Source organism: Zymoseptoria tritici, chromosome 2 (assembly GCF_000219625.1).
Source record: "Zymoseptoria tritici IPO323 chromosome 2, whole genome shotgun sequence".
NCBI classification, from domain to species: Eukaryota; Fungi; Ascomycota; class Dothideomycetes; order Mycosphaerellales; family Mycosphaerellaceae; genus Zymoseptoria; species Zymoseptoria tritici.
In genome coordinates this window covers 3,584,048-3,644,924 of record NC_018217.1, presented here as the reverse complement: position 1 = coordinate 3,644,924, position 60,877 = coordinate 3,584,048, and the positions used below count along the sequence as shown (strand labels likewise).

The 60,877-nt window shown below is 48.0% G+C and overlaps 8 protein-coding genes across 8 annotated transcripts; 5 read left to right on the top strand and 3 right to left on the bottom strand.

Annotated features, from left to right (window-relative positions):
• Nucleotides 1-1,674: 1,674 nt before the first annotated feature.
• MYCGRDRAFT_37542 (uncharacterized protein) lies at nt 1,675-2,721 on the bottom strand (the record flags this gene model as incomplete). The annotated part of the gene is made up of 1 exon (XM_003855158.1): nt 1,675-2,721. A coding segment is annotated over one exon (1,047 nt), but the record flags the coding sequence as incomplete, so codon positions are not given.
• A 1,089-nt stretch (nt 2,722-3,810) lies between these two features.
• MYCGRDRAFT_91254 (uncharacterized protein) lies at nt 3,811-4,326 on the top strand (the record flags this gene model as incomplete). The annotated part of the gene is made up of 2 exons (XM_003855202.1): nt 3,811-3,854; nt 3,969-4,326. 2 exons carry the CDS (start codon nt 3,811-3,813, stop codon nt 4,324-4,326), a joined length of 402 nt encoding a protein of 133 aa, XP_003855250.1.
• A 280-nt stretch (nt 4,327-4,606) lies between these two features.
• MYCGRDRAFT_35881 (uncharacterized protein) lies at nt 4,607-5,827 on the top strand (the record flags this gene model as incomplete). Its single annotated transcript, XM_003855203.1, has 1 exon — nt 4,607-5,827. One exon carries the CDS (start codon nt 4,607-4,609, stop codon nt 5,825-5,827), a length of 1,221 nt encoding a protein of 406 aa, XP_003855251.1.
• Nucleotides 5,828-5,967: 140 nt separating this feature from the next.
• MYCGRDRAFT_35656 (uncharacterized protein) lies at nt 5,968-7,629 on the bottom strand (the record flags this gene model as incomplete). Its single annotated transcript, XM_003855157.1, has 2 exons — nt 5,968-7,074; nt 7,138-7,629. Coding segments are annotated over 2 exons (1,599 nt in total), but the record flags the coding sequence as incomplete, so codon positions are not given.
• A 4,819-nt stretch (nt 7,630-12,448) lies between these two features.
• Nucleotides 12,449-12,982, top strand: MYCGRDRAFT_91252 (uncharacterized protein; the record flags this gene model as incomplete). The annotated part of the gene is made up of 1 exon (XM_003855204.1): nt 12,449-12,982. One exon carries the CDS (start codon nt 12,449-12,451, stop codon nt 12,980-12,982), a length of 534 nt encoding a protein of 177 aa, XP_003855252.1.
• Nucleotides 12,983-22,698: 9,716 nt separating this feature from the next.
• Nucleotides 22,699-40,007, top strand: MYCGRDRAFT_69129 (uncharacterized protein; the record flags this gene model as incomplete). The annotated part of the gene is made up of 8 exons (XM_003855205.1): nt 22,699-22,766; nt 22,820-22,996; nt 23,051-23,389; nt 23,620-23,774; nt 23,892-23,981; nt 39,288-39,492; nt 39,561-39,618; nt 39,720-40,007. The coding sequence occupies 7 exons, from the start codon at nt 22,833-22,835 to the stop codon at nt 40,005-40,007; spliced, it is 1,299 nt and encodes a 432-aa protein (XP_003855253.1).
• Nucleotides 40,008-53,909: 13,902 nt separating this feature from the next.
• MYCGRDRAFT_103500 (uncharacterized protein) lies at nt 53,910-54,374 on the bottom strand (the record flags this gene model as incomplete). Its single annotated transcript, XM_003855156.1, has 1 exon — nt 53,910-54,374. One exon carries the CDS (start codon nt 54,368-54,370, stop codon nt 53,999-54,001), a length of 372 nt encoding a protein of 123 aa, XP_003855204.1.
• Nucleotides 54,375-55,052: 678 nt separating this feature from the next.
• On the top strand, nt 55,053-56,747 carry MYCGRDRAFT_12167 (uncharacterized protein; the record flags this gene model as incomplete). The annotated part of the gene is made up of 1 exon (XM_003855206.1): nt 55,053-56,747. A coding segment is annotated over one exon (1,695 nt), but the record flags the coding sequence as incomplete, so codon positions are not given.
• Between the last annotated feature and the right edge of the window lie 4,130 nt (nt 56,748-60,877).

Below are 60,877 nucleotides of genomic sequence, written 5' to 3'. Positions count from 1 at the left end.
TCAGGAGGATGGAGAGGGGTACATCGGCGGGTTTGTAGACTAGTGGAAGCGGGTCCGGAATCATCGTCAAAGGCAGGCTGCGTCGACTGAACTGTTGGAGGGCTTGCTCCTCAAACGTCGCTGGTCGTTCTTGTGGCTGAGATGGTCGCGGTCTGTTTTGCTCCTCTGCTCGCTTTCCGAGCTCTCTCTCGTGCGCAAGTCGGACTTGCTCTTCGACTAGTGTCCTCATCCTTTCCTCTTCATCTTCTTCCGCCTCTTTCTCCGCAGCCGCATCCAACGCTTTGCGAACTTCCTCGCTTATCCACGGGAGGATCTCGACGTCCACACGCTCCATCTCCTCCCAAGCCGCCGCCCACGCGGATGAGCGCATGAGGCCGTTGGCGGCGTAGATTTTGATGGACCATTTGCTGTCGTTGAACGAGGTTGCCAGACCGGTAGTCTTCACTTGACGCTGGCAAGTGCTGCATGCTTCTGCTTCCAAGCCCGGAGGACTGATGTCAACACCTGAGTCTGCCGTGCTGTGGATACTGCCTTCCCCATCGCCCTCCTCTTCTGACGAAGAGCCGACCGATGACCGTCCAACTCCTACATAATGTCCGCATTTTGTAATCCTCTCTTGTTGCAATTCCAACGCTTCCAATAGTCTCTCTTCCAGTAGTTCATACTCCCCTCTCGGGTGCGGAACCAGAATCCCACGTTGGAGAATCGTGTCCGAGACTTTTGAGCGGAGGAGGTGCAGGTCCCGCAATGTCGTCGGAGGGAGGAGACGTTGCAGACTCGCCTCACTCCAGCGGAGGGAGATGGGCAGGAGCGTGAGATGTAAAAGCACAAGTGGAAACTCGTGCTTCTTTTCTTCCAACTCTTGCTGCCGTGTTTTCCGGGCGGAGCGCGGGGTCCCTGTTCTTGACGAGCGGAGATGAAGGACGGATTGCCGCTTTCCTGGAACGCGGGAGGAGGATGTCGGGGTTTGTATTCGTCGTAGAGAGTCGTGTCGAAATGTCGGTCGCACAGACTGAGGAGTGTACGGGAACTTCTGTGTGGCGCCGTTGTCGGTGTCGAAGACTGTAGAGTCGGGCATGGAGGAGATCGAAGCTGTAGTCATGGCTGATTCTCGTCGGTATTCATCGTCTGCATCGGCGGAAGTATCGGTTTGCTCGCCTAGTGTGTTCGCGGACAACTCCAGCAGCGAGGCTTCGATGTCATCCAGGATGCTGCCATCTTCGTCGTCATATTCCACATCTGGCTCCATTATATCATCAATACCGTCGTACAGCAACATCTTGTCAACTGCAGCTCCATTCTCTTCGCCCACGTCGTCTTCAATATCGCCATGATTAGAAACGTTTCGGTCGTGCAGGGAGGACGTGGTCGCGTCGTTTTCATCGGTGTAGACCTCGAATTGGGCGTGTTTCGGCGATTTGACCCTGCTTGGTCGCGCCATTGGCGCTCCGGCAGCGATAGAGGGTATATCGGAGACGTTTGACAGACGTTGAAGACGTTCGTCGGCATGAGTCCCGAAACGGTGATCGTGTTCGGTCAACGTTTCGCGGTGAAGCGCGTGTCAATAGAGGGTTACTATAGCAACGTAATTTCGACCGAGGCTTGCTGCAAGACGGATAGACCACGCATGCTGTCGTCTTGTCCGAAGAAAGTGTCGCGTTCGGTGCCGTAGTATCAAATGAGTGATTTGCGCCTTCGCATGAACCAGAGTGAAGCCACCGAAGCAATAGCAGCACCCAGCAGTATGCCCATGCCGACCTGTACATACTGCGACTTGCCAGTGCTGTGAGAGGCATTCCGCGAAGCATCATTTGGATAGCCAGCCTTCCTGCCATATACAACGTGCAGATCCATGACCTTTCTCAGACTGTCGTCCCTCATATCCCGCTTAACCTTCAGAATGAAAGCCTGCGTATCCTCCAACGACCAACCAAGAACCTTGGTGAACAGGATCGTGGTGAATCCTTCCATACCAGACATAGCCGACAGCATTGTCCTCGCACCGAGCGCTCGCTCCGTCGGATCATTCGGCCATGTACCCCATTTGTGAGGGAAGACGATTTCGTGGACATCGAGTAGACCGGCGTGTTCTTGAAAGGTGTGTAGGTGTGGACCGAGCTGGAGCGGTCGACCACGTTTCTGAGCCGCTTGGTCCATGTATCGGTTCCATTGGAAGAAAGGTGGAAGCTCACTGATGTCGTCAGACATCGGGAGCGGCTTGTCGTCTTCGTCCATGAGGTACTGGCGGCAGAGAGAGAACTCTTGGTGTTCGAGAAATCCTCCCGGTGCAAGATGCCGCACCATCTTCGCCAGCATCTCGTCCCAGTCTCCCACGCATCCATGGACTAGACTGAGATGTATGAAATCAAAGTACTCATCCGGAAAAGGCCACTCCTTCTCCATATCATTTGTGAACCACTCCACATTCGCCGGCTTCTTCTGAGGCTGGACTGGGCTGACATCCATCCCGAATACCATCGCTTTGGGGTAGTCTTCGGCGATCTGAAGACACCATATCCCACTCCCACAGCCCACGTCGAGTATCTTTAGGCCATCTCTCTTTGGTAGAGGAGCGTGATGCAGCTTTCCCCCCTTGACCTGCGTCAAGATCCAATGCTGCTCGTTGAGTCGTTGGATTTCTGGTTCGTCATTGGGCATGTAGTAGTGGCCCAGTTCAGTCGAAGCATACCGGCGGCCATTTTCGTAAGTCCAATCGTATGCATTGTCGTTCTGAGAATCAAGGTCTCGTCGCCTGCTCAATGGTCAGTCACTGCATGAGGTCGTGCATATGATAGGTCGCACAGCTTCTCAATGTCAATCAGGTTGCTGCCGGTGTGAAGATGTTCTGCGTCACACGGCATGTTGTGCATGTACCGCCCTGCGGGTGCTTGTCTCGGGTCTCCGTCTGCTCTGTTCAGTGGCTCAATGGCTCAAGCAATGCTGTGGGATGAATGAAAGTCGTCCTTCTGACCTACTGTTCAACTGACCTCAAGAGTCGTTCATGCTTCCTACTCTACCGATAAAGTGGCTTCTGCCGGCACCCGTCGGCTCAAGCATTCTGCAGTAGCTCATGTCTGCGTCTGATGATGACCGGCAGAGAGCCTTTGCCTCTGCAGAAGCTTGCAGTGGTGTTGGTTCTAAAGATGCAGGTTGACGACGACAGCGGAAGAAAGATTGGCCGACAGAACGATGACTAAGCCCAAACTATATCGTCGGCTTCTATTGCTCTCTTCTCCGATTTCTTGCAACACGCCCACGTTTCATCCCGTGCGCCATTCGCCCCGACTGTGCGATGTCTCAGCGACCTTTCGCCTTGACTCGACGTCGGAACTCCGGCCCGATTCGCGGACACTGCGACAACATGGTACCACGTCTGTTATTGACACCGGGAGCCACCCCCAAATCAACCACAACCTCTCGACCTAGTATTCCAGACTTCTGCTAATATGCCGATCGATCGCTGCTCTCCTCTCACGAAGCTCTCGCCCGAGATCATTGAAATGAGGCCGCCGGCATGTCTGAAACCTACTCGCCGATTGCCAGTCACAGTGCTAGGCCTCGTACGCGGGACACCATATGTCTGCAGACGGCAGAGACGTGCGAGTCACCTGCAATATCGTCGATATAGAGGCCGGCGGCGCCGCGATCTCGTCGATAGGAGAGTGTGTGGTTGAGAGTGATATACACCTAAGTAGGTAAGTTCTTACTTTCGCTTTGCATCCCCATGTTCCCAATCTCAATCTCTGCATTGTTCCTGTTCCTTCCACGCTTCTTCAGGCGATTCTCCGAAGGGACAACAACAAGAACGCCATGAACGCAGTCGAAATGTCTGCTCGCTTGTCGCGGCCAGACTGGTATGTCGAGCAGACAATATCACCATGCCCACAACCAAGACCTCCAAGACCAGTCCTGAGCCTGATCACCACGCCTCCATCTCCGCTTCCTACCAAATATACAACCACGATCAGTCCCTCAGCACCTCAATGGCGTCCAACAAGAACTCCAAGCCCAAGCGACCTCGAGGGCATCCAGCTCTTCGACTTTGTTCGGAGACACTTTTGTGCCGGCCTGTCAACACTCGATAACCTGCTTCGATATCTGGAACTTTGTGGTGCATCCGATTGCCAACGACGAAAGAGTGGGATTGACAGCCTGCTAGGCAATCTCCGGACGCTTGAAGAATGGCTTGTTAAATTCCTCGCGAGTGAGCTATCGTGGCAAAGCGAAAGCGTCAGGGTCAAGGCTGCTCTCATGAGCACGCGAAATGAGTTACGGCAGTATTCGTGGAAGGTTGCGAGGGTTCTGCATCTCCTCGCGGGTGCTTGAGGATGGGCTCCAGATGCATGATGATGTTACGATGGACGACGGATGAGGGCAAATTGTGGGCGGGTCTGGCATTGATCGAAGGATCTTGTTCATCTCTTACTTTCGTATGTACAAATTAGAGAGTTGCGTCGATGTACTTGCGATCATAGACGGCTGCCTCAAAAGCATGGAGCTTGCTCGAGCTTCTACTGATCGACACCTCAGTGACCTCACCTCATCTTTGACTTCACCGGTTGACCTCGTGATCCCTCATACCACGACTTCGTTACACAACTTCGCAATGTCAACATCTCAACAATACAAGAATGTCATCATCGTCGGCGGCTCACTCGCCGGACTGATGCATGCTCTGACCTTGCTTTCCCTCCCCTCGCCACCCAAAGTCCTCATCCTCGAACGTTCTCCCACAGCCCTTCTCCACAATCAAGGGGCGGGAGTCGTAGCCGGGAATGAAACCCAAGCCTTCTTCAATGAATATGTACGACCGGGCAGAGAAATCGCGATCACCAGCACGCAGCGACAGTATTTGAAACATACCGGCGACGTCATTGCCGAAAGTGTCGACAAGCGGCAGCAGCGGATGACCTCCTGGGATCTACTGTATCATCTCCTACGATGGCGAGTGGAAGGACTGGAAAGTCCGTATGTCAAAGGTCTGGAGTCAGACGATCGACCGCAAGCGACCTACGAGAATGGCTGCACCGTAACAGACATCCAAGACGTCCCGGACGGCGTCAAAGTGACCTGGACTCACAAAGACAAAGGCGAGCAGACCGCCACTGCAAACCTCCTCATCGGAGCGGACGGTGGATCCTCAACTGTCCGTCGACTTCTCAAACCAGATGTACAGAGAAAGTACGTCGGCTACGTCGGCTGGAGAGGAACCGTACCAGAGACAGAACTGTCCCCTTCCGCTCGCGAGACCTTCACCGAGAAGTTCACCTTCTATCACACTCAAGGCATTCAAGTCCTTGGCTATCTCATCCCACATGAAGGCACGACCGAGCCTGGAAGTAGACTGTTCAACTGGGTTTGGTACAACAACTACAAAGAAGGCAGCCCCGAACTTGAAGAACTGATGACGGACATCCACGGCAAACGCCACGCCATCACTCTTCCCGTCGACACGATCAAGCCGGCTGTATGGGAGAAGCAGAAGATCTATGCTGCGAAGATCCTGCCGCCGCAATTTGCTGAAGCGGTGAGCAAGACGGCGCATCCGTTTGTGCAGGCTATTACGGATAATGTTAGCGATCAGAATAAGTTCTTGGGCGGGAAGGTGTTGTTGGTGGGTGATGCTCTGGCTGGCTTCAGACCTCATACGGCGGCTTCGACGAGTCAGGCGGCGCATGATGCTTTGGAGATGGGAAGGTGGTTGAAGGGCGAGACTGGGAGGGAAGAGTACGATGCGTCGGTTCTGGAATTCGCGAAGAGGGTGCAGAGAAGTGGCATGGAGATGGGCGAGAGGAGCCAATATGGGAAGCATCCTTTTGCAGGCTGAATAGGAGATTATAGCTGGATGGAAGGAAACGCTCGCTTTGCTCTCCGGTCTGTTGTCCAAAATGCCCGATATCTCTCGAAAATGACTGGTATCTCTTGCTCAAATGCAGTACCGCAAATCCGCCAATGCAACATCGCTTCTCAAAATGTCTTCGCATTACCACTGCTTCCTGAAATCCTCTTTCCCGCCGACGATGGGCTCTCGAGAAATGTGATCTTCCCCTCTCCCTCGGATTTCCCACCGTGCCTCAAGTACATCTCCTCGAAGCCCTTCTCCGCAAAGACGTCCTCCCTCAAAAGCCTTCCAGGGGGCTGCAATTTTCCCTCGTACTTCCAACACGCACGTCTACTCTCATCAGTCCCTGCACCCTGGTCATGCTGCGTCTTATCTCCCGCTTCAAGACGCCAGCCATGCAACGGTCCAGCACCATGGAATACACCACCCTTCCGCTGCGGTCGATACGCATTGAGCTGCTTCTGGAACGCAATCGTTCTCCAAATCTTGCGAAAGAACACTCCGATCTTCGACTTCGGCTCCACTTCCCTGCCACCTTGCTCCATCCTCATCCGCACAGAAGCATGGATATACTCATTCGTCTTCCGCAAATACTCCTCCGTGTACTTTCCAGTCGCATAGTCCGTTTCTCGATACAGTCCCGGTGTCCGCGTCGCAGCACCGGCGAGCGACTTTGGAAACGTGTTGCTATTGTAGACTTTGCCCATCGCCCAGCCTTTGTAGACTTTCCTCTCCGGCTGCTCGTCGTACCACCGTGCCGTCCAATCAAGACACCGCTGCACATACTCCTTGTCAAACATGATCCAGTCCAACGACTCGAAAGGTTTCGTTGCATCTCGTGTGGCGCCGCTCATTTGGTCCATCATCCAGCTCAAAGTCAGATTCGCTACGCCGTAGTCTTCAAAGCTTCCGCCCACATTGCTATGCGCGCCGGGAAACCAGACTTGTTTCAAATTCGTCGTGCTTCCTTCGTCCAACTCCCACACAGCAGGTGAGTACGGCGCACGATGTTCGTCCAGCGCGAGAGCCTGGAACGCATTCTCTACCACGTCAGACAGCCGCGTGTCGTACCATGCGTACTCTCTGATAAACGACGGGAGACCCAAACGTTGCAGAAACGGATTCACAGGTACACCAAGCGCACCGACAGTATCCCAGACGCCGATGCATTTGATCTGGACTTCTTGCGTGAGACCGAGGGAGAGGAGGTGTTTGCGGTAAGCGAACATGTACTTGTCAATCCCACGTTCCGCTCGAATATGGGAGAGGCGGTCGGCGGGTTGATTGGCTTTGACAGTCTCTGCTTCGGCGGGAAACGCAGCGCAGTAGGCGTCGATGAAGCGAGGGGCATAGTCGTCGTCCCCGGCATGTTCCCAATCCGCAAAGCACTCGTAGAAGAAAGGCATGGCTTTCTTGGTGAGGATCCCAACCGCAGCGATGAAGCCGCCTAGGCTGCGAGCTGTGAAGGCGCCGCGGGAGAAGCCGAGTAGGAAGATCGAGTCGGGCTTGCTGAGACCGTCTTCGGTGGAGTAGTTGGTTCCTAGGAACGCGTAGGCTTCACGGATGTTCTCGGACAAGCCCATGCCAGTTCCTCCTCCGAGGAGTTGATCGTATAGGCCGAGTCCAGTGCCGATTCCGGCTTGATAGAAGACGATCTGAGGATGTTTGGCCGAGTCTTCGGCAGTCATGGCGCGGGCGATGCGGGTTACGTTGGAGGGGTTTTGGAGTTTACCGGGCGAACCCCAACTCCCTGCTTGCCAACCATTGTCGCGATTAAGCCATGTTCCTTGCTATTGTCAGCGCGAATATGAGAGTGTTGATGATAGTTCAGCGATACCATCACAGCAGACTATCAGCTTCTTGGGCAGGCGAGGTTGGTGCCTTGCATATTGCTCAGCCGTGGACGTCCGCCTGTCGTCCATTGCGGTCAAGATGGTCCAGCAGTCTCAAGCGTTCCGAGTATTCTTGTAAGTTTCGATGGCTTTGATCAGGAGGCAGGAGGTCGCTGCAGCCGATAGTCGAGAACATCGAGAACAAAGGAACAAATGTCTGAAGACCTACTCAGTAAGAATGCGGCCTCACCGAGGCCTGCTCCCCTCCAGAGACAGAACGGCCGCAGCAATTCTCCAGGAAAAGCAGCTGAGGTCTATCCCAGGCGGCTGAGGCCATGGTGGCTTGATGCAGCGCCTGGAGGATCACCGTTCTTACATTGCGGATTGCGATTGGCTGTCGATGCAGAGAAGAGGAGTAAAGGAGCAGGATCGTCGAATGATCATGTGGAGGCTGCAGGTCGTTTGGAGGACCAATCAATTTGATGGGCTTGATGACCACATTGATGAGCCTTCTTGAAAGCCGTCCGGACGACACCTCTTCTCTGCGTGTTTGGCCTCAAGGCGACTTGACGAGCTATTGTTGATTCCACTCGAGACCAGGCTGACATGACCTTGCGCGGGTCGGCCTCATTGATGCCACAACTGGGTTGCTTCCAACACTGGTTCTGCCATCAGGACCACACGAGCTCCAGCGACACCGCGACGTCGAAGACCGGCTCCAAGCAGCAGCAGCGGCAAACACCTCGCGAGCCCGCTGATCGTATCGCCGATGCACCTATGCCTCTTCCCCTAGCAAGACGAGAGCCGCCGCGTGCTATGATACCTCCTTTTAGAGATGCTGGAGCTGATCTTCGCGGCCGGGACGATGGATTGCTCGGTGAAGAGCTTGAGTACCATGAGTGAGTTGCAAGGAGAAAGCCATACTTCACCCACAGTCCTGGCAGCGAAGCAAGAGACAGATTTCACACCCACGCCTCCAAACCTTTGCAGGATCGAGGTAACTGTGATATGCAGGGTTCCAGGTCTGAACTGTAGTGCACGCTCCACGCGAAGTGGCTGTGCCAGGAAATCGTCGCACACCCCGCTTGATGAGCAAGGTAGAACACTCACACACCCAGGTCACCAGCAGTCGGCAGATGTGAATGCCGACACCCAACTTCGATCGATGTACGGCATCGTGAGGAGCAATGCCGTTTGGTTTGACTTTATCGAACCGGGCCGGAGCTGCAGGGAAGGTCTCGTATAATTTCCTGGAGTAAGCGTTAGACTACAGGCCCAAGCTATGCACGGGCCACGCTGTGCACGCTCGAATTTCGAGAACGTTAAAAACGATAATTTTAACCAAACTTCTACGAATTAATGCACTACAACTATAGCACCGATAGACGATGTATTAAAGGAGCTAATAGACGCGAAGGTAAAGAATATTTAGAAAATTGCGACGAAGCATAAGGTGCACCGTAGCACTTTATCGAGACGATAGCGTAAGCTAACTAATTTACGCGCCCGACGCGATAAGAATAACTTAATATTATTATACTAGCAAGAGCGCACTCTTATAGCCTATATCGATACCCTTACCCGCAGAGGCATTCTACCGACACCGGCAATAGTTCTTACCTTCGTTTACGACATTATAAAGGTCTTTCTAGATCGTAAATAGGTACTACGGTTCGTTAAAAGGTATAGGAAGGATATTAATTCGAGGTACCTTAAACTACTAGATAAATATAGGAAGAAGGTAGACTTTATAAGGCAATTTAAGGCGTATTACGACCTACTTACGAGGAAGATAGAGTAGTATAATATTAAGCCTTATAACACCTATAACATAGACGAGAAGGGCTTCCTTATTAGTATACTTTAAAAGACACGCCGGATCTTTACGAAGAAGTACTACCTCTTAGAGCGGCTTATTAGTAATATATAAGACGGCAGTCGTAAATAGATTACTTTTATAGCTATAATCTGCGCTAATAGCACCTATCTACCTCCGGCATTAATTTATAAGGCCGTAACTAGTAACATTTAGTCTTTATAGCTACAGGACTTCGAGCTAGATAACTATTATGCGTTCTTTGCTTCCTTACCGAATAGCTAGACTAACTATAACCTTAGACTTTACTAGCTATAAAAGGTATTCGAGCCGTTTATAAGAGACAAGGCTAGCAAGAGAGGCTATAGATTATTAATTATTAACAGCTATAGCTTACACGTAAACATAGTATTCTTATAGTACTATATAGACTATCGCATCTTCGTAGCGGTCTATCTACCTTATTTAACATACCGCTTATAACCTCTCGATATTAGTCTCTTTAGCCTATTAGCTAACCTCTATAGCTCTAAGTTATTACGCTTTATTTAATAGACTAAAGGGCTGTTAGTAGTAACTAAGCGTAACTTCTTCCGGCTCTTTTAGCTAGCCTATAAGAAGGCGTTTATACTAGCTAACATCGCTTCTAGCTTCCGTAAGACTAGACTATATCTACTCGATCTAGCGGTCGTTCTAAAGAAGCTTAAGGAGCCGGCAATTAAGAAGACTAAACACGTTTACTTTAGCGATAGCTCTCGGCTAGGCACCGCGAACAACTTCGACTTACGGCTAAGTACTAGTAGACCGACTATAGCCGGCACAGACACCTCTATTATCTCTAATAACTAGCATAAGACTCGTGCCCTTATAAGGAGCGTATTAAAGAAGCCTAAGAATAAGAAAGAACGTAGGGCGATTTAGAAGCTTATTAACACCTTTATCTATACGTAGACGTAGAATTAGCTACTTAAGAGCGAGTGCACTAGCTTACGAGACTCCTTTAAGAATAAGTAGAAGAAACGATAACGTAGCAAGCTATTACTCTTAATCCCTTAGGATTAAGCTATATAGTTCTATTTACCGGCTAAACTATAAGCTAGCAAGGAGCTAATAGCTACTAAGGAGGCTAAGAAGGTTACTAAGAAGTAGCAGAAGGAGGCTAATACAATTAAGAAGAAGGTAGATAAGCAACTAAGAGCTAAATAGCGGATACAAGCTAAGGTAGACAGGTAGGCTAAAGCGCTACAGAAGAAGGCTAAGAAGGCTTTATTACTAGAGACGAAGAAAGCTAATTTATAGCTAAATACCGACCTTAGAGCCTCTGCTCGTATAGCCTCGCTAGCTAAGCGCTGCAGAAGGAAGGTAGTAGTAGATAAACCGGTATTAATTATAGTGTTAAAGGTACCCTTACTATAGAGGAGGGGTGCATAAGTAGCTAAATCCTCTTAGCTACTAACACGCATAATATTAAGACAGAAGTTACAAGCTGCTTAGAGCTAATAGAATAATTAATGCGATAAATTTAAGCTATTAAACACCTTATTATAACTACTAGTTATAAGGTTATTAGCTATAGAAGTAGTGTAAGAAATAAAGCCAAACTCTCGGTAGAGCGTGCACAGCGTAGACCGTGCACAGCTTGGGCCTGTATTCTATTGCTGTGTGCAGGCCGGCGACGAGGAACACCTGTACGTGGTGCCGGCTACGAACCTACGACGACGATGTCGTCGTAGAGCTAAGTTTCCTCCGGAGGATTAGAGAGGCCGTCGATCCCTCTTCCCTTAAAAAAACAATACGACCTAGAGGTACACCTCCCCTCGAAACACAAGCTACAACAGAACAACAGCACGATTCGAACGAATAGCCCTCTACGTTACGAACGAGAAGAAGTAGTCCACTCTGCCCTATACGCGCACCTCCTCAAAATCCGAATCGAAATCGCATGTCCCTTCTCTAGAGACTTCGTCGCCCTCGAAGGAAGCATACATGCACTTCAAAGAGCTGGAACTCGGTGGAATCCACAACTCTGCGATTAACCTGCGTTGTCGTAGATAGAACTGCTACTACGATACTACAAAGGTATATTAAGGACAAGAGAAGGCAGCGAGTTAGACAGCTGCTTTTGCAGTGCTTTTGCACGGCATTTTGCACTGCTTTTGCACTGCATTTCGAATTCGCAGCGTGCGAGGTGCGAAGCGGAAGGATCCGCTGAAAATTCTGCAAAAAGCTTGGCGCGAAAATTCTGCAGCCTTGGGCCGTAGCAACACTCGTTTGATTTCCTTTGTCTCGCATTTGTTTAAAGTCCTTTAGCATTGCCTTAGGCACGGGGTTTCCCCTAAGGTTAAAGAATACCGAAGAATTTAATTGTAAATAGATCTACTGCCTTGCCCTTAGGGCAAGGCCGTCCTACATAGTCTTGGACTCCGAAAGGACGTAAATGGAACAAACAAACAAACAAACAAACAATATTGCTGTGTGCATCTCACAAGTTCACAATTCTCCTCATGCGATATCGAACTATGCGAATTAACGACAGATGGCTGATCAAGACTTTTGACGATTCGAAAGCAACTTCCCGGCGATCTCCGACCATGCGCTTGCTGTGATGACCACTCCGCTTCGATGCTTCGAGGAAGATATGGGCGGCCGTCAGCTCCGACAAAGCTCGCGCTTGCACGATGGAAACCAAAGCTACCTTGCGCACATACCTTGCACGTAAGCTGGACAATGCCACATTGAGAGTGATGCTCTGGCTAGGATCTAAGGCGGACTAGGAAAGCACAGGATGGTCGAAACTCAGAACACCTCCAGTCTTGCCACTTATAAGTGGTCTGTCGTCCTCTTGCGCATGAGCTCTGTGTTACCCCACGATTGACCTTGTTCAGAAAGACTTTGCTTTCCTCTGCCACGACCATGGCCGAATATCATGCTGGGCCACGAATTCGATGGTCATCACCCATGGCCATGATGTTCTTCCTCATCTCTGCGATGTTGCACCTTGGACACGCTTCCGCCCTGCCCCATCTTCACAGCCGACAGGCTACCTTTGAGAGACCTGCACAAGCTCCTTACGCCTTCAACGATACGGTCGAATATGTCAAGCAGGTGGTGGCTGCAACTGTCGCAGCTGAACAGGACCTCATCCAGGACATTTTGAAGTGTGTGGATATCACCAATGCCACCTTTGAGAACACGATTCTGCCATATCTTCAGTTTGACAGCGTCCGAAATGCACAATTGCAACCTTTCTACGTCTATGATGATGCCTCGGACATCGGGGGTATCGCGAGCGACATCGACGCCAACGCCACGAGTGAGACGACGAAGACATTTACGAACGCCGATTATTTCCTTTTAGTCGACCATATCTACCAGGCCAACTTGGACGACAAATCAGCCCTGAGCGAAGAGAACCAACTCATGCTGGTTTCATTCTGGAATGCATTCGCCAGCAGTGGATTAAACATTCCTGCCGGCACCCAGCGCGATTAGTTCCAAACCAAACAGTTGCGACTCGATGCTATCGACTCCGAATTCAATAGGAATCTGAACAGTTCGCTCTACGTGTACTTTACGGCCGAAGAAATCGAGGGCGTCGATCCCGACGTTATTCAGAGTTTCCCCAATGCTACAGGCGAGAACGCCGGAAAGCTCAAAATCGACATGTTCTCAACTGCAGGGATATGATCAAAAAGCGGAAAAAGAATGATACTTATTTATGAGGGCGGAGGCCCTTAAGCTATATAGACTAACTGAAACGAGCGAGTTATATAATAATAACGAGCCTTCAAGTAAAACGGTGCCTGAGGCTTTAAGGGTTCAAGTAAACCTGAGCGAGGTGTTTAGTGTTTTTGAACATCCTCCCCTTTAGTAAATGCGTAACCTTAAGCGTTCGTAACAACCTTAATTAAAGGCTTAGGTTATATACTAATGCTCTTAAGTGGGTATACGTGATCTCGATCTAGGAGGTCCGTAATTGCTCGGAAGGTAAGGGCTTAAGTGCAATCGTCTAGCTAATTCTAGTAGGTGAATAATCTAATTCTCGTACTATTACAAGCCTTAAGCTGGTAACTGCTAGTATGTAGTCGAATTCACTAGCAGGTCGCCCTTCTAAGGGTACAAAAGCGACTGCGTTCTTCTTTTTAAACCCTCTCTCTTTTATTAACTTCCGCAACCCTTTCCTTCCCTTTTCCTTAGACCTTTATATAGTCTACGATTACTATACCTTACAACATTATAACACACCTTAAGCAACAGTCGCTATAGCGAAGGGTAACGAAGACAAGCGTAAGAAAGACGACAAGAGCAAGGACGACAAGGTCGACAAGTAGCTCCGCCGATCTCCTCGCAAACTACCCCCTAAGTTCCCTCCTACGAAGGCTGTTTAAAGTGCTATTAAGACAGTTAAGCGCGGATACTTAGATATAAGGATGTTAACTTAAGCATTCGGCTCGGTATTAAGCAGCAAGAAGCAGCCGTTACGAGCTGCTGCTACCTAAGAATTAATAGACAAGTTTGCTTTAAGGAAACTCTACGTCTAGCCTAATATTATGTCTCGGCGTAACCGCATAGAGTACACCAAATTCGGGTATAAGCAAGCTACCGGTTACAAGTCGGCATACGATGCTTATCGCGATAGGCTTAACATATCTGCCTTAAGCCTTAGGTCTAAGCTACTAGGCACACGCGCTCCTACAAGCAACAATTACGAAATCCCTTAGCGCAACCCTTAACTAGCGAACTAGGGCTGTAGCTTAAGGAGTCGCACTACTGCATAAGGTTAGGACCCTACGATGCCTCATAACGTCCTTAACCGCTCTCCGGATCTTCGTAGCTTGTACCCTAAGCTAGATCGCTTCGACCCTTAAGGAAACATTAATAGCACTGCTATGTACACCTCTGTCGGCGCTTAACTTAAAGCTCTCCTTACTCCTAGCCTAGCCTCTAATCGCATCGCGGTTACGGACGCATAGATAAGGGAAGTGATGTATTGTCTAATTATAGTGTCGAATACGCCTATTAAGTACCTCCGGCAATTTCTAGCTGCCTTTACGATTTCCTAACTTAATACCTTAATCGATAGACTTTAAGCGTTCAAGCTAGGCAATCTGCGCAGCTTAGACTAGCGTAAATCGGACGGTCATCTTATTAGGGCCTATAAGCAATAGCGTCTGGTCTCTCTTTTTACTTAAGCTCTCGGTAGCAGCCCTTAAGAAGGCAACTATAGCTACGAGTCCGGTAAGCGCAAGGCCGGTCCCTTTAAGTTATGCCGCAGTAGTGGAGGCTGCTTTGGCTGCTGTGCTAACTATAGCTACACTAACTACTACGATCGCTGTTCGGCTAGGGATTCTAAACTCTAGGGAAAGACTAGGACTAAGAAGAGGAACCCGAAGGCTAAGGAAGGTAATAACGATGCGGAGGACAAGTAGGTAGACTTTAAGGAGGAAGTCTTAATTCCGCTCCTAGAAGAGCCTATCTAAGTGCCCTTAAGCCCGCCGCCTTCTAGCCCTAGACCTTTCGATTCTGGATCCGGTAGAGTTACGTAGCTGCTTAACCTATTCCTTACTAGTTAGACGAATATCGCCGACATAGAGGACATTAACTTAATAGCTGTAGCAGCTCGTTCCCCTGACTTAAGGGGTCTTTTGTCTGCTCGTGAGGAGATAGACACTACTCCTTCGCGGCTAGAGCGTCCTTACTTAGATCCTTTAAGGGGGTTCGGTAGATCTCCGGGTGCTAGGCCTTTGTCCTTCTAGCTTCCTAAGAACTACGCACAAGGAATGCCTATAACCATAGATAACATATATCGCCGCGACAACCCTTAAGCTGGGCGTACGACCCGTCCGGCTAACGCACCTCTACTCTTCCGTATAGGGCAACAAGGTTCCTCTAGGCCTAGCCCTGCCCTCTTCCCGACAGGCGATCGTTAAGGCACTCTAGCGCTAGGGCCCCCTAGTTTAAGTACTCGTCGGGGCCCGCCTCCTCGGCCGAGCAACATGCCTGCTCCCGTTCAAAACGCACTAGCTCCAGCTCGTTAATCTCCAAGCCTACCGTTCTATAATACGGCGGAGGATTTCGTAGATCTAATGCACGAAGGAGAGAGGCTCTTATACGCTATCGATCAGACCTTAATACTAGCACGGACCGGCTTAACTAATAATTACGACCTAATTCCAACCTTCTCCGGCCGCCTTATACACGAGCTAGTGCTCCCCTTAAGCGGTTTCGCCACCTAGGGGAACCTGTTCTTTAGCACAGCTCCTCGGGCTAACAATAGGCGTTAAGCATATAGCGCAGAGGGCCCAACAGTTCCTTAAGGAAGCTAACGCACGCGCGTGTACACGGAGCACATTAAGCAGCTCTACCGCAACCGCTTTAATAAGCGCTACTCCGTGTATTAAGTCGTTTAGATAGCTCTCTCGCAGGCTTAAGTGCGTCTTAGGGCTAATTAAGGCATTACTCCTTAGATGCTGCACTTGCAGGCGGTAATGTTAGCCCTTAAGACGCAGCTTATTACTAAGAAGGAAGAAGATACTAAGAGGGAGCAGGCTAAGAAGGGTTAATTCGGGTCTAAGTAGGATCGGTAGAAAATTCGTAGGCTTAAGTAGGAGCACTAAAAGCGTTGTTTTTCTTGTTTTTCTTTTTTCTGCATACGATGCAATGCGATACGACGCTAGAAAGCCAGCGCGAAATAAATGTATAATAGCACTTTAAGGAATGGCCTTAAGTACAGAAAACATAAAATAAAAACCCTCCGGGGGATCTATTAAACTTAGGCCCTCGCATTAACCTTTCGTTTAGACTTAAAGGTTAGCTTCCTTCGTAGCTGCACCGTAGGATTACGAGGAGCTTTCCTTGTGTTCTAGGGTAGTCGTTAACGGGGCACAACTATAATAGTGTCCTCGTTATTACCCGACTCCCCTTAGGGTTTAAGTAGAGTCTCCTAGAGCTCGGAAGGGATTACAAGTAATTCCTCTTCCGTTTCTTCTATAACAGGCTCCGTAGGGATAGGAACAGTTGCTGCAATAGGGTTAACTTAAGCGTCTTCCCTTAATGTTGCTGCTGCATTTACCGGATGTATAACCGGCTAACTTAAGGGTACTAACTTCTTTAGCTCCCTAAGACGTTTCTTTTCGAGAGTAGCCTTAAGTTTCTCTACCTCCTTAGTATTGTCTCGATTCGCGCGTAAAACATCTCTATGCTTCCTTCGGATCTTATTAGCAGCGAGTTTAAGCTTATGTTAAAACTTTAGCTAATCGTTAGTTTTTAAAGAATCTAAAGGTTTACCCTCCCCTAAAAGGAATCGAAGGGCTCCTAACTGTTTAAGCTGCTGTAAAGACAACTTGTCCTACTTCTGCTTAGGGATAGTCGCTAGAGTAGAGAAACTTAAGCATAGATTAAGTGCAAGATCCTTACGCAAGGAGTCCTTAAACTCCTAGCCAGCGGCCTTAAGTAAAATCTCCTGTCTACAGCGCTTCTGCCAGTCCCTAAAACTAGTGTAGTTAGCGCAGATCAGGCAATTACTATGCACTTAATGCTTAACTACAGACCCGTCGTAGGACTCTAAGGTATACGTACTAAGCTAGCTTCGCTTAATTACCTTAAAGGAACCTACGAAGGTCGGCTAGAGCTTCGTCTTAGTCTTATTTAAGACAAGAACAAAGTCTCCCTTAATAAACTTGCTATTAGTTTCCTTAAAGGTATATCTACTAATAGCGCCGGCTCTTACTGCTTTCGTAAGCAGCTTTTCTGCGGTAATCGTCCTAGCGTTCTACATTACTTAATGCCTAGATTTAGGATCCTCGGGCTTAAGCTACATCGGACGTAGGTACGGATAATCCTTAAGTATTCGGGGTTGCTAGCCGAACAAGAGGAAGAAGGGGCTATATCTACAACCGGACTGGGCCCGGATTCGGCTTGAATATAGCGCCTTAGGAAGGTACAAGTCCCAAGCGTGCACGCTTTTACTATAGCACATCTTAGAGAGGATCCGGCCGAGAACACTGTTTAAGGCCTTAACCTTCCCGTTCGTACGAGGATAGTAGGGCGTCGTTAGCCTATAGTTGGCTTAAAGGGTATCTATGAGGATATTAAACACCTTACTTATAAAGTTAGATCTATTGTTACTAAGGACTTCCCTTAGGGGTCCAAAGTTCGCATAGATCTCTTCTTAAACAAAACGAGCGACCGTCTCGGTTTCTTAATTCGAGGTGGCCCTTACAACCGGCTAACTAGTAGCATAATCTACGGCTATAATAATGTACTTGTTACTATTAAGTGTAACAGGCATTAGACCGACAACATTAATCGCCCAGCGCTCAAATAGCTTAAGCTTAGAATTAGCTTGGTAGAATCGCGGTTCCTGTAGGGGACTCCGGGACTTCTTCTTCGTAGCTTGACACTAAGGGCAAGTGGAAGCGTAGTTATAAACATCCTGTTTAAGTAACTACTACTAGCCCCTCGCTCGAAGAATGCTGCAGACGCCGGGCAGTGCGAAGTGCCCGTAGTTATTGTGGCAGCGCTTAAGGAAGTCCTACCGGAATTCCGGATCTACGTAGGGTATAAGGCTTCTATTAGCCTCGCGATAATACAGGAGGTCGTCCTTAAGGACAAGATCTGACACCTTCTTTTTAATTAAGCGGCTTAGCTTCTTGTTCTCGGGCATCTCCCCTATAGTTTTGAAATAGATCACTCTATTAACTACCTTACGCTCGGAGAATCCTCGTATAATCGTCCCCCTTGTAGCGTTCTCCTTAAAGGAGTAAGGCAAAGCAGTTAAGAAGTCCGCGGGTTTAAGTAATTAATCCCTAGGCCATGCAGAACCCTCCCCGGCTATGTTGGCTAGGGTACCTTCCATCAAGTCCGGCCGGCGGGAGAGGGCATTAGGGACTATAGCCTTACTCCCCTTGCGGTAGCGGATGTCGATGTTGTAAGCTTGAAACTCCTTAATCTAGCGTGCAAGCCGCTTAGTTAGAGTCTTCGAGGTTTTTAGGTACTGCAGGCTATAGTAATCCGTAATTACTTAAGTCTTGGTCCTATTGTCGATATAGTAGTTCTATTTTCGAAGGGCTTCCTTAATAGCAAGGAGCTCCTTCTCGTGCACTAGATAGTTTAGTTCTGCCCCTTGCAGCTTGCGGCCCTCGAAAGTAACTAGATGCAATTTCCTATTAGAGTTAGCTTAATGCAGGACTGCACTAAGCGCCCACTTACTTGCATCCGTTTTAATAATAAAGGGCTTCTTAGTATCTAGCATAATTAGCACTAGCTCGCTGCATAGGGCTTCCTTAAGCTTCGCAAAAGCGATAGTGTACTAGGCAGTCTACTTAATAGGGCGCTTCTTCTTAGCACGCAGCAGCAAGTTATCTTCCTTAAGGAGGTCTAACAGTAGAGCAGCGTGCCTAGCAAAGTCTCTAACGTACTTGCGGTAGAAGGAAGCTAGCCTAATAAACTGCCGCACTTCTTAAGCGTTAGTCGGCTGTAGCTAGTCTCTAACAATAGAGATCTTGTCTTCTATAGGCCTAACTTAATTATAGCTTACTCGGTGCCTACAGAAGTCGAATTCCTTAACCCTAATATAGCATTTCTTAGGGGAGCAATACAGCTCTTGTAATCGCAGGATATTTAGGACTTCCTTTAAGTAGACTTCGTGCTCCTCTAAAGTCTCGGAGAAGATTACGATGTCGTCTAAGTAAACTACATACGTCTTGTAAAAGTGCTTTCTTAGGGCTTCGTTTATTAAGCTCTAGAAGCTTGCCGGTGCATTACACAAGCTAAAAGGCATTACCTTAAAGTAGTATTTGCCCTAGCGAGTGTTAAATGCTGTCTTGTGCTAGTCCTCTTCCTTTACTTTTAATTGCTAGAACCCGGAGGTTAAGTTAATCTTAGTAAAGTACCTTAAACTATAAAATGCATCTAAGTAGTCGGAAATCCGAGGCAGGGGGAATCGATCCTTAACGGTAGCGTTGTTTAGAGCCCTAAAATTAACGCACATTCGCCATTTCCCTCCTAGCTTAGGTACAAGTAACATAGGGCTTCCCTAAGCCGATTAGGATTTGTTAATTAACCTACGCTTCCAGAGTTCCTCGATTTAAGACTCCTGTTTAAGCGATTAGGCATAAGACAGCTAGTAAGGCTATTAATTAATCGGCTTGTAGTCCCCGGTGTCGATTAAATGCACAATAAACCGGTCCTTTAGTAGCTTGTTAGGCAAGGAAGATCTAAACAGATCCCTGTTGTCTAGGATAATGCGGCTTAAGCTGGGTTCCTTACTTAAGGGAGGAGGAACGTCGTCTTCCTTAATAGACATAGGGTCGTCCTTAGGATCGCGTTCCCTCTCCTGCTGCCGCTCCTAGTATTTATCTATATTTAAGAGATATAAGGGCATGTCGGGATTAACGTTAAGTAAGTCCTCTAGTTCCTTAAGGGAATAGAGGTCCTCATCTACCGGAACGCTCCTTAAGTTAGGAGCGTATCTAGAGCATAGTATAGCATACTTAACACCGTTGTCGTATAAGTACACCTTGTTCGTAAAGAAATTAATAGTCGGGCAGTACTGCCTAAACTATTCAAGGCCAAGGATTACCTCGTGATTAGCGAGATTAAGCACTTAGGCAGTGATTTCCCCCTTGAAGTTACGCAGCTAGTAAGGCAGCTTAACCCTAAGGGTTGTCTCTATTGCTGTGCCGTTAGGCAGAACCACGGTCTGGGAATCTATAGCCACTTAAGCCTCCGGAAACTAGTCCGCGATCGTTCGTAAGATGTATACACGCGTAGCCCTAGTGTCGAACAGGAACTTAGCCTTAACAGAATGCTTACTTAAACCTAAGCGTCTAGGGGTAACTAAAAGGTTTGGTCCTATAGCGTTAAGGTAGTTAAGTTAAGCATTAGGAGGGGTCCTAAGCAATAAGGGCGACGCAACAGACGACTTAGAATCCTTAGCATCTAAGTCGCTGTCTATTTTTTTGTCGGCTTGCTTAAGCCCCCCTTGCGTCTATTATAGTCGTCCTGCTTCTTCTACAAGTCTAGCTTAAGCTTCTTCTAATAGCGATACTAGGTGTGTCCGGCGACTCCGCAGTTATAGCACTTTAAGGAATACTCTTAAGGTTTGGAGTTGTTGTCGGTAGTTATGTATTTAAGGGCAGCGGCAACATACTCTACCGTAGTCTTGTTTACCTTTCTCGGCTTAAAGGCTTTTCGAGCAAGAGCATTACGGTTTTCCTTAAAGGTAGGGGCATCTATTCTCGGGCCCCTTTAAGAATCTACGACCTCCTAGTTAGCTGCATTAATAGCTTAAGCCTGGTTTATAATCTCCTGCAGTCTAGCCTTTTAAGGGGTAAGCTTATGTCGAATAAGCTCCGCTCGGATCGACAGCTTAAGCCTATTAAAGAAGATAGTAGCATTAGAGAAGTTATTAGGCCTTAGCTTAAGCATGCGAGCTACAGAGAGGATTTTGTAATAGAAGGTAATAATACCTCCTGTTTACTTAAGAGCTCGGTATTGTCTCTAGAGCTTCTCTTAGTAATAATAATCTTAGAAATAGGAGACGAGGTTGCTGAGTATTAAGTTAAGGGTATAGGTTCCCTCGATAATTTCAAGCCTACAAGTCTCTTCCTGTTCCTCCTACTAGGCAAGGGCGTTACGCTACATCTAGCTACCTACTAATTCGATAAGGTTAGCTTCGGATAGGCGGATACCCCTCTATCTTAGGGCAATCTGAGACCTTAAGTAACGCTCTATAGACCTGACCTAGATATTAGCAGCGTTGTTTCGAGTGTCTCCCTAGTATAGTTCTAGTGCCCGGACGGAAGCCTTAATAGAAGTATCTAAGGAATTAAGGGGAGTTGTATCCCTGCCTAGTGTTCCAGACGTGTGGCGATAGGGACGACTTAGTCCCTTATCGTCACTTAAGCTGTGTCCAGGGTTATCTCCTCGATATAGGGATAGCTTAAACCGTACAGCTCCTGGCTTGCTTAGTCCCCGGATAGGCCTATTAGCAGATCCTGCTCGAACAGGCTCCTAGGACAAGCGGGCGTTCTCGGCCTAAAGTCGGATAGCGTCCGCTTTAAGTCGATTGATATGTTCCTCTATTTCCCTTAAGGCGGCCACATACTCGCTAAAACGAGTAGGGCCTAAGCCTACATTAGCAGCAGGTCGGCTTAGTTAAGTAGGAGTTCGGAAGGTAACATTAGCTCTAAGTAGAGCTAGGGGATCCGTCTAAGGATCTCCTTTAGGGAAGAGACGAGCAGTGGTAGATAGTGCCGCCCCTACATCGCTACCTTGTTCCTTAATGCGATTAAGTTCGTCGATTAGGCTTAGATAGCCTTGCCTATCTTCCTTAAGCCTTTCTCCTTTAGCGACTGTTAGGTTTAAGTCGTAGGAGGAAGGAAGCTCTGTAGTTCCTTCGGCTTAGCTAGTAACGGACATCTTGTCTTAGTAGGATAGGTTGTTAATCGAACTAAATTAAGTTGCTGTTGTTATTGCTTCCGGTAACTTAAAGGGTTATAACTTCCTCCTTGTAGTTCCTTAAGCGGCTAGGCAGCTCTGGCTATTGTCGTGTTCAAACATAGCGCGCTTTAAGTGTTTAGGTAACTAGTTTTAAGTGCGGTAATTCTATGCTTTAAGTCTTAAACTTAAGGCAAAACGAGTTTTGCGTTAACGTTTAAGTAGAAGTTGGCAATCTAGCACATATAGCACCGCTAAGTGAATCGCTATATATAGGACCCCTAGCTATAGAAAACCCGGTACTTCTAGTTAGGTATACAGTCCAAGTAGAAAGTCCGGTATAGTCCATAGGTCTAAGGAGGTCTTAAACTAGAGTCGTTTTAAGCTGGTTTAATTAAATGGGCAATAAATCGAGCATCCGGCCAGCTCTGACCCTTAAGTGGCAGAGCTAGCCGGTAAGACGGCTAAGGAGCCGCCTTAAGTGCTCTTAGCTACTAGATAATTAAAAAGCGGAAAAAGAATAATACTCATTTATAAGGGCGGAGGCCCTCAAGCTATATAGACTAACTAAAACGAGCGAGTTATATAATAATAACGAGCCTTCAAGTGAAACGGTGCCTGAGGCTTCAAGGGTTCAAGTAAACCTGAGCGAGGTGTTTGGTGTTTTTGAACAGATACAAGTTCTCAACAAATGTGTGAACGACACCACAAGATATGGGGTGTACCTGGCATACGCACAGACAGGGTCGGACAACGTTCAATTGGTCAAGGAGTCGACAAAGCTGAGATTTGAACTTGCCCAGCTTAACAATCTTTCGTCGTGGGATGAATATGCGTAAGTCATCTCCCCCACCCTTTGGCGAGGAATCTCGTCTAATATGTCTTCAGCATCGAGGGCACCATGGCCGGGACGACAAAGGCTGTGGACGACTTCCTTACAGATCTCCAGACCAATATCTATCCTCTGGGCCAAAGCAATCTTGCGATTCTCAACGCGCTGAAGCAGAAGGATGAGCGGCTGGAGAGTCCCATAGGCGACCGAAGCATCGCATATCGGTGGGACCAGTGAGTGCCGGCAGGACGTGGTGGTCTGATCGTATTGAGCTAACGCGATCGCAGGAGCTACTACAACGAATTGCAACTCAACACGACGTACGATATAGACTACACCGCCACGAAAGATTACTTCCCTGTCAATGTGACAGTCCCTGCCGTACTGGATATCTACGGCGAAATCTACGGCCTTCGGTTCGATCACATCGACACTGCGAGCCCGGAAGCCGATGAGCTCTCCCCAACAGGCAAGGGTAGCGACTTGGTCTGGCACCCCGATGTGATGATGTATGCAGTCTGGGACAACCAAGCGTACCGCGATGCGAACCCGGCTGCCAACAGGACATTTCGCGGATATTTATACTTCGACCTCTTCGTCCGTGAGGGCAAAACTAGTGAAACAGGGTAAGGAACTGAAGTGCAGAAGGCCTGCGCGAGAGCCGAAAGCTCTCTCGAACAAGGCCAGGTCTTTGCCCATTCCAAATTGTCCACGATATTCGCTGATCATATACGCTTTGCTTGCTAGGTTTGAGAACTTGTTCATTCCGGGGTTTTCTGACAACGGGGAATTGTATGCTCCGTCAATTCGAGTGCGTAAGACTGAAAGGAAGGAGGCTTCTTGAGATTGCCATCAGCATATCTGACCAGCTCCGGACCCGACATCCAAACCATGTTTGCGCCTCTGCTAATTCGATTCAGGTGGTCTTGAATTTTCAGAAGAGCCCGGACGAGAGCATCAAACCAAGTCTCATCGGGTACTACGACATCAAGAGTGTGATGCACGAGTTGGGTAAGACAACCGAAGTGTGGAAGGCCTCCGCGGTCCGAGATTGTCTTGGGCGCCGGCGCCCTCTTCCACCCTAACATGTCTACGACATGCGCTGATCTTATACACTTTGCTTTCCAGGTCACGGTACGCATGATTTAACGTCAATCACGACTTACGCGTGGAATCATGGCACAAATGGGGTGCCGGCTGACTTTGTAAGGAACTGGTGTGCGGAAGGCCTGTGATCAAAAAGCGGAAAAAGAATGATACTCATTTATGAGGGCGGAGGCCCTTAAGCTATATAGACTAACTGAAACGAGCGAGTTATATGATAATAACGAGCCTTTAAGTAAAACGGTGCCTAAGGCTTTAAGGGTTCAAGTAAACCTAAGCGAGGTGTTTAGTGTTTTTGAATATCCTCCCCTTTAGTAAATGCGTAACCTTAAGCGTTCGTAACAACCTTAATTAAAGGCTTAGGTTATATGCTAATGCTCTTAAGTAGGTATGCGTAATCTCGATCTAGGAGGTCCGTAATTGCTCGGAAGGTAAGGGCTTAAGTGCAATCGTCTAGCTAATTCTAGCAGGTGAATAATCTAATTCTCGTACTATTACAAGCCTTAAGCTAGTAACTGCTGGCATATAGTCGAATTCACTAGCAGGTCGCCCCTCTAAGGGTATAAAAGCGACTGCGTTCTTCTTTTCAAACCCTCTCTCTTTTATTAACTTCCGCAACCCTTTCCTTCCCTTTTCCTTAGACCTTTATATAGTCTACGATTACTACACCTTATAACATTACAACACACCTTAAGCAATAGTCGCTATAGCGAAGGGTGACGAAGACAAGCGCAAGAAAGACAATAAGAGCAAGGACGACAAGGTCGACAAGTAGCTCCGCCGATCTCCTCGCAAACTACCCCCTAAGTTCCCTCCTGCGAAGGCTGTTTAAAGTGCTATTAAGACAGTTAAGCGCGGATACTTAGATATAAGAATGTTAACTTAAGCATTCGGCTCGGTATTAAGCAGCAAGAAGCAGCCGTTACGAGCTGCTGCTACCTAAGAATTAATAGACAAGTTCGCTTTAAGGAAACTCTACGTCCAGCCTAATGTTATGTCTCGGCGTAACCGCATAGAGTATACTAAATTTGGGTATAAGCAAGCTACTAGTTACAAGTCGGCATACGATGCTTATCGCGATAGGCTTAATATGTCTGCCTTAAGCCTTAGGTCTAAGCTACTAGGCACACGCGCTCCTATAAGCAACAATTACGAAATCCCTTAGCGCAACCCTTAACTAGCGAACTAGGGCCGTAGCTTAAGGAGTCGCACTGCTGCATAAGGTTAGGACCCTACGATGCCTCGTAACGTCCTTAACCGCTCTCCGGATCTTCGTAGCTTGTACCCTAAGCTAGATCGCTTCGACCCTTAAGGAAATATTAATAGTACTGCTATATACGCCTCTGTCGGCGCTCGACTTAAAGCTCTCCTTACTCCTAGCCTAGCCTCTAATCGCATCGCGGTTACGGACGTATAGATAAGGGAAGTGATGTATTATCTAATCATAGTGTCGAATGCGCCTATTAAGTACCTCCGGCAATTTCTAGCTGCCTTTACGATTTCCTAACTTAATGCCTTAATCGATGGACTTTAAGCGTTTAAGCTAGGCGATCTGCGCAGCTTAGACTAGCGTAAATCGGACGGTTACCTTATTAGGGCCTGCAAGCAATAGCGTCTAGTCTCTCTTTTTACTTAAGCTCTCGGTAGCAGCCCTTAAGAAGGCAACTGTAGCTGCGAGTCCGGCAAGCGCAAGGCCGGTCCCTTTAAGTTATGCCGCAGTAGTAGAGGCTGCTTTAGCTACTATACTAACTACAGCTATACTAACTACTACAATCGCTGTTCGGCTAGGGATTCTAAACTCTAGGGAAAGACTAGGACTAAGAAGAGGAACCCGAAGGCTAAGGAAGGTAATAACGATGCGGAGGACGAGTAGGTAGACTTTAAGGAGGAAGTCTTAATTCCGCTCCTAGAAGAGCCTATCTAAGTGCCCTTAAGCCCGCCGCCTTCTAGCCCTAGACCTTTTAATTCTGGATCCGGTAGAGTTATATAGCTGCTTAACCTATTCCTTACTAGTTAGACGAATATCGCCGACATAGAGGACATTAACTTAATAGCTGTAGCAGCTCGTTCCCCTAACTTAAGGGGTCCTTTGTCTGCTCGTGAGGAGATAGACACTACTCCTTCGCGGCTAGAGCGTCCTTACTTAGATCCTTTAAGGGGGTTCGGTAGATCTCCGGGTACTAGGCCTTTGTCCTTCTAGCTTCCTAAGAACTACGCACAAGGAATGCCTATAACTATAGATAACATGTATCGCCGCGACAACCCTTAAGCTAGGCGTACGACCCGTCCGGCTAACGCACCTCCACTCTTCCGCATAGGGCAATAAGGTTCCTCTAGGCCTGGCCCCGCCCTCTTCCCGACAGGCGATCGTCAAGGCACTCTAGCGCTAGGGCCCCCTGGTTTAAGTACTCGTCGGGGCCCGCCTCCTCGGCCGAGCAACATGCCTGCTCCTGTTCAAAACGCACTAGCTCCAGCTCGTCAATCTCCAAGCCTACCGTTCTATAATGCGGCGGAGGATTTCGTAGATCTAATGCACGAAGGAGAGAGGCTCTTATACGCTATCGATCAGACCTTAATACTAGCACGGACTAGCTTAACTAATAATTACGACCTAATTCTAACCTTCTCCGGCCGCCTTATACACGAGCTAGTGCTCCCCTTAAGCGGTTTCGCTACCTAGGGGAACCTGTTCTTTAGCACGGCTCCTCGGGCTAATAATAGGCGTTAAGCATACAGCGTAGAGGGCCCAACAGTTCCTTAAGGAAGCTAACGCACGCGCGTGTATACGGAGCACATTAAGCAGCTCTACCGTAACCGCTTTAATAAGCGCTACTCCGTATATTAAGTCGTCTAGATAGCTCTCTCGCGGGCTTAAGTGCGTCTTAGGGCTAATTAAGGCATTACTCCTTAGATGCTGCACTTGCAGGCGGTAATGTTAGCCCTTAAGACGCAGCTTATTACTAAGAAGGAAGAAGATGCTAAGAGGGAGCAGGCTAAGAAGGGTTAATTCGGGTCTAAGTAGGATCGGTAGAAAATTCGTAGGCTTAAGTAGGAGCACTAAAAGCGTTGTTTTTCTTGTTTTTCTTTTTTCTGCATACGATGCAATGCGATACGACGCTAGAAAGCCAGCGCGAAATAAATGTATAATAGCACTTTAAGGAATGGCCTTAAGTACAGAAAACATAAAATAAAAACCCTCCGGGGGATCTATTAAACTTAGGCCCTCGCATTAACCTTTCGTTTAGACTTAAAGGTTAGCTTCCTTCGTAGCTGCACCGTAGGATTACGAGGAGCTTTCCTTGTGTTCTAGGGTAGTCGTTAACGGGGCACAACTATAATAGTGTCCTCGTTATTACCCGACTCCCCTTAGGGTTTAAGTAGAGTCTCCTAGAGCTCGGAAGGGATTACAAGTAATTCCTCTTCCGTTTCTTCTATAACAGGCTCCGTAGGGATAGGAACAGTTGCTGCAATAGGGTTAACTTAAGCGTCTTCCCTTAATGTTGCTGCTGCATTTACCGGATGTATAACCGGCTAACTTAAGGGTACTAACTTCTTTAGCTCCCTAAGACGTTTCTTTTCGAGAGTAGCCTTAAGTTTCTCTACCTCCTTAGTATTGTCTCGATTCGCGCGTAAAACATCTCTATGCTTCCTTCGGATCTTATTAGCAGCGAGTTTAAGCTTATGTTAAAACTTTAGCTAATCGTTAGTTTTTAAAGAATCTAAAGGTTTACCCTCCCCTAAAAGGAATCGAAGGGCTCCTAACTGTTTAAGCTGCTGTAAAGACAACTTGTCCTACTTCTGCTTAGGGATAGTCGCTAGAGTAGAGAAACTTAAGCATAGATTAAGTGCAAGATCCTTACGCAAGGAGTCCTTAAACTCCTAGCCAGCGGCCTTAAGTAAAATCTCCTGTCTACAGCGCTTCTGCCAGTCCCTAAAACTAGTGTAGTTAGCGCAGATCAGGCAATTACTATGCACTTAATGCTTAACTACAGACCCGTCGTAGGACTCTAAGGTATACGTACTAAGCTAGCTTCGCTTAATTACCTTAAAGGAACCTACGAAGGTCGGCTAGAGCTTCGTCTTAGTCTTATTTAAGACAAGAACAAAGTCTCCCTTAATAAACTTGCTATTAGTTTCCTTAAAGGTATATCTACTAATAGCGCCGGCTCTTACTGCTTTCGTAAGCAGCTTTTCTGCGGTAATCGTCCTAGCGTTCTACATTACTTAATGCCTAGATTTAGGATCCTCGGGCTTAAGCTACATCGGACGTAGGTACGGATAATCCTTAAGTATTCGGGGTTGCTAGCCGAACAAGAGGAAGAAGGGGCTATATCTACAACCGGACTGGGCCCGGATTCGGCTTGAATATAGCGCCTTAGGAAGGTACAAGTCCCAAGCGTGCACGCTTTTACTATAGCACATCTTAGAGAGGATCCGGCCGAGAACACTGTTTAAGGCCTTAACCTTCCCGTTCGTACGAGGATAGTAGGGCGTCGTTAGCCTATAGTTGGCTTAAAGGGTATCTATGAGGATATTAAACACCTTACTTATAAAGTTAGATCTATTGTTACTAAGGACTTCCCTTAGGGGTCCAAAGTTCGCATAGATCTCTTCTTAAACAAAACGAGCGACCGTCTCGGTTTCTTAATTCGAGGTGGCCCTTACAACCGGCTAACTAGTAGCATAATCTACGGCTATAATAATGTACTTGTTACTATTAAGTGTAACAGGCATTAGACCGACAACATTAATCGCCCAGCGCTCAAATAGCTTAAGCTTAGAATTAGCTTGGTAGAATCGCGGTTCCTGTAGGGGACTCCGGGACTTCTTCTTCGTAGCTTGACACTAAGGGCAAGTGGAAGCGTAGTTATAAACATCCTGTTTAAGTAACTACTACTAGCCCCTCGCTCGAAGAATGCTGCAGACGCCGGGCAGTGCGAAGTGCCCGTAGTTATTGTGGCAGCGCTTAAGGAAGTCCTACCGGAATTCCGGATCTACGTAGGGTATAAGGCTTCTATTAGCCTCGCGATAATACAGGAGGTCGTCCTTAAGGACAAGATCTGACACCTTCTTTTTAATTAAGCGGCTTAGCTTCTTGTTCTCGGGCATCTCCCCTATAGTTTTGAAATAGATCACTCTATTAACTACCTTACGCTCGGAGAATCCTCGTATAATCGTCCCCCTTGTAGCGTTCTCCTTAAAGGAGTAAGGCAAAGCAGTTAAGAAGTCCGCGGGTTTAAGTAATTAATCCCTAGGCCATGCAGAACCCTCCCCGGCTATGTTGGCTAGGGTACCTTCCATCAAGTCCGGCCGGCGGGAGAGGGCATTAGGGACTATAGCCTTACTCCCCTTGCGGTAGCGGATGTCGATGTTGTAAGCTTGAAACTCCTTAATCTAGCGTGCAAGCCGCTTAGTTAGAGTCTTCGAGGTTTTTAGGTACTGCAGGCTGTAGTAATCCGTAATTACTTAAGTCTTGGTCCTATTGTCGATATAGTAGTTCTATTTTCGAAGGGCTTCCTTAATAGCAAGGAGCTCCTTCTCGTGCACTAGATAGTTTAGTTCTGCCCCTTGCAGCTTGCGGCCCTCGAAAGTAACTAGATGCAATTTCCTATTAGAGTTAGCTTAATGTAGGACTGCACTAAGCGCCCACTTACTTGCATCCGTTTTAATAATAAAGGGCTTCTTAGTATCTAGCATAATTAGCACTAGCTCGCTGCATAGGGCTTCCTTAAGCTTCGCAAAAGCGATAGTGTACTAGGCAGTCTACTTAATAGGGCGCTTCTTCTTAGCACGCAGCAGCAAGTTATCTTCCTTAAGGAGGTCTAACAGTAGAGCAGCGTGCCTAGCAAAGTCTCTAACGTACTTGCGGTAGAAGGAAGCTAGCCTAATAAACTGCCGCACTTCTTAAGCGTTAGTCGGCTGTAGCTAGTCTCTAACAATAGAGATCTTGTCTTCTATAGGCCTGACTTAATTATAGCTTACTCGGTGCCTACAGAAGTCGAATTCCTTAACCCTAATATAGCATTTCTTAGGGGAGCAATACAGCTCTTGTAATCGCAGGATATTTAGGACTTCCTTTAAGTAGACTTCGTGCTCCTCTAAAGTCTCGGAGAAGATTACGATGTCGTCTAAGTAAACTACATACGTCTTGTAAAAGTGCTTTCTTAGGGCTTCGTTTATTAAGCTCTAGAAGCTTGCCGGTGCATTACACAAGCTAAAAGGCATTACCTTAAAGTAGTATTTGCCCTAGCGAGTGTTAAATGCTGTCTTGTGCTAGTCCTCTTCCTTTACTTTTAATTGCTAGAACCCGGAGGTTAAGTTAATCTTAGTAAAGTACCTTAAACTATAAAATGCATCTAAGTAGTCGGAAATCCGAGGCAGGGGGAATCGATCCTTAACGGTAGCGTTGTTTAGAGCCCTAAAATTAACGCACATTCGCCATTTCCCTCCTAGCTTAGGTACAAGTAACATAGGGCTTCCCTAAGCCGATTAGGATTTGTTGTTTTTGTTTGTTTGTTTGTTTGTTCCATTTACGTCCTGTATGAGTCTATGACTATGTAGGACGGCTGTCTCGCGACAGCAGTCTATCTATGTACAATCGTTGTTCTCTCGTATCTCTTGACCTTAGGGAAAGACCCGTGCCTAGGATAGTAGCAAGCTAGTATCGAAGGACTTTAAAGAAAGACAAATAAGGAAAAGTAAAAGGAGTGTAGGCTAGACGATCTCGTCTTCGCCTCTTGCTAGGTGCCAGGACCTAGAAGCAATCTTTGTATCCGAGAGAAAGGTAGTAAGGTGTTTCCGGAGTTCCTTATCTTCTACTATTTCTAGCAGAGATTGTGCTTGTCGTAGCGGTAGTGGCCTAAATACGTCGTAGATAGGGCAGCTACATACGAGGTGTTCTGCTGTTTCTCGTCGTCCGCAAGGGCAGTCTGGCGTCGTTGCGTGTCCAAAGCGATAGAGATAGGACTTTAGGTATCCGTGTCCTAATAGGATAGTATAGAAGGCACTAGTTAAAGCACGTCTTCCTCCTATTCTATGTTTTCCTGGCGAGCTCCATGGAAATCGACTAAGGTAGCTATTTGTATTCCTAGGTACCTTGTTGATCTCCCGTTGTCTTGCTATTTCGTATCGGGTTTTCCAGACGCTAAAGAGATCGTCTTTTGCGTAGTTAGCCCTCTCGTGTTCTACGAAATGCTTGTATTGTCGGAGTCGATAACAGAGTAGTTGTATCTGTGTTCTCTGTCGTTTTTGCGGAAGTATCTCTCTCGAGTCCTCGTGTTGGACTTCTCGCGTATCCGAAGGCGCGCTTTGGATAGCGAGTCTTACGGGGTGGTTTTCGGGTAGCTTTGCTGCGCGTAGAGAGTATAAAATTGACTGTCTCTCTAGGCGTAGATCCGGGGGGAAGAGATTTGACTCTACTTCGGACGGGACGTTTGGGGCGGTACGGAAAACGCCTAGGATCTTCCTACAAGCTTTACTTTGTAGAGATACTAGAGGTTTTATGCTCTTTTTCGACCGCCACCAAACCGGGGCCCCGTAGTCTGCTATTGTAGTAACGCAGGCTAGGTAGATCTTTCTTAACGATATAGAAGACAGACCGCGTTCGGTATTTGCTAGTCTTTCTAATCGATAGAATGCCGCTTGTGCTTGAGCCGATCTTATTACAATGTGCTCCTTAAAGGTAAGACCGGCGTCTAGCCAAATCCCGAGCCACCTTATTGCCTTTTTTGCTGGGCGAACAATATCGCCGTTTGGAAGAATTACCGGGCAATCGGACCCTTTCCCTTTCGAGAAGTGTACTAGGTCTGTCTTTGCTAGGTCGAAAGCAATCGAGTTCTTCTTTCCTAGGTCTATTAGCCTTCTTGCCTCACGTTCTAGTACCTTAGAGTTCTTCTTAAGGGACGTAGACGAGGTAGATAGTCTAATGTCGTCGACGTAGGAACTAGGAGTGACTCCTTGTAGCGAGAAGAATATGTCGCGCGTATAGATAAGAAAGAGGATAGGAGACATCGGGCTGCCTTGCGGAACGCCGATCTCTACGTCCTGGAATTCCTGTATCTGTCCGTCGAATGCTATTCGTAGGCGTCTATTGCTCATAAACGACTGAACCCAACGTATAAGGCTGTGCGGAAGCCTTAACTGGATCATTATTCTTAACAGTCGGTTCTTTGCAACGTGGTCGTATGCTCCTCTTACGTCGAGGAAGATAACCGAAGTCTTCTTTTTCTTTCTTCGATTCTCCTCGATTTCGTTCGTTAAGAGAAGCACCGTATCGATAGCCGATTTCTTCTTTCGCCCTCCTAACTGCGAGTCGTGTAGAAGGGGCTTCGTCTCTGCGATAATCCCTAGGCGTTTTGCAAGTATTCTCTCACTAATCTTGCCGAGACAGTTTAGGAGAGAGATAACTCGGTAGGCCTTAGGGACCGAATAGTCTGGTTTTCCCGGCTTTGCTAGAACTGCGCCTGTCGCAACTTTCCAGCATCGGGGGTGGTGTCCTTCGTCGAGTAGCCTACTGTATATACGTAGAAAGGTAATAGGAATGGCGCCGTACGCTTTACTAATAATAGCTTGCGTAATACCGTCTGGGCCCGGCGTTTTTCCTTTTACTATCTTCGTACTACAGGCGGCAGCGAGTTCCTCTTCGGTTAGCGTAGTCCAGCCCCAATCCCCGGCTGTATACGCTTCCCAACGGCTAGGCAGAGGTTCCTCGGCAGGAGGGCGCGGAAATAAGGCTTCGGAGAAGGCCTTACATTTCCCCTCGAAAGAATCTTCGTTGTTTATCGTAGGTATCTGTCTTCGGCTGCTATTCCTAGTATAGGACATAGCTTTAAAGATAGATTTCGAGTCTTCTTTTTCGAGGAAAGCGTTCCAGTGGTTCTTCTTAGCTGTTTTAATAGCTTGGAAGTACTCGTTTCTCGCTTTCGTGTACGCCTCTTTCTCGTCAAGCGTCGGCGTACGTCCGTCGGTAAAGGTCTGTCTGTATGTTCTAGACATTGTACGGCGTAGCGTGCGTAGCTCTCTATTCCACCAAGGTTTTGCGCAGGCGTGTACTACTTTCTCTGGGATTGCTCCCCGCATCGATTCGGTAATACACGAGGTAAAGGAGTCTGCGATGTCGTCGAGGGAGTTCGTATAGTCAATAGACGTCGCCTTGCTTATTAGGAGATCTGTAAACAGTTCCCAATCCGCGGAAGCTATATCTAGAACTACTTTCTTCTGTTGGGCTCGATCTTGCGCGCCAATAAGGTCTATAGATATAGCCTTATGGTCTGAGCCTGTCGGAATCGTTCTCCAGTCGATTTCTTTCGTAGATAAGGATCCTCTTGTGAACGTAAGGTCTAGGACCGACTCTGCGTCTAGGTGCGGCCTATAGAAGGTCCCGACACCTATCGTATTACGTAGAGTAAAGCCCTGGTCTTCTATCCACTCTATAAATTCGCGGGCGCTAGTAGTATCCTTTCCCCTCGGATCCCAGGACGGGTGTCTAAGGTTAAAGTCTCCTACTAGTAGAGTGTTTGGAAGGAACGTGTTGCGTAGAGAGTAGAGGGTTCTCTCTGTTGTTCGTCGGTTTTGCGGGTTCTCGGTATCCCGAAGGTCTTTCTCGTTGTAGAGATTAACTATCTGGATCTTGTTGCCCTTCTTGTCTGAAATAACAAAGGAAAGTATGTCGCTGTCGTCTAATAAAATAGGAGAGATATTGACGTTGAGTCTTGTGCTAATATATAGCATTGTTCTTGGCCGGATCGTCGAATCCGTAGTCGTTGGGAATAGCTGGTTGTATTCCCGGTGTGCGATAGATCTCGTCTCTTTGTAGCCTGTTATCGGGTCTTCTATAGTCCACGGTTCCTGGACTAGTAGAAGGTCGGCTTTCTGCTTAACCGCGACGTCTAAGGTAGACTCTGTAGCCTCGATAGATCGGTTAAGATTAACGTGGAAAATCCGTAGAGAGTGTTCTAACATGTAGAACGTTCTAGGGGCCTCCCTTTCTGTTGTATACGATCCTTCGCCTTCTCGACTCTTAGGCTGTCCGCGCCTACGTATAGACGGTTTTGAATAGCCCTTTTTGCCTCCTCCTCGGTAGCAAAACCTACTAGAACTGTCGCCCCAGTAAGAGTCCTTCTTCTCTCTTCGTTTGTTAGCCAAATCGGGGTGCCTGCGAGTTTAAGACCTCTATTAAAGGTCTTAATTTCTCGTTGAATGTCCTGTAGGCCCGTTGGCGTGTTGAAGTTCGCGGTCGAGACGCCGTGGACTACGACCTTGTGCCAGAGAGAGTCCTCTATTACCCGTGCCTCGCCTACGATATCGGTAACCTTAGTAAGGCTATCGATCGTTCGTTGGCGGGCTTTCTCTGTTGCAAAGTTTAGGACAATGTTACCCCGAAATGATTTCTTTATCGCAAGGACAGCTAGCTCTTGGTCTTCGCCTTTAAGAGCGTCGTTGATTTTGTCTCGGGTTGCGATCTGGTCGAGTTCCTTCTCTTTATCCTTTGGTACAAGGATAAGAGGCATCGGTTCTGCTTGTTCTTTCGGCTTGCTAGCCCTCCGGGAGACGGTCGTCCACTGTTGTTGTTGTTGTTGTTGTTGTTGTTGTTGTTGTGTTGTCTTTGTTGTCGAGGAGGTAGAGGTAGAGGTAGCGGATCCGCTGTCTCCCTTAACAACGTCTGCGAAAGTAGGCTTCTTCGCCTGTGCTGCTAGTTTCTTTGTTGTCATTTCTAGGTTCGAGACTTGCTTTGCGAGGATTTGGGACGTTGTCCTAAAGTCTGTACGCTCGGTAAAGTGCCGAAAGACTTCGAGAAGGTCGAGAACCCGGGTTTGTTCTCCTGGAAACCCGACTAGATCCCCCGCCGCTTCGACTAGTAGCTGTCGGGCTTGTAGGATCTTCTCGTTCGCGGGCGTGTAAGAGAGTGTTTGTTTCTTTCCGAGAGAAGGGCTGCGAGTTGGGGAGCTACTGAAATCAAAGGGGTTTTGCCTTTTCCTAGGTAGGAAAGGAAAGCCGGTTCTTTTTAGTAGTTCCTCCGGCAACGGCAGGGTTTTGAGAGACTCAAACGTAACTTCCTCGTCCCCTCTAGCCGTAGCTTTTGGAGTCTGAGGGGCTGAGCCTGCGTCTGTCATTTCCGTCTCGGTAGACATTGTCTTGTTGTTGTTGTTGTTTGAAAAGAGGCTCAGCAGTCTTACGCCGAGAGGGCTGCTTGTTCGTCTCTATTTCCAATCGCGTTCGGGTCCTAGCCTACTTGCGACACTAGGGCACTCTTCTCCCTACTATACAAAGTAGTATAGGAGAAGGTATACTTCAAAGAGGAGAGAAGAGATATATAAATATACCTCTGCTTCTAGGAAGTACTCTGGCCTGCAGCAACGTGCGTCTTTATAGCAGGCTTTAGAGGCGTTCTGCGGGTAGCCGTAGCAGGTTCGGGACAACCTTTGTCTCTAGGGAAAGGTAGGCCTATACTCTATACAGAGTATCTAGCTATACAGCTAGTACCACTACTCTAATCCCTAGAGGTGCAAATTCGTCCTTACTAAACCACTCTGCTCCTTTAGCTTCCTCTCTCGGCGGCGTAGGACAACAGGTAACTCTAGTGTAGAGAGAACTGAGTGTATGTGTATGTTTGTGTTTGTGTATCCTGGGAACACTGCTCTTGTTTGGCCTTTGGCTCTTTCAAAATTCGACCAAATCAGGCGTTTGATAGCTAGAATAAAAGCTCTCGTCGAGGGCTTTCAAACGGGCTACACGGCGTCCGAATCGGCGGCGTATTGGTTGTGTTGTGGTGTGTTGAAGTGTTGTGGTACAGGTTGTGAACCTTCCTTGTGCAATGCCCTAAACAGGGAATGTTTCGAGTGTGGGGGAGGTGAGGTCGGAATAAGGTTTCGGAGGTGGGGGCCAAATCCCGGAGTTCAGGGTCCAGTGTCCTTGAAAATTTGCACCCCAAAGGGGGCAACAAGGTGAATCTTTGAACTCCAGTAGCGGCGCAGGTTTTGGGGGCAGCGGGGTAAATGCGGGTTCGTTGGAACGGCCTTGATAAGGGCTTTCGAATGGTGCGTGTTTGGTGATGATCGGGTCAATATTGGGTGTGCAATGGAAGTGCGGATGTCGATGGATTAGGATTTGTTAATTAACCTACGCTTCCAGAGTTCCTCGATTTAAGACTCCTGTTTAAGCGATTAGGCATAAGACAGCTAGTAAGGCTATTAATTAATCGGCTTGTAGTCCCCGGTGTCGATTAAATGCACAATAAACCGGTCCTTTAGTAGCTTGTTAGGCAAGGAAGATCTAAACAGATCCCTGTTGTCTAGGATAATGCGGCTTAAGCTGGGTTCCTTACTTAAGGGAGGAGGAACGTCGTCTTCCTTAATAGACATAGGGTCGTCCTTAGGATCGCGTTCCCTCTCCTGCTGCCGCTCCTAGTATTTATCTATATTTAAGAGATATAAGGGCATGTCGGGATTAACGTTAAGTAAGTCCTCTAGTTCCTTAAGGGAATAGAGGTCCTCATCTACCGGAACGCTCCTTAAGTTAGGAGCGTATCTAGAGCATAGTATAGCATACTTAACACCGTTGTCGTATAAGTACACCTTGTTCGTAAAGAAATTAATAGTCGGGCAGTACTGCCTAAACTATTCAAGGCCAAGGATTACCTCGTGATTAGCGAGATTAAGCACTTAGGCAGTGATTTCCCCCTTGAAGTTACGCAGCTAGTAAGGCAGCTTAACCCTAAGGGTTGTCTCTATTGCTGTGCCGTTAGGCAGAACCACGGTCTGGGAATCTATAGCCACTTAAGCCTCCGGAAACTAGTCCGCGATCGTTCGTAAGATGTATACACGCGTAGCCCTAGTGTCGAACAGGAACTTAGCCTTAACAGAATGCTTACTTAAACCTAAGCGTCTAGGGGTAACTAAAAGGTTTGGTCCTATAGCGTTAAGGTAGTTAAGTTAAGCATTAGGAGGGGTCCTAAGCAATAAGGGCGACGCAACAGACGACTTAGAATCCTTAGCATCTAAGTCGCTGTCTATTTTTTTGTCGGCTTGCTTAAGCCCCCCTTGCGTCTGTTGTAGTCGTCCTACTTCTTCTGCAAGTCTAGCTTAAGCTTCTTCTAATAGCAATACTAGGTGTGTCCGGCGACTCCGCAGTTATAGCACTTTAAGGAATACTCTTAAGGTTTGGAGTTATTATCGGTAGTTATATGTTTAAGGGTAGCGGCAACATACTCTACCGTAGTCTTGTTTACCTTTCTCGGCTTAAAGGCTTTTCGAGCAAGAGCATTGCGGTTTTCCTTAAAGGCAGGGGCATCCATTCTCGGGCCCCTTTAAGAATCTACGACCTCCTAGTTGGCTACATTAATAGCTTAAGCCTAGTCTATAATCTCCTGCAGTCCAGCCTTTTAAGGGGTAAGCTTATGTCGAATAAGCTCCGCTCGGATCGACAGCTTAAGCCTATTAAAGAAGATAGTAGCATTAGAGAAGTTATTAGGCCTTAGCTTAAGCATGCGAGCTACAGAGAGGATTTTGTAATAGAAGGTAATAACACCTCCTGTTTGCTTAAGAGCTCGGTATTGTCTCCAGAGCTTCTCTTAGTAATAATAATCTTAGAAATAGGAGACGAGGTTGCCGAGCATTAAGTTAAGGGTATAGGTTCCCTCGATAATTTCAAGCCTACAAGTCTCTTCCTGTTCCTCCTACTAGGCAAGGGCGTTACGCTACATCTAGCCACCTACTAATTCGATAAGGTTAGCTTCGGATAGGCGGATACCCCTCTATCTTAGGGCAATCTAAGACCTTAAGTAACGCTCTATAGACCTGACCCAGATATTAGCAGCGTTGTTTCGAGTATCTCCCTAGTATAGTTCTAGTGCCCGGACGGAAGCCTTAATAAAAGTATCTAAGGAATTAAGGGGAGTTGTATCCCTGCCTAGTGTTCCAGACGTGTGGCGATAGGGACGACTTAGTCCCTTATCGTTACTTAAGCCGTGTCTAGGGTTATCTCCTCGATATAGGGATAGCTTAAACCGTACGGCTCCTAGCTCGCTTGGTCCCCGGATAGGCCTGTTGGCAGATCCTGCTCGAACAGGCTCCTAGGACAAGCGGGCGTTCTCGGCCTAAAGTCGGACAGCGTCCGCTTTAAGTCGATTAATATGTTCCTCCATTTCCCTTAAGGCGGCCACATGCTCGCTGAAATAAGTAGGGCCTAAGCCTACATTAGCAGCAGGTCGGCTTAGTTAAGTAGGAGTTCGGAAGGTAACATTAGCTCTAAGTAGAGCTAGGGGATCCGTCTAAGGATCTCCTTTAGGGAAGAGACGAGCAGTAGTAGATAGTGCCGCCCCTGTATCGCTACCTCGTTCCTTAATGCGATTAAGTTCGTCGATTAGGCTTAGATAGCCTTGCCTATCTTCCTTAAGCCTTTCTCCTTTAGCGACTGTTAGGTTTAAGTCGTAGGAGGAAGGAAGCTCTGTAGTTCCTTCGGCTTAGCTAGTAACGGACATCTTGTCTTAGTAGGATAGGTTGTTAATCGAACTAAATTAAGTTGCTGTTGTTGTTGCTTCCGGTAACTTAAAGGGTTATAACTTCCTCCTTATAGTTCCTTAAGCGGCTAGGCAGCTCTAGCTATTGTCGTGTTCAAATATAGCGCGCTTTAAGTGTTTAGGTAACTAGTTTTAAGTGCGGTAATTCTATGCTTTAAGTCTTAAACTTAAGGCAAAACGAGTTTTGCGTTAACGTTTAAGTAGAAGTTAGCAATCCAGCACATATAGCACCGCTAAGTAAATCGCCATGTATAGGACCCCTAGCTATAGAAAACCCGGTGCTTCTAGTTAGGTGTATAGTCTAAGTAGAAAGTCCGGTATAGTCTATAGGTCCAAGGAGGTCTTAAACTAGAGTCGTTTCAAGCTAGTTTAATTAAATAGGCAATAAATCGAGTATCCGGCCAGCTCTAACCCTTAAGTAGCAGAGCTAGCTAGTAAGACGGCTAAGGAGCCGCCTTAAGTGCTCTTAGCTACTAGATGATCAAAAAGCGGAAAAAGAATAATACTTATTTATAAGGGCGGAGGCCCTTAAGCTATATAGACTAACTGAAACGAGCGAGTCATATAATAATAACGAGCCTTCAAGTGAAACGGTGCCTGAGGCTTTAAGGGTTCAAGTAAACCTGAGCGAGGTGTTTGGTGTTTTTGAACACCTGTGCGGTTCGAGAGTGTTTTGGGGGCCAGGCCTTTGTCCGTTCCAGATGTCTACGACATTTCGCTGACCTTATATTCTTCACTATAGCTCGAATTTCCGGCCATGTTCATGGAAAATTTCGCCCTTATCCCAGAAGCGCTGAAGAGTATAAGGTAGAATTCGCATCGGCTCTTCGTTATGCTATCCGTATTGACCATGTCACCCTCTGGTAGTACACACTGGTCGTCATTCTCACCACAAGCTGCCGAAGCATGGAGGAAAGAGCAAGGCGAGGCGCCCGACGCTCCTCTCCCCCCGGTCACGATGCCTGACGATCTGATTGCCAAAGTCGTCAAATCCTCCGCCTTGAACCAGGGAATCGACGCATTGGACCAGATCGCCTTTTCGCGCGTCGACCGGAAGTTGTATGGGTCGACCAGTCTCGAGGAAGTTCAATCAACCGATGACGCCGCAGTGTGAGTAGCGCGAACGAGCGCTCAAACTTGTCGGAGAACAGTGCTAACCCTTCCCCCCTCCCTTTCAGATACAATGAAATTTTCCGTAGAGTGTCTGGCTTTCCAGATAACTCCGACCTCGGCCAGGTAAGCATAATTTGATATGCAAGGCACAGAGCACGTCTCGGAGTTGTCCTCTCCCACGAACATCGAAGACGCCTGCTAACTTGGACATCCTTCTCTCGAAGGGCAACGCGTGGGGCAACCTAATAGGCCAAATCAGCCAATTCGTCAGTGCATACTACGCGGGCCTCTACTACTCTTACCAATGGTGTACGGCCTACGCGGCAGATGTCTTCTACACGGCCTTTTACGACGATCCGTTCAACAGCGCGACCGGATGGAGATATCGCCAGACTGTGCTGCAGCCGTCTGGGACGAAGGACATCAAAAAGCTGTTGCCGGCGTTCCTGGAGAGGGAGCCGAACACTGACGGGTACTATCGTCAGTTGGGGATCAAGGGCAAGGGGTCTTGAGAGATGGTCGTGTTGAGCTTGTCGGTCACGGTGGGCGAGACAAGCGGCCATCGTCATATACCACCTTTCTGGTCCGGATGATTCCTTATTCGAAGGTATTCTCAATAACCGCACAATGATGCAGCGATAGCTGGCGTATATTCTTACCCTCTGTGGTCTCTACAGCACCCGAACGCATCGGAGTAGACGTCTTCAATACTTACCTTGTGGTGGATTGCCTGACCACAGGCAAGTCGGCCAACCCGGCCCTGGACAGTCCTCGCTTCGTTCACCCTCTTACTCACATCATCAATACGCCAACAAGCAAACACATACAGCGTGAAAACCGCGCCACGATGTCGCCACCGCTGGTGAGGAGCGCTGCACCTGTCGAGGAATGGCTCGATAGGCATCTTTGGCACCCGTGACGACCAGATCCTGCCCAACGCAGCTAATGGTAATCGTCATACCATGACACACTGGGAGAAGATGAAGCCCCGGGCTATGGTCATTGGAACACTCGGCCAAGACAAATGCCCAGAGCGCGACCCGGACTCCGACTCTCCACCTGGCACGCCCGCCAAAAGGCAGCTCCCTGCTACTCTATACAAGTCTGTAGGGACGTCTGCCATTCCCGTCGGTGCTTATAAATGTACGTTGGCAGGACATGGCCAACAGTCGTGTATGTATGCTGGCAGGACATAGTAGAAGACCGTGAAGGTACGCTGGCAGGACAAGCTCGATAGTCGTGCAGGTATGCTGGCAGGAAACGCTTGATAGCGTACAGTTAAGATAGCAGAACATGTTCAATAACTCGTGTCGGTAGCAATGGTAATCTGTCTAATGAGCATCTCCGGCATTACAGAGTGGTGAACAATCAATCGGCCGATTGACCAATCTATCGAGTTGGTCAATCCATTAATTAATCCTCGCTGTTACTTAGCATTGCAGGGGTTACAATTAATTAATCTTGGCTATAGCGATAGATTAAGGGGATTAATAGATTAATGGTGTTAGTAGATAGATTGGTGGATTAGTAGTAGATTAATGGATTAAAGGATATAGCTAGATTAAAGGGTATAGCTGTATACAACATAGATTCCGACACCTCCGCTCGGCGGTAGATTCGAGCACGCCGCCGCACATCTCTTACTCGCGCAAACGACTCGCACAGGAGCCAGAAACGACGAATCTGCTGTTAAACGGTCGGCTAATAAGAAGGCTAGAAACTCCTTTAGTTTTTATAACTTAGCCGGTAATGTTTATAGTAGTAAGGGCAGTAGAGGTGTTGTTAGTGCGGCTCTTAGTACGGCTCTTAGTAAGGGTGTTGTTAGTAAGGCTCTTAGTAAGGGTGTTGTTGTAGGGCTCTTAGTAAGGGTGTTGTTGTAAGGCTCTTAGTAAGGGTCTTATAAGGCTCTTAGTAAGGGTCTTATAAGGCTCTTAATAAGGGTGTTGTAAGCGTTTATTCGGCTATGTCGCCGTCGCCGTCGCTGTCGTCGTCTAGCAGTATCACCTCCGGCTTAAAGTCTTACTATAATATTACGCCCTTACGAGTCTAGCTATATAGTAAGGCGGTTGTCGATATAGTATCTTCTTTAAGGCGGTTGCGGTAGCTTATAACTATAAGGCTAGTCTTGCTAAACAGCCGCTCTGGCTCGTTACTTATAGGCGGCGTAGTAAGCACGTCTAGTGCTATAGCTGTTAATTAAGGCTATTTAAAGCGCTTATTCTACTACTACGCATACACGTCGCCGACATAGTAGTTAGACTCTATAGCGGTGTAAAGCGACTATTGCTTATCTACTGTTGCTACCGGTCGTTTCTACTTTGTACGCGCCTTATTACTACTGTTGCCTATGTCGAAGTCGTCCGGCTCGTCTTTATCGAGCACTCGGTAATAGCGTAGACCGCGTATGCGTTGTAGTTGCGAGGCTAACTAAGAGGGTGTAATATCGCTGCTATTGTGTGCGTTGTTGCTATTAAATCTGTTTAGCTACTACGAGTAGTAAGTCCACAACGCCTTTAATTCTACCTTCGCGTTAGCGATCTAGTCCTTCTTCGCACTCTACTTCTTTATAAGCTAGCCTATGTTATAGCGTAGATAAAGTACGACTGCTACGACGTAGATAGGTGTTATATCTGTAAGGGTGTAGTAAGCATCTAGCTTCTTCTACGCGAGGTTGACGTTCTAGCGGAAGTGGAACTCTTAGTCTAGCTTAGGTGCATAAGGATACTGCTCTATTACCGCCTTAGCGTTATCGACGCTATATAGCCGCTTTATGTCCTCGAAGTAACTAAGCAGCTTCTTAAGCGTTAGCAACACTAGCTAGATCTAACTATATTAACCGACCTTTCCTTAAAGGCGTAGTGTAGCCTAAGCGAGCGGCTTTAAGATCTTTATATATTACATTAACACCTACTAATCCTCGTACGTAAGGCGGTTATTAAGGATCGTTAGTCGCTAGCGCTTCTAAAGGCGTTTATTAACCGGCTTGTGGCTATGCTTGTAGTTGTAGGATGTCTACGAAGGAGTTAGTAGAAGTGTCGATATTTAGTATGCGTTTACTAGCCTTATATGCGTACTACTTAGTTACGATCTAGAGCACGAATGCATTAAGGGGATCACGTAGCTTAATTGCACGCTCGATTATAGCATACAAGCTGTTCTAGCGTGTGTCGTTATCGCGAATAAGCTTATATATTATCTTTACAACGGTGTAGTTATCTACGTCGGAGGGCAGCTATAAATAAGCGAGGATCTCCTTACGCTACGGCGAGATAAGGACGTATATAATAATGTTGTAGAGCTTGCTAACAGAGCCCTTCTTACGCTATGTTAGTAGCATCTCGAATGCCTTCTTACCGTCCTAATTAAGCTCTACTTCTAAAGAGTCGTCGTCCTTGTAGCCGACTATACAAGCCTTCGCAACGAGGTTAAAGATGTAGCTAACGCAGCGCAGTCTCCTTTTAATAGGGTCGAAGCTATAGCCGAATTTACCTATAAGAGCAGCTATGCACGTGTCGTTGTTACTTACATTGTTACTACAGAAGTAGCCGATCCGGTAGTAAGGAATAGAGAATTGGCATATAATTGCAATAGTAGTTTTAGCGATGTTAACGCCGCTATAAGAGCTATAGTGTATAGGTAGGCTAAGGACGAAGTTCTAGAGCTTGCTATAAGGACACCCTCACGATGACGTCTCCTACCTGTCCCAACCTGGACTATCCTAGCACTACAGATTACCGGTACTATCTTATCTGGCCTAGACTAGGACATCCTATAGAGGAACGAACCTTACGGGCGCACGATAGCCCCCGAGCGGACGTTAGACTACGACCGGTGCCTAGTCTAGGCGGAGGGACGCATTTAGTAATACGAAGGGCGGGTACATAGCCTCGGGGGACGCTCTCGTCTATTCCCTTCCTTATCGAATCGACTCGTTACATTCTATAACTATTTGTTTTTAGTGCAAGCCTACACTCCCTCTTAAGGTGCTTCTAATATTCGATTTAATTAAAAACAACCGTACAACTATGCCGAAAACTACCGACATAGCTCTAAAGGTTACCCGTCGTTAGGACGATTCCCTTCCTAATACCTCCGCCCGACAATAGGCGAGCGCTTCCTCTATAGAGCTATCGGCTACGCCTACTAGTTAGCTGTAGGACGTTAACCTTCTTAACTAGCCTAGATCGGAAGAGACCGCGGAAGAAAAGGCTACCCGGGAGTACGATAACGAAGTCGCCCGCGCTACCTTCGAGTTCTTAACCCTTTAGTAGAAGATTAAGGAACTCCGTACCGAACTAGACTATCCTACGCTAGAAAGGAACCTAAGGACGGCTACCCTCCGCTATCTTTTCTCCGAACCTAACTAGTATACTAAGATAAGGGATAACCTCCCTAAGTCGAAGGAGCTACTAGTCTTCGAGGGCAAGTCGCATACGAGCTACGACGACTAGGTCTAAGCCCTCGAAAGAGCCTTTAGACGATATAAAGGATTCGCCGAACGCGAAGACTGTAAGGTCGACTTTACTGCCGACTATATAGGAAAGCTCTAGTAAGACTACTAGGAACGCTACGTCGACGGCCTTAACAACTAGTCTAAGCTAACCTAGTCTATAATAAAGGAGGTTATACTTAACTCGATAGGTATAGAGACCGAACAGCGCGAAAAGGCCTACGAGAAGCTAAAAAAGGTTACCCTAGGTAACCGCATGCCGGAAGAACTCCTCGAGGAGCTAAAGATACTCTAGAAGGAGCTTAATAAAAGGGACGATAGCAAGAAGATCCTTAGGTTCTATAGCGCCCTTCTATAGACCCTTCGCAACCGCCTCTCGAACTACCCTACTACCCTACTAAACCTAGTAGACGCCGAGGAAAGGGCTAAAAAGGCCTACCGTGCTAACGAGGGCTCTAAACAAGAGGCTTGTAAGAGGCAGGCTGCTAAAAGGTCCGCTAAGTAGGCGAAGAAGCGCCCTAGCGATAGCTCTACTACCCCGGACGGTAAGAAGGTAAGGACTAGCGATAGCGAACAGAACCCGAAGGCCCCCTCTAAGGCTACGTACTACGGATGCTAATAGGTCGGGCATATCCGCCGCGACTGCACTAACTAGCACCTATAGAAGGATTCGGGGAAAGAGACGCCCCCTAAGTAGACGCTGTTGCTTAGGTAGGCTAAGTCCTCTATAATAAGGATTAGCGGCGCTCGGCTAAGCTAGGAAAGCGCCGCGCCTAGCAAGGGCGCCTAATTAGCGTCGAGTTAACGCTAAACGGCCTAGGGGAGTCTAGAAAGGTCTGGGGCCTAATTAATAGCGGCGCCTAGGACAACTTCTACGATTCTATGCTAGCAAAGGAAATAGGGTAGACGGTTTCCGAGCTATCTACCTAGACAAAGTACCTAACTCTAAATAGCTAGAGCCTATAGGTCTTTAGAGAAACAAGAAACTCCTATAAGGCTATAGACACTTCTAGCAAGGCGTAGGAGTGCGTAGATACGTTTAAGGTAGGACGCATCTACGGTTTCGAAGTCGTACTCGGCATGCCCTAGCTCGAGAAGTACAACCCGGGTATTAACTTCGCTCTAAAGAAGGTCTTCTAGAGGTAGAAACCTCGTAAGCGTTAAGCAATAGTAGTAGTATCCCCGGACAGGTTCTACCAGGAGTATCTCGGTAAAGTCGAGGCAGCTCTTTACGTTATGTCGATCTAAGAGGTCGAGAATAGACTCGAACTAGACTAGAATAGCGTCCTAACGGCGTACTCTAACTTCTCCGACGTCTTTTCGGAGGAGTTAGCTAGCGAGTTAGCACCGCATAGACCGTACGATCTTAGGATCGACCTAGTTAAGGGAGCAAAGGTCCTATTTAGCCCTATGTACGCTCTGTCGGAGGTAGAGATAGATGCAATGCGCAAGTAGCTCCCTAAATATCTAAAGAGTAGCTTTATTCGCCGCTCGACATCCTCGGCGGGCGCGCTAATCCTCTTCGCGAGGAAAAAGGACAATACACTCCGCCTCTATGTCGACTACCGCGGCCTAAATGCGGTTACGGTAAAGAACAGGGGGGGTCTTCCCCTAATCTCTAAGTTAATAGACTAGCTAGCTAGCGCTAGGTACTTTACGAAGATAGACCTCCGCTACGCGTACTACCGTGTCCGTATCTAGGAAGGCGACGAGTAGAAGACAGCCTTCCGGACTAGATACGGCCATTTCGAATACACCGTAATGCCCTTCGGGCTCTACAATGCCCCCGCGGTGTTCTAAAACTTTATTAATAGCGTGTTAGTAGGGCTAATCGACGTGTCCTACGTCGTTTACCTCGACGACATCCTTATATACTCTAAAACGGTAGGGGAGTACGAGGGCTACGTCCGGGAGGTGCTAGAGCGCCTCCGGAAACATAAGTTGTACGCTAACTTACCTAAGTACGATTTCTATAAGGACCGCGTCGACTACCTCAGGTACGTTATTATACGTAATAGGCTAGAGATCGACCTAGAACGGGTTAGATCGGTCTAGGAGTAGCTACTTCCCTAGTTAATATATAATATTAGGGTCTTTATCGGCTTCGCGAACTACTATAGGCGCTTTATTAAGGGTTTCTTACGCCTTGCTGCGGCACTTAACTGCTACATAGAGGGGAAAAAGGTAGTAAACTAACGTAAGAAGGAACGAGCATACTTAGAGCTCGATAAGCAAGCTATACTTTCCTTTAACGAATTGCGGAAGAGGTTCTCGGAAGCTCCTATCCTACGCTATTTTAACCTAGAACTGCCCTATAGGGTAGAAACCGACGCCTTAGGCGAGGCAATCTCGGGCATCCTAAGCTAACTATACGAAGACTATAGCAAAACGTAGTAGTTCCCTATATTATACTTCTTACGAAAGATAATCGCGGCAGAACGGAACTACGTTACGGAAGACGCTAAGCTATTAGTAGTCGTAGACTCCTTTAAGCACTTTAGACAATACCTAGAGGGAGCTCGATACTAGGTCGAACTACTAACGGATTATGCAAACCTACAAACTCTTATAACGACTAAGACCTTGTCTAGGCGGCAGGTTAGATAGGCTAAGTAGTTGTCGCAGATCGACTTTAGGACTATTTATAGACCCGGCAAGGCTAATAGGGCGGCGGATGCACTAAGTAGAAGGCCCGACCTAACGGACAAGGACTACTCTAGACGGTAGGCTATAGACAAAGAGTCGTCTATAAGCTTGCGGCTCCTCTAGACAGCATTCTAACCGCATCTAGACCATAATAGACTAGTAAGGTACGCGGGGGCAGTAAAGGACGCCCTAGACCTAAAAACGCGCCTAAAACGCGCCCTCTTAAAAGATCCGACCTTTAACAGGATTAACGAGGAGAAGGACTAAGCGGAATCTACTTTCTAGGCAGATCGATAGACTAACGAGGATAGAGTCGCATATATAGACGGCAAGGCCTACGTACCTAAAGGAAGCATAAGACTCTAACTGCTTTAGGAATGCTACGACGACCCTATAGTAGGGCACTTCGGCTTCTCTCGAACGCTCGAACTTCTACAAAGGAGTTTCTACTAGCCTAAAATAAGGAAATACGTTAAGGACTATATACGGACATATTAAGCGTACAGTAGGTTAAAGCTACGACGGCACAAACCTTACGGATTGCTGCACGTAGAGCTACTATCGCTTATACTATAGGAGGATGTAACGCTAGACTTTATAACGGACCTACTACCTAGCATACTTCTAGGCTAGGCTTACGACTTAATCCTAGTAATCGTAAACAGATGCACTAAAATAGTCTATTATGCGCTATATAAGAAGACGATTACCGTAGCAGAGCTCGTAGAGGTATTTATAAGGGAAGTCGTACGACTTTATAGCGCACTAGCTACGATTACGTCGGATCGAGGGCCTATCCTAACCTTAAAATTCTAGAGCACGTTCTATTTCTACCTTAGCATACGCCGAAAACTAAGCATAGCGTTCCACCCTTAAATAGACGGGCAAACAGAGCGCTAAAACTAGACGCTAGAGTAGTATCTTCGCATATACTGCAACTATAAACAGGACAACTAGGCCTCCCTACTCTCTACTACGGAATTCTCGTACAATAATAGCGTACACTCCGCAATAGGGGTTACGCTATTCTAGGCGTATACGACACAGGACCCTCGGCAGTGCTACTAGCCCAGACTACGCTAGAATGGACGAGAAGCCCCGTTCGCCGCACAACTTGCGGACCGCGTTATCTCTAACTAGAAGAAACTGCGGGTTAGACTAGCTAAAACAAAGAAGCAAATAGCTAAGTAGGCGAACGAGCATAGGAAGGACATCTCCTTTAACGTCGGAGACGAAGTCTACCTTAATACACGCAACATTAGGTTATTAAGACCTTCGGCGAAACTCGATTACAAATACATTAGACCTTATAAGGTAAAAGCGGTTATTAACCGCGTCGCATATACGCTCGATCTACTAGACTTACTAAAGATCTACCTAACCTTCTATATTTCTCTGCTAGAACTATCTATCCCGGACTAGTTTAGTCGCAAACAGGATAGGATAATGCGATACGACGTAGGAGAGGACGACGAATACGAAGTCGAGGCTATTCTGGCCGAACGTATAGACGAACTAAACAATCGGGAGTACCTTATTAAGTAGAAAGATTACGACTAGTCCGAGAACTCCTGGGAAGTAGTAGTTAATATTAGCCCGGCAGCAATGCGGGCCTACCGGCGCAGAATAGGCTAGAAAGGACCAACTGCGCGCGGTAAATTCCAGAAAAAACGCTAACCCCCTTAGTCAATTTTTTAATCCTTTTTTCCTTTATAATATAGGACTTTAACATTTTTAATAATTCTAGGGATTTTATTTAGGCGTTAAGGTTTTCCATTCTAGACTATTCTAGCCCACTTTAAGCTATTCTGCGCTATTATAACTCAAAAGGGCCCTATTACTCTGCGTAATAGCGTTATCTATTATACCCTACATACTACTAGAGCTAACTAGACTAAACCGGCTTAATTATCGCTATCCTCGTCCGAAGCGTCCTCTCTACGCTCCTAAGCGGCCGTAGTGCGCACTAAAGCCTTTAACGCCTCCCTGTTAGTCTTTCCTGTACCCCTAGCGTACGTATTAAACCTCTCTAGGGCCTTGCTATTACGATGCAAGGCAGTCTTGTACTTATTAAGCTTTTCTGTTAACGACTGGACCGTAATAGCGCCCTTTAGATTAATTAGGCGGCTTCTCTTGGACCTCGGGGTCCCGGTAGCAGCCTGCTTCTACATCCTAGCGTTAGTATAGTCTAAAATGCGCTAGAACGGTACACTTACGGCCTTCTCTATATAAGTAGCGGCCGACCTGTCCCGCTTCTTAACCTTTTAACCCGACGTGTCCTACTCGCCGGTACCCTAGTGCAAAGTAAGACCCTCCGGACCGCGAACGCTGTTTCTAAGCTCCCTAAGGCGCTAATAGTTAGCATACTAGTCTAAAATAAGCTAGAACGGCATATATAACTTAATCGAACTAGCAAACAGGAGCACCTTGCTCTTTAACTTCTTCTTATTGTCCGCGTTCGCTACCGGATTAGCGTACTCTGCTTAAATCTAGGTATTAATAGTGTCCTACTTGTCCTTACGGGCCGGAGGGAGCTATTTAGGGTTAGCCTAGATCTAAAAGACTCTAGAATAGTTTAGAAATATCCTACCTAGAAGCAATCGGCGTTTCTGTCGTCTAGACAGCCGGCGCATTTGGCAGTAATGCCCTTAATAGGCTTCTCTAACGCTAACTAGCATAGTTTAGTTAAGTCTTTGTTCTGCTTAATGTCTTTAATGCAATTAAAGTACGGATTGTAGTTAAAAGTCCCGTTACGGACCTTTCTGGCGTAATCGTTGCGCACGAGGGCCGCGGCGGCGGAAGACATAGTATGTCTGCGCTAATGTTAGCCTTGCTAGACCTAAACTAGACTATACTGGCACTACCCTAGATTACTTACTTTTAGTAGTTGGTAAAGAAGAGAGAAAGTTTAGAAGAAGAATTAAATTAATATAGCAACGCTATAGACCCGCAAATCCTTCTAGATTAGGACATCTAGCAGCTAATAGCTTATAAATTTTCCACCGCAACTAAGGTCAGTTGTAGAGAGGGGAGGGGGGCAATATAAGGACACCCTTACGATAACGTCTCCTACCTGTCCTAACCTAGACTATCCTAGCACTACAGATTACTAGTGCTATCTTATCTAGCCTAGACTAGGACATCCTATAGAGGAACGAACCTTATAGGCGCACGACAGCCCCCGAGCGGACGTTAGACTGCGACCGGTGCCTAGTCTAGGCGGAGGGACGCATTTGGCAACACGAAGGGCGGGTATATAGCCTCGGGGGACGCTCTCGTCCATTCCCTTCCTTATCGAATCGACTCGTTACATTCTACAACTATTTGTTTTCGGTGCAAGCCTACACTCCCTCTTAAGGTGCTTCTAACACTTGCTAGTGTTATCGATGAAGTGCGCTATAAGGCTATTAAGAGCAATGCTATTCGAGGACGTCTATATGTCTATTAAGAAGTAAATAAGGCCGAGCGCTATTACGAGCAGCTTAGTTACAACACCGAGGAAACTATTATATGCCTTATGTAGCTACCGGCTTATAGTCGTATAATCTAGCAGCGTTCTTTTAACTATTAGATTAAGGTAGATTAGCATCTCTCTAAACTTAAGGTTATTAACCTTACGGAAGGGGATCGAGCAGAAGATAATCTATTAAAGAAGCATAGCCTTAAAGTAACTAGCATTAAACGTAGCTGCAATGCGACTAATAGTAATGTAGTTAGTCTCGAAAGGCAGTCTAAATATGTCTATTACCTTGCGCTTCCTTAGGGATTATAGTGCTTCTGCTATTATTACTCCGTGTTTATTAAGCTAGTGCACTGCCTTTAGATAATTACTAGCACTACTCGTCTAAGAGCTCGTCTAATACTTATGTAGTATGCTAGATCTCTTCTAATAACAAGTCCTATAGAGCTACTACTCTACCGTCTTGCCCTTGTTGTCTATCTTATTAAGCCGATAGCTATACTGCTACACCTAGGAGTCCTTGTTAAGGGAAGAAATAGCGATAGTAAAGCTATAAAGCGACGGCCGCGTAAGATCGAGGCCCTCGTAGCTACGGATCGGTGTAGTAGCTAGCGCTTAAGCTGCGTAACTAAGGTAGTCGTTCGTGCGTTAAAACTCGGTAGGGATCGGTAGTTCTAAGGGAGCGATAGACGCGGTAAGGATACTATCGGCGGCTTCGGAGTCGAGGATGTGCTATAGGAACGGCGATACGTTTAATAATGCCGCGTAAGATAAAGGAGGGCGTAACATAGTAGTGTTGTTAATAGTAAAGTATAAGGAATAAGGCTCGAGAATTAGAGTTTAACAGTGCGGCTTAGTATCTCCGATGCTAGTATTGTTAACATGTTGCGGTAACTATTTAAATATAATCCTAATGTGCTATTATAACAAAAAGTGGTTTATTAGAAAGCGTAAAGACTACGCTTAAATGCAAATCAAAAATTATATTAATATAGTAAGTATTAAGAATAGAGTTAGTATAATAGCTGTTCAGTTATTAAATGTCGAGAGATTGCTATAGCTAAAACTCTAATTCTTAATCCTAAAACCTTGTAATATTTCTAGCTTCGATAACTCTATAACTATATACCCGATAATACTTATTCTTTTTTTGTAGGAGAGCGCTAGTCGAGATCTCTACGATGCGCTTACTTAAAATGTAATGTGCGGGTTTTCTAGTAGAGAAATCTAGTATTAGGAAATATGTAAGGTTAGATTAGAGCTAAGATGCGGCTCTGCGCTAGCATATGCGCGGATCCCCCGCGTTTCGGCTACTCCCTAACTAATAGAATTAATCGATTTGTAGGGCTCCGTAATTAGGGTTTAAGCTTAGGTTTACAACTTCTTCGAATTAACCCTAACCTATACCTTTATAACAACACTACCCTTACTAACGCTAACAACACCCTTAAACTACTCGGATTAACTAATCCTTAGCTATACCGATTAACTAATCCTTCAAAATCGCTCCGCCTGCGGCGCGCTGGCCTCCGGCGGTGCCTGCAGCAGGCTAGCTACACCGGCCAATCTATCCTTAATCGATCCTTAATCTACTAATCTATTACCAATCTACTAATCCACCGGATTGATTAATGCGATAGCATTAATCAATAGCATTAATCAATCCTCACCATAGCGATTAAATTGGTCTATTAATTAATCCTGGCCATAGCGTTAATCCATCAATCCAACCCCTTCGGGGATGGGTCGATTGATTGTTCACCACTCTGCGGCATCATATGCAAGGACTTTTGAGTTCATATCATGTCGAGTCATTGGAATCCCGGGCACGTCACACCGCGATTTGACCACTTGAAGTGCCCTTTACCGCAAATGACAACACATTGTACTTTCAATCTGGCACCTTGGGTCACCAAATGAGAAGGAGTGTGTGAGCTTTCGTAATTCAGTAGTTCGAATTATGCTCCCCGTTGCATGCACATGCACGCCATTCAAAGACGCAATGTTTTACCGCATCTTCCTCTAGGTAGGTCAATGTAGATCAAAACGTGTATCCCCACTTACAAGTAAATGACGATTTCTTTGACAAGTGCCTTCTTCTTCTCCCAGCTTGAATTGTTCTTGTACAGCTGCAACTCATCGAAGGTGCTCTCGGAATCTGTCGTCTTTCAGCTCACAATGGACACTCGGCAAGACATCATGGTCAACAGCAAAGAAGTCGTCGAGCTGCCGGAATCCAGCAGACCAGAGGTCGACATCATCCCAGGTACCGAGATCATGAAAAGTAGCAGCAGCCAAGCACCCATGTAAGCGACCCATTCGCCACCAACACAGACTCCAGACGACCATCCAAACAAAACATTAACCGCTTACCTCCAGCCTCGTCCCCGACCCCAGCGCCTCCCCCCACGACCCCCTAAACTGGTCCCCCCTCTACAAACTCCTAACAGCAACCTCCTAACTCCTCTTTACCTGGACCGTCGTAATCTCCGTCCTCTTCCTGGCTCCTCTCTTTCCCCTCCTCGCCTCCGAATTCCACCTCTCCTAACAATCCCTCTCGCTCCTTACTTCCGTGTGCGTCCTTACCCTCGGCTTCGCCAACATCCTCCTCGTCCCTCTTTCTAACGTCTTCGGCCGCAGACCGACGGCGATCGGGTGTGGCGTGCTGGTGGTGCTAACGAATGTGTGGCAAGCGAAAGCGGGGAGTTATAGGAGCTTGTTGGCGGCGAGGGCGTGTAATGGGTTGGTGGCGGCGACGAGTGAGACGGTTATAGTGCAGACTGTAGCGGATATGTTCTTTTTGTGAGTTTTGTTAGGTTGTTGGAGGTGGGAGGGTTAGGGGCTGACTGTGTGCAGGCATGAACGCGGGACGTGGCTTGCTACGTATTTCTTCTTTCAGTTTTCGAGTTCGTCGGTGGGTCCTGTTATTGCGGGTTCCATTAGGAGTCGGTATGGATAGCGGAGCTTCTTTTGGCTGGGAACGGGTATGTCGGCGTTTGCGACGGTGCTGTTGGTGTTCTTCTATCCAGAGACGAAGTTCCATCGAGACGGCAACACGGCCAAGGTGGAAGAACAGGGCGATGTCAGCACCCTTCCCGACCAATACCTCCGCAAAGGCCGGCCAAGCAAGCACCAATACGCCCTCTTCGCTCGCCCGGAGAAGAATTGGCTTCGTTTCCTCCTCCACGACCTCACAGCTCCCGTCCTCGTCTTCTTTAACCCCATCGTCTTCTGGGCGGCGCTCATGCTCGCCTGCGCCGCTGATCTCCAGCTCCTCTTCAACATCACCCAGTCCGGACTGTTCAGCGCTCCTCCCTACAATTGGTCGCCCGAAACCGTCGGATTCTCCAATTTCGCCATCTTCACTGGGGCACTGGTCGGCTTTCTTACCGCTGGACCTCTATCAGACCGGTGGGCTCAACGCATGACAGTGCGAAATGGTGGAGTCCGTGAAGCGGAGATGCGACTACCGGCGCTGATACCATACTGCGCGTTCTTCATCGTAGCGCATATTGTCGGCGCCGTGGGCTACGCACGCCTCTGGCCATGGCAGGCGATTGTAGTATGTGGATTCGGGTTCTCCGGACTGGCCATCACGTCGATTCCGAGTATTGCGATTGCGTACGCGATTGACTCGTACAGGCCTGTTTCGGGCGAGATTATGGTTGTCGGGACGGTGTTGAAGAATGTGTTGGGGTTCTGTTTGAGTTACTGGGTGTTTGATTTGCATGAGAGGAAGGGCTGGACGGCGGTGTTTATGGTGCAGTTTGCGGTGGGGATGCTGCCGGTTGTGTTGAGCGTGCCGTTGTATCTAGGGAAGGAGATTAGGAGGTGGACGAGGGATTCGAAGTTGCATCGGATGGAGAGGATGATATGACTGTGTGGAGTCGATCGTGGTTTCAGCAGGTTATGCGATGTCCAATGCGTCCGCCTTCGACCAGAGTCTTTCAATCATTCCTCAACTCTTGAATCTCCTTGACATCCTTCCACTCCTGTCCCTCTGCCCTCTTAGCCTCGATCACCTCCTCTACATTCCCCTTGCCCAACCCCGTCACTGTGTCATGTACATGCGGACACTCTGGTAGACCCTCTTCGAACCGAATCTCGCCATCGATATCTTTACTTCGCAGCTTGAGCAGCCATACGGTCTTGGCGGATGCGAAGAAGCGATTCAGCGTGATGGGGATTTGAACAGCGGTGGAGAGGTGGATGAAGTTGTCGCGGGTGTCGAGGTCGGAGAGAGGGAGGGTGGTCGGAAGGGGTGAGGGCGGTGGAGCGTCGAGGATCTTGTACCAGTAGATGTGCGTTGCGGCGGACATGGTGACGGTGGAGGGAGGATTGGAGGTCTCGTTCGTTGTTGTGAAGGACAAGGATGGCTTGCGCTCCATCTAGAACTACCAGTCGGGGCTTGGCATGAGGCTACCTTACAGTCTCATTCTTCAGCGCTGGACCGTCTTCTTCAACACAACATCACGCTTTGTCCGCCATGTTCGCTGGACGTGCTAACAACATGGACAGATCATTGAGTAGGACATGCTCACGACCAGTACTGGCGACCTGGCAGCCCCCCTCACAAATCTATATCAATGAGATCTGCAAAGTCACCGCCTCGATTGGTTCGACGCGAAGGATTTCTGCCCTGCCACCACCCGAGTCACACCGCAGACGCCGCAGCATAGCCAACATGGACTAAGTATGAAGCCGAAGGATCCCTCGTGGCCTCACTAGGCGCGTAGAGGTGGGAGTATACTTTTTCTTCTTGACATCAAGAGAGCGAAGTCCTCTTCTGCCCCCTCGGCTCGATGAGACTGCTTACTTGACTGTATCGACGCCGGCAGCATTCACCCCAGCGACAGACGAAGAGTCGCAGCCATGGGAAAGCAGTGGTTCAATCTGGCGGCCATAGACCGGAACATCTTCATATCCGAGGAGAAACCACTTTACCAACAGGATGGCCGACCTCGCCTCGAAACCATCAGTCTGTGGTCGAGAATTGTGCCTCTTCTTGCGATTGTCCTCCCAACCTTGATCAGCGGATGCATCTTCGCGCTGACAATATCCGGCTACCGGTCCACGTCGACATTATACGAATACACCAAGAATGACCGAGCCACCCTTCAGATTATCGTGCAAATGGTCTCAGCAACACTGGCTGTACCTTGGACCTTTGCTCTGGCGCAGACCTTCAATCTGAGTACACGGACGATGATCTGGGAGAAGGCGATATCAATGGAGAATCTCCGGTTCTGGACATCGACCTCATTGACGAGACTTGACTGGAATCTGAAAGGACGCCGGTTGATCCTCTGCATGCTGGTCGTGATCATCTCGCTCGTGCCGAACTTCCTCTGGACGGGTTCTTTGACGCCACAGCAGACGGGTACTGATCGGTCATTGAATTCCATCACCGTCAAGCATGTAGGCCAAGGTTCGTGGGATATGCTAGCAGCTCCTGGGCCGAACTGCAACCTCACAGCCATCGATGCCTCTTCGCCGGGCATCTTCACGCTGTGTCCGGGGATGTACCAGTCCGGAGCCATTCTCCAGTCGGGCGCTTCGGCCATTACATACGATGGTTCAGAGAGGAACTTCTCCAAGCCGGACAACTCAGGATACACCTTCCGCGGCCGATCGTACGGCATGGGTGCAACAGTTGGTTGGACCGGGCTCGGCAAAAAGGCAGGCACCGTTCTAAACTACACTTACACAGACACTGGCTATCTCCCCAAGGTCTCCTGCCTCTACAACGAGTCCTCCATGTGGGTCATCACCAACAACCTCGAGAAATACGACGCCACCGCCGGCTTCCCGAATCTCTTCGCCGCTCAAGGCTGGTTACCCAACGACAACTGGTCCGCCATCCCTGACACCTTCCACAACCGCAGCTACCTTCAAGAAACCTTCCTCAACGGCCAAGCTAACGCAGGCTGGTATCCTCTCACCGCTTTCGGCTCCGGATCCCGCCTCGTAGCCATCACAGCCCGCAACGTGGTCGAACGCACCGATCGCCGTCTCCTCCTCGCCATCGCCGCCAACGGAGCCTACTCCCTGCAAGGCACCACTCTCGACCAAATCCAATGCGAAGTCATCTTCTCCCCGACAGAGTATGCCATCTCCGTCTCCCCTCTGAATCGCACCATCTCCGTGCAGCCTCGCAATGACACCAACACCCTTGCCAACGACCCCGACCCCACCGGCGCCCTCAAAACCCGCGCCCTCTCCGAAATCGAGGACGTCTCCCGCACCGAAACCACCATCTGGACCTCCACCATCGGCGACGCGCTAGTCGGGAACTTCGCCACTTTCTGGGCGTCCACCACCCAACCCGGCATGAAACACGCCTCCCTTCCGATATCCATTCCCAAGACGACATCCTACGAAGACCGCGTCGCAAAAATGACGCTCTACTCCGTCGAGCAATCTTTGACGGCCATGTTAGACGATATCCTCCTCCGCATGTCCCTCGCCGCGATTTCACGCACGCAAGGAACGGGCGGAGTCAGTGATGCGGAGGTCGTGGGGACCGTCGCAGCCGTGCGCATCGGCGACGCGAAATATGTCTACGCCAATTTCACGGTGCATATCCTCGCTTTGATTTTGGTGGTGGCGGTGGGGATGTGGCAAGGGTGGTGGAAGGACACGCCGAGGTTTGATTATGCGGATGCGGTGGGGTTGGTTGTTGGGGTTGCTGTTGGACTGGGAGGACAGAAGGGGGATGATGGCGATGCGACGACGACGGCGGAGGGTTTGGGATTGGAAGGGTGGGATGGAGATCATGATCAGGAAGGGGTGAGGAGGTTGGAGATTTGTGGGGTTGATGGGGGGTGGGGGCCGGGGATGGAGGTTCGGAGGGGGAGGTGAGTGGGTTGAAGGTTACGTCCGTACCGCTCGCTCAAGATGCGCCGGAGCAGGCAAGCAGGCACCGATGGGTTCGGGTCGAACTTTCCAGAGCAATATGCCTAGCGAACACCACCTTCAGAGCCTTGCAGCACAGCACAGCACCATTGTGCGAGCTGTCGGCCGTCTGATGCAGGCTGAGCGGACTGCTGCGCTACGGACGGTCGGAATGGGGTGCTTGGAAGACAGTGGCGGCGATCCAGATAGATCCGACACTTGGTGGTAGGGTCTGTGGTCTGTCATGGTATCGTTCACAAGATATTCTGCCCGGACTGCGTGTCACTGGTCCGGCGGAGGTAATACTGTCCTGCTGTGAGGTGATCTTTATACTCGTCCCACGCTGAGAGGTGAATTGTTCGGCTTCCTGCTGAGATACAGCTTCCTCTGCCGTCTTCAGGTATATTTAACAGTTTTCGTACAGAATACGAATTCAGCTCTGGTGAAAATATGTATACCGATGCTGAGGTACCGAGGCGATGGACAGCTTGCAATAACACGAGGACCGCCGGGATCCAGGTGGACAATGAGCTGTCCTGCTCTCACTCACCTCATCCGTTACACATCCCGCCCGATGTCTCATCCGTGTTCGTTCTTGGTGCCGACCTGCTGCTGCTCCACCGGTCTACGATGTCGAGGCTCGTGCTCTCGTCTAGGATATCGCTTCCTGCATCTCACATCCCATGACTTTCGCATGTGATATCGTTCGTTCGGACCAAAACCCCAAAAGATCGTTTCTCCTTGCGTACGAAATCTGCACGTCGGAATATTCGAAAGTCTAGATGGACACAGATTCGGACGCGGTGCTGCAAGGCACCGCAGCCGAACGTTCCCTTCTCGTCAACTCGTGAATCAATGAAAGGTACCTTACCTTATGCACGCAAATCCCTCCGTCGTGCATCTGCATCTGCATCTGCATCGGTGAACAACCGCATTCGACCTCAACGACGAGGATCATACCACAAAACATGTGCATCTCTGCTCTCTATACAGCAAAAGCCCTTACTCGGACTTCCCGCGTGTTATTATGTATCGTGAGAAGTGAGAAGATAGACTTTGGGGCTTGCAGGGGCTCAATCTCGTCTCATCGAGTCTAAACGACGTGGCCCCTGATCCATAGCAAACCTTGTTCGCCGCCCTACCCTCAGCGGTCGTTGCTGCGGTGATTTAGACGGAGCTTCAAATAGCCCACCCCGCCAAATTCCTAGTTTTGCGAATTCGCAGAATTAAACACTCTGTAGACTATCGCCTTTTTGTATAGCGCGGCGCCCGACTGCCGGTCGTAGGCTCCCTAGGTCGCCGCGAGCTTTTATATAGTTTGGCCTGCCTTCTAAACTTAGTTATAATTATAATAGAAATGCATTAATTGCCTTATAAAGTTGTTATAGCTTACGTTCCTCTATCGCAAAAGTTAGAAACTTAAACTTCGAACTTTAAATTCTAAACGAGGTTGTAAAGATCGCAACAACGAGGATAGTACTATAAAGAAGCAACTTTTATCTTAGTTTTTAAAGATGCGATGTATATAAATAGCTTTGTATTATATATTATAGGTAGAAGAAACATACGAGGCTCTATTCTACGTATTATAGACGTCGGTCTCGCTACCGTTTCTAAAAATCCAGGAATTTGGCGGGGTGGTAGTCTCAGAAGCACAGACCCTCTTGGCGAGCACTAACCTCTTCGAGCGCCTCGCCTGAGAGGGTCTGAGGGCCCAGCAGCGTTTTTGGGTGATGCTGTGTAGCGCCGCGACATCGAAAATTCAAAACTACTTTTATCGCATAATTAAGGTATGTATAAGAAGCTGCATGTCGATCTAATTGCACTGCTGTAAAAATCATGCTGTAATTCCATCGCTGTCGTGCGCAGTAGGGGTATTAGTTTCCAACTAGTATCGTAGCTAGATTCTTATGCCAAAAGCTTAAAATTACTATGCCTGTGTCTATTGCGCCCCCATATCCGTCGCTAGCACTATGTTATTTGTCCGCCATAGCAAGACGCTGCCGCGCGCGTTCCTCCTTGGCCTTAATTGCTGCCGCCCTGCTCTACTAATCCGCCAGGTTCTGCTTCGTTAATAGCGGTTGATAAGCTCTTGGTCGTCGGCTGGAGCGACTGCGTACACTCGACTGAGTTGCTACAGTCTCGACACGGGGATGCTGTCCTGTGTTGCGATAAGTCGACGGCGCTGTGCTGCGAGGCGCTGGCCGCGTTATAAACGGGTTGTTAACTTAAGCAGGCTATAGATTCCGGGTCGTCCGCCTAGCATCTCTAGTATTACGTCCGTCATCTAGCCTCATCCCTAGCCTCCCCTCCATGCGCTGTCCTAAACGTAATTCTTGTGTCTTATCTATGTAGTAGTAGTCAGAGCTTCCTACATAGTATCCTAAGCCTCCGTATCGCGACTGATCGCGGTTGTCGGATAGGCGCCGTGCTAGAAGATCGTATACGGATTCGAAGTCTTGTTCTTGCGCTATGCGCTCGTCCTACCGCTGCGCCTGGCGCTCTTCTTCTAAGTAGTTCCGGAAGGCGCGCAACTTTCGCAGACCTTGCTTCGGGTGGCGGTTAACACTACGATAGACTAACCAGTCGTCTGAGGAGAAGCACATAGTGTCTGGCGAATGTTAGTATAGTTCGGATGTTTGCCTAGGCAGCTAAGGCATGCTTACTAGTCTTGCTTAATAGTTGTCAATGTTGGTGTTCGAGAGAAGTCTTAGGGGCTCTTACGGGGTTGTTTTGTATGCTATTTGGTCGCCTGGCCACGCGGCGCAACGTTAGCATCTCGTTAGTAAATTCTGTTAGCTGCTAATTGCTATTCGCACATAGCTGTCGACTTATCTACGTTGCCGGTCTTATCTAATAAATGGTCATGCTAAAGTGCTATAAGAATAGCAATCGCCTCGCGTGTTCTATGATCTTACGGCGAACTCTATTGTTATATAGCAATGTTTAATAAAAGGGAGCCTTACGTTTGCTAGAGCACTGGTAAATGAGACGGTTCAGGTTATAAAGGCACTAGGGTTGTATTAAAAAGGACTTAACTGTAAGCATGCTTTTAACCTGCAGGGCTATCCTGTCGACAGGTAGAATCAGACAGCGATGTCAGGACTTGCAGTCCACCGCCGTCCGCGTTATGTCTCGTCTCCACTCCTATCTTATATAGGAGTCGCGATGCGTAAAATCCAATGCTCGCTTAGCAATTGCTCTACCCGCAGGGCTATCCTAACGACGGGCTAAGTTCGATGCTACTCTACTAAAGTCGCAGCGCGATGCTAGTAAATGCAATAAAAGTACTAAAATCCAAGTCAAAACATCCGCATACTCCGTAGTGCCCTCCTATTATCCGCACCTGTCGCTCTGTTTCTTAGCGGTCGCGGTAGCGACCGCCCTAGCCAGACTCGCGGCGCTTCTGCTTTCCTGCCTTAGTAGACGTATTAGTAAGGTCCTAGGTCGTGTCGTCCTTACCGAGATCCTTTATACGCGTGTCCTGATCCCGAGGCTTGTATGCTCGACGAGCTAGTGCCTCCGCCGTACGAGGCTTTACTGCACTTAATAGCGCAACTAAGCGGCTGCTGCGGCCACGGAACCTGTCGAACATCCCTATCGCTCTAGTCCGGGGTTCCGGTTCTGCGCTAGGATCCGGGCTGAAACCTAAGCCTAAGTTTATGTCCGAGAAAACACTACCCTTCTTCTTCTTGCTAGGTGTCTTATCCACCTTCGAACTAACTATCCTGCCGTCCTTAAAGGGGGGACGGCTGGACGTCTAGATCCCCTCGAGATCCTTATCTAAGTCCTCCCGTACAAACTCTAGCGAGAGTTGGGAAGTCTTCTTAGAGCGGCGACGACGTCGGCGGCTTACTAGCTAATCGTCTACCTCTATCTCGTCCGCCTGGGGCTGCTAGGTAGTGCTCTGCGAGCGGGTAATGCGGCGCTAA